Source organism: Pristis pectinata, chromosome 17 (genome assembly GCF_009764475.1).
Source record: "Pristis pectinata isolate sPriPec2 chromosome 17, sPriPec2.1.pri, whole genome shotgun sequence".
Lineage (NCBI taxonomy): Eukaryota > Metazoa > Chordata > Chondrichthyes > Rhinopristiformes > Pristidae > Pristis > Pristis pectinata.
In genome coordinates, this window is record NC_067421.1 from 13336944 (window position 1) to 13409032 (window position 72089).

Sequence of the window (72089 nt, forward strand, 5' to 3'; positions counted from 1 at the left end):
TTTATTGGATCTGTTCACAGTGGGGAGGTAATACCCAAACACCACTGGTCCTCACTTCTATGGAGCCTTTTTCCCAATGTTCTCTAATTTAGCAGCACCACTGCCACCCTGACTTTCAGCAGCTGACTCAGCAACAGCCCCAGTATTTGGAGCCTGCTGTGCCAAGTGCGAATCTACATCTTATTTTCACAAAATGATATCTGGATATCTTGGCCTTGCAGGTTTTTGTTCTCAGCTCCAAATACTACACTGTAATGGGTGTAGTTAGTTACGTTAGCATTGCAGCAATTATGCCGAGAAATTCTGTACCTAAATTCTCATCTTCTTTCAAAAGCTGCAAGGTAAATAATATAACACTCCTATAAATGTCCATTTTTCTATCAGTACTTTTTCTATTGTCTCAGGTGTTCCCTCTGTAATGTACTCCCTTACCTCATACTGTTTAGTGAACCCTAATCAACAGTAGCTCATGCTAACTTGAGAACTGTGATATGAATTCTGCAGTGAATGTGCAAAGCATAGCTGTGAGTGTACACTTCCACATTATAAAGATTGTAAAATTAGTTCAACCTCACCCTATCCTTCTTTCCATTCACACGGTTCTCTCCATTTTACAACCAGTGTGGTGCTGTATTGACCCTGGACCTCCACCTTGATTCCTTAACAATATCAACTTAAAATAAAAGCCCAAATGCCATTCTCTAATAATAATCAGTGACCTCACTTCACTAACCACACTGAGGATTTAGTCAGCAATTAGGCACATCATATCTACAAGGCTACATAAGAGGCCTTCCTCTTGACAGTTTTCTATTTCTCCTCAATAGAGTGCAGATTCACACTTGCAGTTTATCCTGTGGGAATTCATTTACAAGTCTAGAAACATCTGGACTATATAATTCTAACAGGAATCTGTTAGATTGTGATTCACAGCAAAAATCACCAGCTGAAAGCAATGAAGTTCTCTGTGATCCTGGTGACCTTGCGCATGAATCACAAAAAGTTATCAGGCAGGTGTTGTTGAGGATCTAGTCCTTTAGGGAATGAGAAAGATAAAAAGTTAGATTGCTTTGAGAGAAGCAAGTGTTTTCAAAGGGCTGCTTTTCTTCCATCCCCATGAACAAGTAGTGTCCATTTGTCATACTCCAGGTATTACATTTCAAACCTTCAAAACCATAATGAAATTTAATATGTATTTCTTCTCACCTGTAAACTCGGGAAGTGCGCACTACTCTTAGTTTTCCTCAATAACAGAGTTTGGTTCAGGCAGTTACAGAGTTCAAACAAAGAAAGTCTGCCTTTATATCTCTGCCTTATCAAAAGTGTAATGCATTGTAGCAATGGAGTACAGAGTTACTGAACACTGGAACAAGTACAAGCTGGACAACTGGAGTCAGAGTGACCTCAGAGGGGAGAGATATGTTTCATTAGTGCAGAATATTTGTGAGAAGTCACCTGAAGTACTGCATGCATCGGGAACATAACAGTTAGGGGATAGATTCTTATAAACTCAGTAATCCACAAAATAATAGGGTTTAGATACATCTGATGTTGATGTTCAGAGTAGTAGGCACAGTGCTAACTTCTGTTTTTCCAATAATTATATATGTTAGAAGTGGACACTCTCAGAATTCTCAAGCTGATGGGGTTTTCTGTTAATTAGGCTTCACAGAATTGAGATAATTCTCCTAATATCTTAAATCATAAATATTAATACAAAATCAAAATGCTGAAAATACTCAGCAGGTCAGTGGAGAGAGAAACAAGGTTAATTTTTCTGTTCAATGAATTTTCATCAGAGCTGGGTAAGCAAGGGAACTGGTTTTAGGAGATCTCCTGGGGGTTGACTGAGAGGCCTGAGGTTAGAAGGAGGGAATGGAGCTGAGCCGTAATCAGCCAACCATTACTGAACAGTGAGCTTTAATTCTTACTAACCAACTGAACACTGAAAATTACTGAACAGGCCACAGTGAAAGACATTTAAAAAGAGGCTCCAAGACAATTGAATAGAACCTTTCATTACAGACATTCAGGAAGAATATATTGGCCTTGGAATAAGTACGCTGTGAATTCACCAGCATTATTACAGAGCTTAAAGGATTAAATTATAGAATAGTTATAAACTTGGCTTGTAATCTTGATTTTAGGAGACTGAAGTATGACAATATTAAAGGTACTTAAAATGATTAAAGGGGTTGCTTGTAAATACAGTGAAGCCATTTTTCTGGACCAGAGTTAAAATTAGAACTGAGCCGCAAGGGATAAAATTGGAAATAACCTTTTCACGTTGTTGGTACTGTAAATCTAGAACTTGCTCCGTGAAAAAACTCTGGATGCTGGTTAGTTTCTAGATGCTTTTCATTGGTCCCCAGTGAATCCTTTCACTGCCTTTGCCTCCCCCATTGTCAACTAATGATAAGCGCCATGGTTTCCTGTCATGGTCTGATGTAATCACAAGCCAGTGCTCTAGAGTGCAATAGAGGCATGACACCCATTAAACAACTGAGCATTTGGAATGGCACTGAAAACCATGAATCCATGCATCAAGAGCACTTGGAAGCCTGGCATAAACATGCTAAAGGAATACACCACTTCAAAAACTGCCCACCTGTCCCTGCCTCTTTATCAGTGTTCACCTCCCTTCTACTGTCTGTCCCTTTCCCTGACGTTTCTCTCACTTCAGTCCATCCCTAAATCTCTCCTTCTCAGTGTCTTTCTCCTTTGCCGTTTCCCCACCACCCTCCCAGGCTTGCTTGCTCGCATACTCTCTCCTTCCCTCTGTTTTGGATTTGTTTCCTACTTACATTTTCTCACTTTCCTTCACTTTTGTTTTTTCTCTCTCTATCTCTCCATCCCTCTCTCTCCTATCCTGCTCTCTCTCCTATCCTGCTCTCTCTCCTATCCTGCTCTCTCTCTCTCTATCTCTCTCTCAATCCTCTGGCTTCCTGTTCTGCTTTCTGTGAGTCTATCCCTCTCTCCTGCATGCATGTTTGTCTCCATGTCTCTTTACCATATCAATTTTCTGTTTCCTTGCTGTCTCTTGTGCTCATTGTCTCACTCATTTTATCCATCTCATTCTTCCTCTCCCTCTATGTGCACGTATGTTTATGTGCACGAGGGAGACAAAAAGTCAACCCTACACAGGCTTGCAGACCTTGCAATGAAAAAAACAGACCTACAAAGACAAGGGTATCAAGCAGACTGGAAAAACATCAGCTCCAAATTCCCCTTCTAGAAAAAGACATAATCCTGATTACAGCTATCCACATCACTGGGTCTAAGTCACACAGTTCCCTACCTGACAGTACTGATGGAGTATTTTCACCAGAAGGAAGGCAGCATTTCCTCAGAATGGCTCACTATCACCTTCTCAACTGGAACTGGTGTTGGGAAAAAACACCGGTCTTGTCATCCTGTATATAAAAAATACACAAGACCCCGTGCACTATTGTAGAGGATTAATACCGTATTTTCTTGATTTACAAATGTTTGATGTATGAACTTTCATCTTAAAGCTATTGATCCTTTGGGCTTTGATTTACGAAGCTATTCTTTGTCGTAACAAATAGCAAGCCACTCTGCACGTGGGAATACACCGTACCAAAATACGTATCACGCAAAATGTATCATGCCCAGCCTTTTCAATTTACTAAATTTTGCTTAACAAAACATTTTCCAGGAATAGATTCCTATCATAAATTGAGGAATGGCTGATATATGGGAAATGAGAATTAAAAGCAATTTGAAAATCGGAACTGAATTCAGTTTGTGAAAATCTTTACTTGATCTGGCTTACATGTGCCTCCAGTACCACACTCACTGTGCTTGACACTGAAGTAGCTGCATTTACTTGCAAGTCGCTCAATTGTACACAGCAACTGGATAGGGGCAACAAATATCAACTGTCCCAGTGAATTTAGCAGGAATGACTACAACAAAAATATTCATGAAAAATAAGTTAATCAGCTGTTTATCTTGAAATCTTGTTTCAGATCAGTTTGACGTTTTCAGGACTTCACCCGGCTTCTTTTGGAACTTATTTAAAAATCTTCAGTAGGGTTTTCACAGGTGTCTATTCTGGGAGAGAATTCTTGGCCAAATCAGTATGTCTATGCATCATAATGAGAATATTGTTTATTAAGGTCTACGGGCAATTGATTAGAATCTGTAGAATTATTGATTGGAACTCAGATCTGTGGAGTTATTAATTTAGATTTATGATTTATTGATTAGGATCTGTAGGGTTATTTATCAAAGTCTGCTGGTTTTCAGTTACAATCTGTGGGATTACTATTTAGGTTTACTGATCAGAGAGTGACAATTATTGATTCAAGTCTGTTGGTTATGGATTAGGGATCTGTGGGTCTATGGGGTTATTGATTCTGTGTGCTGGTTATTAATTTAGACCTAATGGTTTATTGATTAGGTCTGTGGGGTAATTGATCCAAGTCTGCTGGTTATTGTATAGGGTCTGTGGGGTTATTAGTGCAGTTTTCTGGTTATAGGTTAGGGTTTGTGGGTATTGATCCAGTCTGCTGGTTATAGGTGAGGCTCTGTGGGATTATTGATCTAGTCTGTTGGTTATAGTTGAGGGTCTGTGGGAAGATTGATTCAGTATTCTAGTTATAGATTAAGGTCTGTGAGTTATTGATCCAGTCTGCTGGTTATGGATAAGGGTCTGCAGGATTATTAATCTAGTCTGCTGGTTATAGATGCGGGTCTGTGGGTATAGATCGAGTCTGCTGGTTATATATCAGGGTGTGTGGGGTTATTGGTCCAGTCTGCTGGTTACAGATGAGGGTGTGTGGGGTTATTGATCCAGTCTGCTGGTTATAGGTGAGGGTGTGTGGGGTTATTGACCCAGTCTGCTGGTTATAGGTGAGGGTGTGTGGGGTTATTGACCCAGTCTGCTGGTTATAGGTGAGGGTGTGTGGGGTTATTGACCCAGTCTGCTGGTCGTTGAGTCACTCTCCCTACACACAATCCCCGCGCTATCTGCAGGCTCCGGCCCAGCTCTGGGCGCCGTAGGCCCCGGGCTCAGCGCTGTTCCCTCCCCGATGGGCGGGGCCGGGACCCGGGGTCTGCCCTCGCTCGCTGCCGGGATGTGGGGCCTCGGTCGGTCGGTACCGCTGTCAGCGTGGCTCAGGTCTGCCCGGGGGACGATTCCTTGGGCCGCAGGGTGGGTGCGGGCTGCTGGAGGAGCGAAGCCGCCCGGTAGCGGTGAGGCGGCGGCGTTCGTGGCTCGACGGAGGCGGAGCAAGGTAGGGGGCCGGCCGGAGGATGGAGCCCCGTCCCGGGAGGGAGGAACCTGTCGCCTCGCCCCCTCCATTCTCCCGCTCCTCCCTCTACCCCCTCCCTTCCCCTCATCCCCTCCCTTCCCCCTCCCTTCCCCCTCCCTTCCCCTCATCCCCTCCCTTCCCCTCATCCCCTCCCTTCCCCCTCCCTCCCTCCCTCCCTTCCCCCTCCCTCCCTCCCTCCCTTCCCCCTCCCTCCCTCCCTCCCTTCCCCCTCCCTCCCTCCCTCCCTCCCTTCCCCCTCCCTCCCTCCCTCCCTTCCCCCTCCCTCCCTCCCTCCCTTCCCCCTTCCTCCCTCCCTTCCCCCTTCCTCCCTCCCTCCCTCCCTTCCCCCTTCCTCCCTCCCTCCCTTCCCCCTTCCTCCCTCCCTCCCTTCCCCCTTCCTCCCTCCCTCCCTTCCCCCTTCCTCCCTCCCTCCCTCCCTTCCCCCTCCCTCCCTCCCTCCCTTCCCCCTCCCTCCCTCCCTTCCCCCTCCCTCCCTCCCTTCCCCTCCCTCCCTTCCCCCTCCCTCCCTCCCTTCCCCCTTCCCCCTCCCTTCCTCCCTTCCCCCTTCCCCCTCCCTTCCCCCTCCCTTCCCCCTTCCCCCATCCCCCCCTTCCCCCATCCCCCCCTTCCCCCATCCCCCCCTTCCCCCATCCCCCCTCCCCTTCCCATCCCTTCCCCCCTCCCCCCCATCCCTTCCCCCCTCCCCCCCCATCCCTTCCCCCCTCCCCCCCCCATCCCTTCCCCCCTCCCCCCCATCCCTTCCCCCCTCCCCCCCCATCCCTTCCCCCCTCCCCCCCCATCCCTTCCCCCATCCCTTCCCCCATCCCTTCCCCCATCCCTTCCCCCATCCCTTCCCCTCATCCCTCCCCTTCTCCCCTCATCCCTTCCCCTCATCCCTTCCCCTCATCCCTTCCCCTCATCCCTTCCCCTCATCCCTCCCCTTCTCCCCTCATCCCTCCCCTTCTCCCCTCATCCCTCCCCTTCTCCCCTCATCCCTTCCCCTCCCCTCATCCCTTCCCCTCCCCTCATCCCTTCCCTTCCCCTCATCCCTTCCCCTCATCCCTCATCCCTCCCTTCCCCTCATCTCTACCCCCTCCCCTTACCCTCGACCCCCGCCCCCCAAGCCTTCGCCTCCTTGACAGGACCCCTCATGGTAGAAGTTGCTGCCTTTGGCTTTACCTCCTTTGTGGACAGTCACTGAGGTTGGAGATGGACTTGTTTCCACCCTGAAGTGACTGCTGAGGCCAGTGTGTGGACCCACAGACTCTGCCACCTCAGGAGGTGGTTGGTGGGTGGGTGGTGAGGCGGTGCACTCCTTCACCTGGCCACAAAGAGCTTCGGTGTGCTTCCAACGAATGACCTCCAGGTTCTCAATACCACCCCCAATGCTCCTTTGCCACTTGGAGCGGTGATAGGCCAGAGGTTCCCAGGAGTCTGTGAGGATTTTATAATTCTTCAAGGAGGCTTTGTGCACACCCTTGAACCATTGCTTTGTCTACCTGGTAATTTCTTCCCATTGATGGAGCTCAGAGTGGATTTAAGACTTGAGAGACTGTAGATGCTGGAATCTGGAGCAACAAGTTATCTGCTGGAGGAACTCAGTGGGTCGAGCAGCATCTGTGGGGAGAAATGAATTGCCAGCGTTTCGGGTCAAAACCCTGCGTCAGAGTTGAGTGACTGTTTTGAGATTCTGTTGGTACTTTCAATGTGTCCTGCACAATAGAGGTGATGAGTTATTAGTGTCTCAATGCTGGATTTGTTAGCCTGGCTTATCCTGCCAGTAGATTTGGAAAATGTTGCGGAGATAACATTGGTTCTAACCTTCTAGTGTCTTGACGTGCCTGCTGTTGATTGTCATTTGAAGAATATCGGAGGGCAGGGATCACTGCTGCTTGGTGGGCTATGAGTTTTGTTCCAGGGTTGAGATCTTGATCTTCAAATAATGTTTTCCTTAGATGGCCAAAGTCTGTGCTGGAACACTGAAGGCATCATCAAAGTCTGCCATTCCTCTCAAATGCTTTAGTGAATGAGTCATCGATGCCTTGGAACTTGGCCTCTGAAGACGTACTTACATGAGTGTCTTCAGCCTGCTGCAGTTAAATTACTGGGGCTGAGGTGAACTTAGTCCTGTCGGTGATTTCTAGTCCAGTGGGAAGCTTCTTGGAAGTGAGATGGAACATTGTAGCAAGGAAGATTGAAAGATGCATTGGGACAATGATACAGCCTTATTTGATGCCATTCTGGGCTGAGAATAGATCTGTTGTGATCTGATGGTTAGGATCACGGCTTGCATGTCATTATGAAGCAAACATGAGATGGAGACACATTTCTGCAGACAACCTGATTTGAGGAGGATGCGTCACTGTTCCTCTTGATTGGTGGAGTCAAAGGCTTTAGGAGTTCGAAAAAGGCTGCATGTAGTTGTTGATGCTGCTCCCAATGTGCCTCCAGAGAGATGGATTCTACACTACGATTTGGGGAACAGCTCTTCCAGCCACTGGGAGGACCATAACAAAGACTTTCCCAGTCACACCCCCTGTAGTTACCACAATCGGACTTGCCTCCTTTCTTGAAGATGGTCACGATTACGGTATCTCTCAGATTCCCCTGGCATATCCTCCTCTTCCCAGCTTTTCAGTGGCATATGGCTTTTTCAAATTCTTAGTGAGCCGCACATGGTGGCAAGGTTGGAACAGATAATTACTGTGGGATGGAGTCAAGGATGGAGCAATGTTTGGGTTTACCATATATATGATAGAACACTTCTGCTCTTCTGGATTACCCAGATATTGTAGAACACACCTGCCCTGTAGGTGCATCTACTGATAGCAGATCCTTCTAGATGACCTCTAATAGAATATTTAGACTTTCAACCACCTCTAGACTCAGTGCGCCAGGTTTGTCTTGTCACATTGAATCTTTGTGCACCTGCCATTTTACACTGTGTTCCTGGACCACTGTGTTACACTTCCTCTGATCCACAAAATATCGTTTCATCAGCAGAATTGAAAGTGCACTTTAGGCTAATTTCCTCGACTTCATAATGTTTCATTTCCTAATTGTTGCTGGCATCCAGACGAGCACTTGAATTCCCAATGCACAGAAGGCTATGGGTTGATTGCTGGTAAACAGAATTAGTATAGGTGGGTGTTTGATGGTTGGCATGGACCTGGTGGGCCGAAGGGCCTGCTGCACGACTCTGTGGTGAAGTTCTACCATTGCACAAGGGCACAAGCACCTTTGGCCTTCCATTAGCAGGTAGCAAGGGCTAGTCTGGTTAACCGTTTAACCATGAGCTCTTGCAGCTGATGTTCTGTTATTTAGTCCTGTATTCTTAATCTTTGTAGGTGCCCAAGAATCCAACTTGGAAGCCCGATGAGTACAGTCAGCCTCCAGAGGTAAGCAAGCAACCGCGGATTCTTCAATTTGAAAATAGCTGAGAGCCATTCGTCTTGGCTCAGCTATAGAATTGGTAGCTGTGAGCAGCGGAGAACTGGAACTTATGGAGGTAAAACCCATTGCTATGCTTCTGTGGTGGGGATAGGGTGGTATATGGAGACACATGAGATTCTGCAGATGCTGGAATCTGGAGCAACACACACAAGATGCTGGAGGTACTCAGCAGGTCAGGCAGCATCTATGGAGGGAAATAAACAGTTGATGCTTTGACCTGAAACGTTGACTATCTGTTTCCCTCCATAGATGCTGCCTGACCTGCTGAATTCCTCCAGCATCTTGTGTGCGTTGCATAGGGTTGCTTTAATCAGATCCCTGCTGACAAGGTGGGAGCTGAATCATAAAATGTATATCCATTGTTGACTGCACTGCAGCGATCTCTGCTTGAAATTCATGTGTGGGCAACCTTGTATTCAGTCTCTATAGTCAGCCTGTGGATGCAACCTGTCAAGACCAGCACATTGAAAGCTGCTTGAACAGGATGGGTGTAAGACACCTGATGGTTGAACCAGGTAGGTAACCAGTGTTGTAGGTGGGAGAGTGGGACTGATAGGAAGATCCTCCTCTCTCACCCACGACACTGGTTACCTAACTGGTTCAACTATCAGGTGTCTCGAATATAGCAGCAGTAAATAAGCACACTTTGGGCAAAAGGGTCAGCATGGATATGGTATTGGTTTATTATTGTCACTTGTACCGAGGTACAGTGAAAAACTTGTCTTGCATACCGATTGTACAGATCAATCAATTACACAGTGCAGTTACATTGGGTTGGTACAGAGTGCATTGAGGTAGTGCAGGTAAAAACAATAACAGTACAAAGTGTCACAGCTACAGAGAAAGTGCAGTGCAATAATCTGTGCTGTATGACTCTGTTCAGGGACACCCTGCCCTCAATGTTTCAGCTTAATACACACCAGTGATCGAACCAGGCTCAGTTCTCTGGTTGCTGATGTTGGGGCTCGGACTGTATACTAATGAGCTCCATATCTTTACATGGAAAACCTGCAGGTGTCTATGGAGATGATCGACCACCTGGAGCGCCTGGCACTTGTTGATTTTCGGAACCAGGAGGGCGTGCGAAGGCTGGCGAGTGCCATACAGTTTGCCAACCAGCTGCATGGTGTCGACACTGAGGGAGCGGAGCCGATGGATTCAGTACTGGAGGATCGGTAACAACTGCCTCTTATATGACTGAAAAGTGGTTATTTATGTGTGCATCTATAGACTGAAATGTTTTGTGCTTCAGGATAAAGACAGAACTTGCTGGTGATACTCAGCAGGTCATGCAGAATATGTGGAAAGAGAAACAGTTAATCTTTCATGATCTGTAGGATGGTGGGATTTATATATGTTCTAGATTAGGAGATCACTCATTTAAGAGGGAGATGAGCTATCTTTTTCTCAAAAGACCATGCACCTTTTTAATTCTGTACCCCAAAGAGCTGAGGAAGCTGAACCATAAGATGTGTTCAAGGCTGAGACATTTTTAGATTACTGGGGAGTCATAGGTTATGGAAAATAAGCAGGTAAGTGGAGCTGCAACCAAGATCAGATCAGCAATAAGATCAGATCAGTAATAAGATCAGATCAGTCACGAGGCTATTGAATAGTGGAGGAGGTTCAAGGGGTTATGTGGCTTTTTCCTATTTCTTCTGAGAAATCATCTCATCAACACCTTCTCGGGGCCAGTTTGGGATGACCAACGAATGCAGACCTTGACAGAGATACCCCTATCCTGAGCTAAATTGCCTGCACTTAAGCAGCCTGATCTTGGCATAAAGTGGAGAACTGTGGAAGTACTCTTGAATTTGTATGATCTTGAAAGAGACGCTGGGAAATTATAAACTATGCTGGAGAGAGTGATTCACCAGGATGTTGCCCGGATTGGAGGATTTTGGTTATGGGGAGAGATGGGATAGGCTGAGCTTGTTTTCTCTGATGCACAGGAGGCTGAGGCGTGAGCTGACAGAGGTATATAAATTTAAAAGAGGCATAAACAGAGTAGATAGTCAGAATTGTTTTGTGAGAGGAAGGAGTTTTAAAGGGGATGTGAGGGGGAAGATTTTTACAGGGAGTGGTTGATATCTGGAACACACTTTCAGAGGAGGTGGTAGAATCAGATACAGTCACTATGTTTTACAGACATTTTGACAGGGACTTGAATAGACAAGGTGTAGAAGGATACCGACCTGGTTAGGCAAATGGGATTATTGTAGGTGGACAAAATGGTCGGTATGGATGTGGTGGGCTGATGGCCCATTTCTCTGCTGTACAACTCTATGACTCTATTGTAATCAAACAAAATGTTTGTTTATTTTTGCTAAATTTCACTTGATGAGCCTCATGATTTCTTAGAACTTCAATCATCAACTAGAGAAACTAAGAGAACACAGAGTGTCATGTACTATTCACAGTGAGTTTAGAAGCAAAAAAGCATTTATTGTCGATCCTGCACAGCATCAGAGAACCTTTTGAATTTGATTGCACTAAAGGTTTCATTAAGGTGCAAAGGAAGAAGCATCCAGGCAAATTTCTTGTGATTTACTGTCTCTAATCCAACGGGTCATTGTAGAAAATCCGCCAACCTTTGCACAGTTAAAGAGAAACAGATGTTGCTGCCAGTGCTTAGCAGATCAGACAGTATCTGCAGTATGAGTTAGTGCATCAGGTCAATGACTTTTCAACAATACTGGAAAAAGTTTGAGATGTGATAGAGGTAGGGAAAGAGAACTGGGGGGAAAATGCAAAAGGGAAGATCTGTGACCAAATGGAAGTGGCTAAAGGAAGAATGGGCCTGCAAATGAGAAAATAAAAAAAACAAGCTGAAAATAACAAAACCAGGACCATTACCAATAGCCACTGTCTGGTTATAGTATGAATATCTAAACGTATTAGTCAGGTTTTTAACATTTAATTGGATATGTGTGTTAGTGTGCACAACCCTTGCAAAATTAGTAAAATGGAAAGGGACGGAGCTTGTGTAGATGGTGTTTTAAACATTTCTTTGATATCACACTAGATTGTCTTTTGCATATCTGTGAAGGTAATTCAGGGAATTTCATTTGTTTCCCCAGTAGCCACCCATGCATTTTAACTAATGGTGTATTTGATGTCCTGATCTTGTTTTGCAGAACCTTTAGGGGTAAATTAAACAAAATAGCTCTGTTTAACTATTCTTGACATCATCAATGCTTGCAGCTTCAGTGTACACAGTCTATCCTCGACATCCTCCTCTTCTGGTTGCCAGTATGGTGCACACTCTGTGGTCACCAGTGTGAAGAATATTGTTAACAGAGCCAATACCAAAGTTACAGGGTCAACAGCATCTAGTATTTGTTAGTGACTTTACTGCTCTTAGTTTGAGGAAGATGGATACTGAGCCAAACAAGAGCTACTAATAAAGAACCATTCAATTATATTACAAAAACATTGCTTTATTTTCCATCACACAGGCCTTTGTATTTGCGTGCGGATGAGGTCACAGATGGTTACTGTGTGGAGGCAGTCTTGAGCAATGCAAGGCATGTTGTAGAGGAATACTTTGTGGCACCTCCAGGTAAGTACTGCCATCGTGACCACTGGAAATGTTTGGTGGTTTTGCAGTCATCTTTCCTGAATGTTCAGCTAGATTTTCAGCATGTTCCCAAGTTAGAAAACTGAATTGGATTGACTGCCAAATTTTCATTGATAGAAAATGTTCCCCATTGAATCTGTCCTGATGCGAGATCTTCACTTGGCATCATTGGCCAAAGGGCTTCTGTTTGCCACCTTGGATTCAAAAGATTTTGTAGAGCATGTACCGGACAAAACGTGACTCTGATTTCAGCAAGTATTCAGATATGAACACTTAGAAGGAGTTGTTATTAACAAGTTGAGATGGGAGTCATGGCTAATTTTGCTTTTGCCTAACCTAAGATAATGCAGCTAATATGTAATAAGTGCATCTGATCTGAGACAAACTGACTTTACCTTTGAGGCAAGGAGAAGGAAATTGAGGTGAAATTTTTACACTTTGTATAAAAGGTGTTTCACGGGTTTCTAATTCCATCTTGTTTCCTCAGTGGTCACCCATGCATTTTATCTAACAATATACTTGATATCCTCCTGTTTTTCAAAGTCTTTAAAGGCAAGTTTAGAAAAATATAGCACGGCTTAACTATTCTTGACATCATCGATGCTTGCAGCTTCAGTATGGACCATATACCTTCGAAGTTCTCCTCTTCTGGTTGCAGTTGTGGTGGACTCTTTGTGGTCACCAATGTGAGGAATATTAATGTTAGCAGTAACACCTCCCGGAGCCAATACCAAAGTTACTAGGTCAACAACAGGACTGGAGGCCCGTGACTGGTGTTGTGCCTCGGGTCATTGCTGGGCCCATTGTTGTTTGTCGTCTATATCAATGATTTGGATGAGAATGTACAAGGCATGGCTAGTAAGTTTGCAGATGACACAAAAATAGGTGGTGTCATAGACAAAGAAGTTTATCAAGAACTACGGGGGGATTTTGATCAGCTGGGTAAGTGGGCCGAGGAATAGTAAATGGCGTTTAATTCAGATAAGTGCGAGGTCAAATAAGGGTAAGGCCTTCACAGTGAACGGTAGGGCCCTGGGGAATGTTGTAGAACAGAGGGACCCAGGAGTACAAGTACATAGTTCCCTGAATGTGGCATCACAGGTAGGCAGGGTGGTGAAGAAGGTGTTTGGCCCTCTGGCCTTCATCAGTCAGGGCACTGAATATAGAAGTTGGGATGTTACGTTGCAGTTGTACAAGATGCTGGTGAGGCTGCACTTGGAACATTGTGTTCAGCTTTGGTTACCCTGCTATAGGAAAGATGTCATTAAGCTGGAAAGAGTGCAGCAAAGATTTATGTTGCCAGGACTTGAGGGACTGGATTATAGGGACAGGTTGAGCAGGCTAGGACTTCATTTTTTTGGATGGTAGGAGACTGAGGGCTGATCTTATGGAGGTGTATAAAATCATGAGGGATATAGATAGGGTGAATGCACAGTCTTTTTCCCAGAGTTGGGGAATCAAGAACTAGAAGGCATAGGTTTAAATTGAGAGGGGAAAGTTTTAATTGGAACCTGAGGGGGAACTTTTTCACACAGGGTGGTCTGCATGTGGAACAAGCCACCAGAGGAAGTCGTTGAGTCAGGTACAATAACGACACTTCGGACAGTACATGGATAGGGAAGGTTCAGAGGGATATGGGCCAAATGCAGGCAAATGGAACAAGCTTAGCTTGGTTGGCACAGATGAATTAGGCCAAAGGGCCTGTTTCCATGCTGTGTGACTGTGACTATGACTCTAACATCCAGTATTTGTTAGTGACTTTACTGCTGTTAGTTTGAGGAAAATTGATTCTGAGCCAAAAATATGCTTTAGGAGTGTCATGGGTTTAAGCAGCTGAAGATGTTGCTGTCAATGCCAGTTAAAAGGATGAGAACTGCTCAAGAAACTGGGTTGGGAGTAGTAGTTTGAGTAAAGGGGAAATTTAAGAGTAAATTACAGGTATAGAAGGGGCAAGGTCATTGGGTGATTTAAATACATCAAGGATTTAAGCTTGAGGCATTAACAGACTGAGAACCATGGAAGAGGTGAATGCGGCATAGTGCAAAGTAGACTGCATGAAACACAGTTTGGGATGTAGACTGTGAATGGTTAGCAAGCACAGCAGTGCAGTGCAGTGCAGAGGTGAACTGAAAAGAGTCATACAGCACAAAAACAGCCCGTTGAGACCACAGTGAACTTCAAATGCGCATTTCCACGAATCCCCTTTTACTCTCCTCGCAGTCCCATCAAAACCCCCTCTACCACTCACCTAGACACTAGAGGCAATTTACAGTGGCCAAATAAACTGCTGACCTGCACTACTTTGGAATGTGGGAGCACCCTGGAGAAATCCGCACAATCACAGGGAGAATATGCAGACACCGTATGGACGGCAGCAGAGGTCAGAATTGAACCCAAGTCACTGGAACTGTGTGGCAGCAGCTCTAACCTGCAGTGCCAATGGACAAGAAGCTCGTTTGGCAGGCCAATTTCTTTTTATTTATTCCTGGTTTGGGGTTCTGAGTGTCACTGGTGAGGGCAGTATTTATTGCCCATTCTTAATCGCCCTTGAGAAGGTGACAGTGAGCCTCCACCATGGATCACTGCAGTCCTTTTGGTGAAAGTTCCCCATTCTACGGTTAGTCAGGGGGTTTTGGGATTTAGTCCCAGTGATAATGAAGACAGTGACTTGAAGGGAAGTTCAGGTGGTGATATTACAGTGCAACTTGGTGGTAGAGGTTGAAGGTTTCGGAGTAGCTGAGGTGAGTAACTGCAGTGCACTTTGCAGATGGTACATAATGCAGCTGGTGGTGGAAGGAATTAATATTTAGAGGCTGGAGTGCCAGTCAGATGGCTGACCTGGATGGGTATCAAGTTTCTTGTTTTGTTGGGGTTATACTCATCTGGAGTATTCCATCACAGTCCTGACTTGTGCTTTCTATACAGCAAAAAAGACTTTGGGATATCAGGCTAATGGTGGAGGACTTGGCAATGGTGATAACCACTGAATATCAAGCGTAGGCTCAGTGTTGTTAGAGGTGGTCATTATCTGGCACTCTTGTGGCACATCTGTTATTTGCCATTAATCAGCCCATGCCTTAACGTTGTCTAAGTCTAGCTGAATGCAGGTATGGTCTGCTTCACTTGCTGAGATGTTGTGAAAAGAATTGAACTTCGTATGATGGTCAGGAAGTATCCCTACTTCTGACATTGTGATGGAAGGAAGATCTTGATGAACCAGCTGAAGATGCTTGGGCCTAGAATGGTGCCTTGAGAAACTCCCTTAGTAATGTTCTGAGAGTGAAATTGATTGACTGCCAACAAGCACAACCATCATCTTGTTTGAGTTACAGCTTCAACAATTATGCCCATTAACCAGAGTTCCTTGATTCCATACCCAGTTAAATGCTGCTTTGACATTACTCTCACCTTGTCTGGATTGCAGTGGTTCAAGAAAATGGCTCACCACAACTTTCTCGAAGTCATTTAAGGATGAATAATAAATGCTGGGCTTAATACTGTCACCCACGTTCCACAAATAAATATAATTGGATGATTCATGGCTAAAGGAGCAGCATTTTATCAATGATTAGCATTAATGACAAGGACATGATAGTGGAGGAAGAGCAGGGTGTCAATAATAAACATTCAACCACATCATAGATGCATGTTTCAGTAAACAAGGGAGGGGGATGATAAGTATTCATGTCATTTAGGCTCGAGAAGACATTCACTTGGAATCAAATACCACTGATTGATTTGCAGAGCCATTAGAATTTCAATGAGTTCATTCTTTTTGCATAAATGAGTGGCTGTTAACAACGAAGGTCCAGTTGTGTTGCATTCCCCAATGTTGTCATGGTAACAATGAAGGCCAAAATTTGATGTTAATCCTCTGTCTCCATGACTCAAAATGGGCAAAGGTCAGAGCTTTTATCGGCATTCCCAGTATTGCTTTTAAAAGGAAACAAATTACAGCAATTCCTTCCAGTAAAAGCAGGGTCACTTTTTCCAGAAGAATGCAGTGAGTGAAAGATAAATTATGTGCATAAAATTGCTTGGTCAACTTTAGAGGTGTGGGCACTAAACTTGATTGACAAACTAACTATCCTGTCAACTGTACTCTGGATTAATTTGCTGTTATCAAAGGCAGCCATTCTTTTAAGATTACATTACATTTTTCCAAGTGTTTTTTCTATTTTTTATCTCTGCATTAATAGAAATAAGACCCAATTTGCTCTAAGTGTGTTTAATCAGGAGTCCCACATTTTATAATTACCTCAAGGAAATCAAAGCATGATTTTTCGCAGATGTTGGAAATTGTGACCTTTCTCAATGTGATCTTGTTCCTACTTTTAGACTTAAAAGGAAATGGCTGCTCTGCATTGCCTCAAAGTTGTCATTATTCATGATGAATTTTAGTAATGTAAATACAATAGGTCTTCAGCCCAACTTCTTCAGGACTGGACAGCATTTGGAGAACAGATGTATTTGGATTATAGATATCAATCTTGACAATCTATGGTTTTTGTATACCCAATGTAATTTTAAAATGTTATTTCAAAGTAAAAATTCTTTATGTAGCTAAGTAGTATATAAAAGAAAACCAAAATCATTGTGTACCTGCCCAGATATGTGGGATCAACAGTCTGTAGAAATGTTTCCATTTTGAAAATTCTGAATTTGATGTCTTTGGACTGGAGGACTTTTAATGTGCCAAGCAGCCTGTTTGACCTTAATTTTCCAGCCAAGCCTTGATGAAGGGCAGGAACCCTGGCTGATTTTTCTTCTCCCCTTTCACAAAGCAATTGTGGATCTCTTGTTCTTACTTCCGCATGAAATGAGATTTAAATCCTGTATGTTCTGGGCTGTAGAGGTTAGCTACTCTTGGGGGCTGTAAAAATCAGAAACATCGGTGTGCCATTCTGACAGATCCAGGTTGACTCCAAATGTTTCAATAAAGTAAGGTTAACAGTGTGACAACCTGTTGATTTAGTTTTATAAACTTACTTAAGGTATTTTGGGCCATAAGTTAACCTCGAACTGTCAACACTGTTAGGCAGGTTTATTTCTATAAATATTAATTCTATATAATAGTCTATTTCTCTGGATTGTATTGGAGTAATAAAGTCAGAGCTCTTGTTCATTGACAATAGGAAAGCCGTGGGCCCCGAGGACCACAACTGAGCTACTGTCTTCAGTGATTTTACAAGTATGTTATTCTGCTGGGAAGGGTTTCGAGGTATCAAAAATGACTTTTTTTTGGAGCAATATCAGTGCATTTTGCACAATATAATTAAACATCTTTTAATTTCAGGCAATATTCCACTTCCACGGAAAGAGGAGAGAGATGATCTTTAATATTTCAAATGGTAAACATGGACCTGCTGCTTTATGACAGATTTTGAGGTCAAAGCAAAATTTCATCAGGGAGATTACATCTCATCCACTGAAGACCCAAGTGCAACAAAATGTTCATTTGAACTCATGTTGAAGGGCAGTGCCATTATTTTTGAAATGATTTACAATGCATAATGTTTCTCTTGTGGAAATGTCATTTTGTTATTAAATGTCACGAAGGGCCTACTAAGACACATGCAGAAAAGAATTGGCTCACTGGTAACATTCCTGCCCGAGGCAGAAAGCTGTGGGTGGGAATCTAACTCTAGAAATTTGAGCAGGATCTAGGTTGACACTAACACAGTTAAACATGCTATTTTATTTCTGAGACATAAAGAAGGCCAGGCAGTGTTCCTAGGTGAAATGAAAGATCTTGTGGCACACTTTTGTTGAGTCATCATCCCAGAACTACAAAAAACACTTTATTGAAAGGTGCTTATGAAGTTGTTTAAGACTGCTTGCAAGTCATAATTTAAAATTTCACCCAAAAGACTGCTTTGCTGGCCCACTCCTGTCTTTGAAATGCCAGTTCAGAAAAATGCATCCACATCGACTGGCTGGGGGTGCTACCATTCTTCTAAACAGATAAGCATCTGTACCATCACCAACATTCTCCATAACCTGAATTTGGGAACCTTCCTTTTTAAAATCAATTTTCAACATAATTGAAGTTAGTACCTATTAGCTTATTTTCAGTCCATTTGGTCTTATTAATGGTATATATGAATAACTGTATTTGAGGGTTAAAGGCTCAGAAATAAACACACCAGTTCCCTGGCTACTTTTTTATTTAATAAAAAGGGAAGTGTGTAAGTTAGCTGAAGCCAGTAAAGATTGACACAGTCAATAATAAAAAGAAAAAAAAACAAGTTTATTCAAAGCATCGCACGAAATATAGAACTGAAGGAAAAAAAAACTAACCGCCAGTGATGGAATGTGGATTAAAAAGAAAATTGACTACCAAGTCCTCATCTATATTGGGGTTTCGGTGAATATCGAGGGGAGCTTCTGCTTTGATAGGGAGAATAACGACCTCTGGAAAGGGACCTTGATCTTGATCTCCCATAACTAGAACTTCTGGGTTTGTCAGCACGAACTCGAATATAAGCAGTTTCTCCCTGGAAAAGAAATGATGGCTTTGAGTGCCAGGAGCAGAATCTGTTGGAAAAGATTTGACTGCAACATTCACAATTAGTGCTTCAACAATAAACAGTGCAGCAGGCAGGAGGAATCTATCACAGGTACTCCTGATGGTTTATCACCAAACTTTTATCTCCAGGACCTTTTCTGGAATTCCAACTTGTATTTAACATAGAACAGTACAGCACAGAACAGGCCCTTCAGCCCACAATGTTGTGCTGACATAGCTATTCCCTCCACCTACAGAATGCCCATATCCCTCTATTTTACTCTCATTCATGTGTCCATCCAAACCCCTCTTAAATTTATAGGATAATGTTCTGTCTACTGACCAAAAGGGTTAGCTAAACAGCTTGGGTGTCTTAATCTAGTTCTTACTAAGTGCACACAAACCATCTACACTTCAGCAATACAGCAGGATCTCAAAAAGAGCACAGAGTGGCTGATGTTAGAAGTTGGATGGGTTTTCCTTGTTGCACCATTAAGATTTTTGAGAGTTTAGAACTGAGGCATGTTATAAGGGGTAGAGTAGTTCTTAATTTACTTCTGGCTACATGATATCTAACCTGGGAGGACTTGATGCATATATGTAATATCTGAAAGAAATACATTCCCATCAATTAGAAAAAACTCTTGCAGGTCCCATATTGTTTAGCTCATAATGCCAATGTGTAACTGGCAAACAGACCAGAATGTATCAGGTTTGATTCTCAATCTACTAGAGTGGCAGCAGAGTTACAATTAGACTGTGTGTTCCCTAGCCTCTGCCTTTTATCCATTGTTTTTTGCTACATTTGAATGAATGATAAGAACAAGATTCTGCTGTCATGTAAACATTTGCGATTCTAGCCATGGTCCATACACCAAAAAAATCTAATAGGAATTGCAGAGAGAAAGGGGGGCAAATTTGGAAAGTGGAAGTTGCGCAGTAATTGTCTGGAAGAAAATGCCATCTTTCTTATAAATTACCAATGAAAGATCTTGACATTTTATGTTGAAAATACACCAAGCTTCTAGCAAACTTGAATTATTGAAAAAACTGGAAAACATTCTTACAACTTATCAGTATTAACTCTTCTACAATGGTACAAACATGCAAACATATGATTTTAGTATTAAATATTGTATCTTATTGCAGTTTATGCCATTGAAATATATTTACTTTATTTCCTCTCGAACTCCTCTTTTCCCCCTATCATAGCATTGGATTTACTTTGAGACAATCTCAAAGGCTCTAACTACTTTTAAGAGTACTAGTGGGATTATGAAGGTAAGAGCATGGTTAAAGAAGCCAGTAATCACGAAGGGGCCATAGTGAATGGTTGACTAAAATTATCAGGCTGTATTCTGTACTCATTCATGGTTCACACAATTCTGTTCCCAAAAGGAATCAATGCTCAATAAATGAGGAATGAGCCATGACTAAATTAACTCAGTAGGATCGAAGTTGGTATAATCAAGCAAAATTACTACATACCAAATCTTTGTGCTTTGTTTTATAATCCAAACATTAATATAGTTGGATATATTTAAAAGGGAATCTTTTCAGTTAAATAATCAGTAATGACATTTCTTTAGCTAAAAGAATTATAGAAGGGATGGGAGTACAGTCCTGTTTCATGGTAGTAGACAAAATATTGGCATGCTCCAGACTTTCATGACGATGAGTTTTCCAGTATTCACTATTTCCATTCACACTGATTACCATTCAGGATTTGAACCCAAAATATATTTTGACCCTTCTCAGTATCTTTAATCTTGCTTCTATTTCTGACATTCTTATGTTCTCCCTCCCTATACACCTACCACTTTTAAGTATCTCTCCAATGCCATCAAACACTCTTGTGGTCTCAATCTCATGATTCAAGTCAAGGCTCTCTCTGACCAGTTCCTTACTCCAGTTTCTTCAACCCTCATCCAATCTATTAACTTAACCATCATAAAAATCCTAGCTCCTTACAATCTTCCTCTCATGGCCCCCTCTATGACTACCAGTTTCTTCAACCATGCTCTCACCTTCATAATCTAGTACCATCAGCACCTTCCACCTGTTTTTCTTGAGTAACCAAAGATGAAGGCTTTCCAAGTCTGAAACCATTAAGGTTGAGCATAACCAATGCACGTGCCCAGTCCAAGTCATTGATATGAAAAGATAAAGCAGAACATGAGAGTGGTCTAGCAAGAAGCATAAAACATCTTAGTAGCTTAGTGAAAGTTAATATAGGTACTTACCAACTAAGGCAAGAGAAATTATCTTGGGGAAATAAGGAAACAGCAGAGAAATTAAATATTTTAGGTCTGCCTTCATGGAAGAATTGAAAACCTGCTGGAAATGGTGGAAACTACAAGTCTAAAGTGAATGAAGTTGTCAAAGACATTAGCATTGGTCAAAAATTAGTATTGATTAATGGAACTGATGGGCGATGACCTGCATCTGAGTTCCAAAACTCCATAAATTAGAAAGTAACAAACGTAACCCCACTACTTAAGAAAATGAAGGAGAGAGAAAATAGGGAACTATAGACCAATTGGCCTGAAAATGCTAGAATTTATTCAGAAAGTGTTAAAGTAATAACAGGACTGGACAGAGTCAATATGGATTTATAAAAGGGTAATTATGTTTGACAAATCTGATGGATTCTAAGGTTGCAACTAGTGGAATAGATAAGGGGAAACCATATTGTGGCATTTATAAACATTTAGTAGACCTTTGATAAGGTACTGCATAAGAGATTATTAAAAATTCAAATGCGTGATATTGTGGTGGATTGAGGATTGGCTAACTGAAAGAAGATAGCATGAATAAATGGGTTATTTTCTGGTTTGTAAGGTGTGATTAATGGGGCAAAACTGAGATCCTTGCTGGAGATTTAGCTGTTCACAATCTATATCAACTTATTTAGATTAGTGGATCTCAAGTGCAATACACCCAGATTTGCTGATGATTCAAGATTGGGTGGTTCTGAGGGAGTTATAGAGAATATAGGCAGACCAGCTGTATGAGCATGGACTTGACAGATGGAATATAAATGTGGAAAAATAAAGTCATCCACTTTGTAGAAAAAAATAAAAAGTCAGCATTTTTTTTAAAATACTGAGTGCTTGAAAGTTGCTAATGTTCATAGGCCCAAGTGTCCTTATATACAAATCATTGAAAGTTAACGTTTTAGGTACCACAAGAAATTAGGAAGGTAAATGGTACGTCAGCCTTTAATCAAGAGAATGTCTAGAGTCATCTTGTTCCAATTACATAGGACTCTGGTGAGACCGTATTTGGAATATTATGTACAGGTTCTGTTTCCCCCATTTGAGGAAATATATACTTATGACAGACAGTGCACCAATCGTTCACCAGATTCCTGGATGGGCCCTTTGCCCGCTAAGAGATTACGCAGAATGGGTTAACTTTCTAGGGTTTAGAAGAATGAGAAGTTATCTCATTGAAATGTACAAAATTCTTACAAGGCTTGACAGGGTACAGGGATGAATGATGTAATAATAATAAATGAGACAAGATGGCATGCATAGAACCAGGGGTCACAGTCTCAAACTAAGGGGTTGGCAATCAGAATAGAGATAGGAAGAAATTTCTTCACCCAGAGCAGCAAATCTTTGGAATGCTCTAACCAAGAGGATTGTGGAATATTGAAGACAAAGCTCAATAGATAGAATCGAGAGATATAGGAGATTGGTGTCATATTCTTGCACTGTTAAAACTTAGCCATGACCTTAGTGAATGGTGCAATAAGCACGAGAACTGAATGGTCTACTCCTACTTCTGCCTTACAATTGCCAGATCTGCCTTAACAAGCTTGCTTTTCTCTACCAACATCCTGGAAGATTGGGATAACTCCAAGCTTTTTCTCCAACCAATTGTGTCGTTCTCCTTGTTTCCCCCCCACCCCCACCTCACCTCACCTCAAACACTAAGTAGAAAGCTTCATGGATCTCAGTGTCTCCAAAATCAAAATGTTTTGTCCCAAATAGATCTTGAGTGAACTGCCATATCTCCGTTGGTTCTTCCTTATCCCCATGAAAATATTTCATTAATGGACATACCTAATACCCAATCCAATCAACTCTCTTTTACAACATCCATATTAGTACCTTTAGCGCATCTCATTTACTATCCAGCTTTATGGGATTATCTTTGCTGGTTTCCATTACTAGCTAGCTAAACTCAGTCAAGGCATCTCATCTGCATCACTATCCTTGAGGTCTCCCAAAATTTCCACAGCACTTACTCATCTACAGCATCAGCCTCAGACATGGGGCCATTTTCCCTTTATAATCCAATGTCATGCAACTCTACCATTCTGCACCTTTCTAGATCTCATTACTACTTGGCATTGTTAGTTTGCTTCTCTGATATCCAGTCTTGGCTGCACAACTATCTCCAGTTTAATATCACTAAGATGGAAGCCATCACTTTAGGCATTCACCTCAGATTCTGCTCTCTCATTAAATGGATATTATAGGGATTAGCTGGATAGCATATAACTAGGTACTATATATCTGGCCTCAAATGCTCACAACATCCTTATGCAAAGTTGATAAACAAAATATTTCAAATGAGAATCAATGTTCAATTTGTTTGTAGTTACCCAGGCTACACTGATAAACAATTTCCTGCCACTGCCCCTTAATGTCTATTCTTGAGCTAGAATAGTGTTACAGGTATGGGTGCCTCATCCAAAATGAATACTAATCAAATTAGACTGAGACAGTTAGTCACCAGTTTTAGTCGTAGCCATCATCCATACTTGGGTTCTAAAAAGAATGCTGAGACCAGCCCCAGCTGACTCATCTCTCCACTGCAAAAATCAAAAGCAATGAACAGCCAAAATCAAATAGAGGCAACCACCGCATTACAAGGGGGTTTGCGTTCCTAGAAAATGGTACGTATTGTGATTTTCCGTTAAAGCAAAGCTGCATCATCTGCGCATACTTGAATAAATACGAGTTGAAAAAAAATTGTGTTAATTTATTTACTCCCTCCCCCCCCCACCCCCAAAAATTCCATGAGAGCAAATTTTATTCCGTATCTCAAGTTTTTGGGTAGTGAGTTGTGAATTCTGTAAGGGTGAATTTCCATAACCCAAAGTTAGCCTGTAAATCAATGAAGATCAGGGATCAAATCTGAATCATTAGGATTTGTAGAACCCAAGATACACATTAGCCCCTATACTTAGCAACAGAGCTGGTAGGAAACAGCATTACTTATGCAACACCTAAATGTTGCAAACTTTTCAAAAGCACATCTGGACTTAATACAAACAAACTAACCTCATGAGAACGAAATTTTGTATCGTCAAGCTTCCTTACTGCATAATCCATATCCTCCTTGCGGAGGAATTCCACCACTCCTGCACCTTCTCCTAAAACATCTGCATAGCAAACATCACCAGCTTCTCGCATGTGATCCTTCAAATCCTGCCAGCTGCCAGAGGGAGGTAGCCCTACACAGACACAGGAAAAAGATGCAAGTGTTAGTCCTGATAACTGAATTTGGATGTACTGAATGTGTAAGCACCAATGATGTTTAATTCAGAACACTGTAAAAATGAAGAAATAACAGAAGGATACACAAATAAATCACTTCCTAAAAATCATGAATTTTCCAAAGTTCACAGAAAAAAAAGAATAAGGAGGGTATTTAGTTCTTCTTAGAAATTTGTGTGGCATCCGACTATCTCCTAAACCAGCATGCGTCCACTAACTTGCTGTAATTATTCTCCCAAGTCACATTAGGATCGAATGCTCAAGCAACAAATTTAACCATATTTTAAGTGCTAGTTAAGAAAGGGGCTCAGTGAATTATCTTGATCTTCACCCACAGAAGGTATATTTGAAACATGTAGGGCAAGTCCTGTGACCTGTTGCATGTAGTATTAATTGCTGTCCAAGTGCCTGAATTTTGCATTAAGATTTCCAGGGTAGTGAAGATGCCAGATATGATTTCAGCTGCTCTCACGGTTTCCCCTCCCCAGAACTTTATGATTCATTTCCAGGATCTGTTTTGTTTTTAACCTTTCGGCTCATTCCACAAGTGAAAGAGACCAAGTACACAATGGATTGAGCTTAGGAAGTATTGGCTGCCGGCTGCTAAAATATCAAATCAATATGGAAAAAAAAACTGATCAATGTCCAGCATAATTAAGCAGCATCAATGAAGAATCAATCCAGAAGGAATACGCTTTATCCCAGCATTTTCTTCAGTGTGATGGAAACAAATGGGCCTGACATTCTTGTTCTCTTCATCAAGTTTGAAGCATCGGTCCAGTGATATCAATTAGAAGAATTAAAATATATTCTGGAAATAAGGGCAAAAATAGCAACCCAAAAGAGGGGTCAGTCAGCACAAAGTCGAAAAAGGTTGTCTTTTTCCCTTTAAGATGTTGACTGATCCAACATAAACTGACATTTTTGTTTTTACTCCAAGGAATCAGTGCCACCTTGAGATGAATCATATGAAAATGTTAATAGGCTTGTTTCACAAGTGCTGTTACAATTGACTTCAGAACCTTTGGACTAGAGGGGAGAAAATCATCAGGATTCCCGCTCAAGTGATTCTCATAGTAAAATGCTGGCTGTGGACACTGGATGAGGATGGGATCAGACTTTGTCACTATGGCCTTCGGAGGGTTAAACAGGTTGCTGGCTGGGCTCATCTCAAAATGAGTGGCTGTTTTGGTGAGGTACTTAAGGATTCCCATTGTACCACAGTCTTGCAAGTAACCAATGCCTGTAGGGTGTTGAAGAGAACTGGTAAAGAATAATGGAAGACAGATTTAAAAAGAAAGCTTTCTATTTTGTTTTAAGATCGTGCATGATTTTTAAACTAAAACTACTGTGGCAGTGCACCGTGACGATTCCAGGGGAAGGCAGAAATAATGCACTTGCTACACTGTGCATTTGTAGTTCTGTAGCAGAACAAGGATATGTTAATCTCCATATGAAGCTGCTTGTGCCAATGATCTTCATCCTTAAACATATGAAGTTGCTCGATACCAGCAGTGTCCAAATCTTTATGTCCAGACTTATTTCGTGGTGCATACAGGGTTCCTCGCAGTCCAATATAAAGCCTAAATGGGTGTTCCAGTTAATTTGCTGGGATTAATAGATGTTGATATTTTCATTGATGGTTTATCAACAAACGGCCCATTCCAAGCCTCCCAGATCACAAAATTTAAACCATACGAAACATACAAGAGTGAAAAGAAAGTAGGTTGCCTGGGTTTTGTGGGTTGGATTGCCAAGGTTGTTGGTCATCATACGGATACCCCAGCTTTACAAGGACACTCTACACTAAACGGTTTTCCAACTCTATTCAGCTCTTTAGAACAAAAACATTGGCTGTCAAACATGTAACGGTAAACAAAAACGCACCGGAGACAATGACCCTGAAATCTGATCTGCGGGCTGGTGGTCCTGGTCTTCCTCTAGATCCACCGCCGACTCCGCCAATTCCTCTGCCTCTCTGGAACTCCACACGTAAGCGATAGACTCCATAATCATACCCATTTCTTCCATAGACTGCGTCTTGTGCATCTCTGCCAATGCAAGGGGGGAGGAAGAAGTTAAGCCACAGTTTTCCATCTATTTGGAAATTTCTTCCTTATGTGTAATGCAACGAAAGATCCAGTCACTGGTGACATCAATAGGAGTTCTATAATTGATCTATTTATTTGATGCTTCATAGGATGCCCAGCTGATTTGTTTATGGATGGTCCTGTTGGCTGCGAAGTTTCATAGGCTGCAAAAAGTACACAGGCAAATGAACACCAAACCCTGGTTGTAGCTCAATCAAGAGAGAATACGTACATTTATCAATTAAAATTTATGTCTGTGATGGGAGGAGGTCCTTCTGTGTTTCAGGAATCAGGACAACCATCTAGTAAGCAGAAGCACGGTACTCAGACGAGGTTTCCTATAGTAGTACAACTACATCATTTGTCCTCCCAGTTACCACAATATGGAGGCATCATGTGCACAAAAAACAGCAAAGCACCAATAGCAACTTTCATACTATATCCAATTTAACAGCTGAAATGTTCAATTCTGAATCTAACTTTCAAACTCTGGCTGTGTCCAAAGAAATTACTTTGAACTGTGTTAAGAACAGGGCAATGTACTACTAGTAAAGTCACAGGGATAGGCAGGTTGCTGAATGGATAATCAAGAGTACACTAAGGAGCAAGGAAGTAATAAAGCAAACAAATCTGGGTACAGTACTGCAGCTGTGAATCACAACATCCCCACATATAATTAGGGTAACTTCTGATAATTCTTTTGTTTTTCTTAACCATGGCATTCTTACAAATGGATCCCAATGAAGTTGGAAGGATAAGCCACTCAGCACAGCATAATCATGGTTCACAATCTGCATTGTCCTCAACACGACCTGAATAAATGAATTTAACCAGATAGATAATTGTATGTAATTTAGTTGCACCTCACCTTTTGAATTAATGTATTTTTAAAGGTGTAAACAAATTCTTAAAATATCAAATTAAAAACAAGTTCTTAAGTGCATAGCAGGTTATTACTCAGCATCTGAAGAAAAAATACAGGTTAATTTTTAGTTCTGAATTCTACCTTTTTCTCCTTTTGGATACTGGCGATCATGCTGCTTGGTTCTATGTTTTTCTGATTTTATTTAGGTTTGAATTGTCAGTTCATGCTAACAGTTCACTCATCAGCTTTTCAGCAAAAGCACAAGACAAAGTTTCTAAAGAGTACACAGCCTAGCTTGTTACATTCCCAGCTCCACAACTCATCAGCTCTGTCATAAGAAAAGTTAATTTTAACACAGCAGTCTAATCATTGATGAAAAGTATTTTCATGGTCCACAGTCTACTAAATGAATAGCAGCATAATTCATATTTAATACTATTTCAGCCAATCAGAGAATTTCTCTCAATGCAGTCTTCTGCTCTCCTGAATATTGACCCACTTTCTGTACTATCAATTCAAACCAATATGAGCCTCAAGTACCTCACAGAAGCAGCCATGATGTGTGTGCTGATTCAATAAGGGAGGATGCCACCAACTAAATATCCATGAGGGGGCATCACTGCCCAGCCAAATTCACAACTGGAGATCTTTGTATGTTTCCAGCAAGAGTTGCAGGGCACTTAGAGCTGGAAATTTTGGACAATTTTATAATAATTAAGGCTTAAATGTTTTGCTTTTTAACCATTTAAAATAAGCAGCCCTAGAAGTCTATTTTAAAAAATTCATTTTTAATTTCTTTTCCAGAACTTTTCTGAAATAAATATCAATAAAGTTGAATTAACATTTTCATTCAATTTTCTTCCAATAACGTTGCATGTGTTTTTTGTAATGCTGACATAAACTAATGATCATTTGTGATCCGCTGGTTTGTAATGATAATGAGTAAGGGCGAAAGGTAAAAGGATAAAAAGAGGCAAAAACAAAAAGGTGTTCATAATTACACGAAAGAAAATGAAGATTTTCTCCAATAAATAACTAAACCTCATTGGTCTGTAATTATTCACATAATTTTCAATTTAATTGTGCTTTATTGAGACAAAGATGATGCAACTTGAACACCTTTTAAAATAAAAACTCCAATTTTGCCAATATACCCCTGCAAAGAATTCAACCACTATATATAATTTTGAAATAAGTAAACAGCAAATCTTGCTCCTGGAGTCTGCCTCATACCCCAGACAAAAGAATGAAACTTCACTCCAAAATTCTACTGGAGCAATCGAATACGAGAATACATAAGTAGGGCATGTAGTTCTCCCCATCTCATCTCACCTCCCCCACCCCCGCTTCACCACATGACTGATCTGATCTTGGCCTCAGTTCCACTTTCTTGTTTGTTCCCCATTACCCCAGATTCCCCGAAAGAGTTGACTGCTAATACATCACACCGCAAGTCGAAATATGATGCAAGAATGTACACTGGGTTTTACTAATAGATGGGTTTATGCAAATTTGGAACACTTGCAATTCTGGTTTGACTTGTACCAGAAAGATTATATCATCCACTTGCTCACAGAGCACATTTCAATGGAGTCAAATCGCTAGCTATTTGTACAATTCCAGGTGCCAAGACCAAGTTAGTCCTATCAACGAGCCAGCTGCATGGTCATTTAAGTTCTTCATTTTGTTAGAAAAGGTTTGTCTTCAATTCTTATTTTAAGTATGCATAAGCGTGACTCTACAAAGGCACTCAGAACATAAATAAGAGTGAGTCATTCAGCCTCTTGCACCTGCTCAGCCATTCAACGTCATGGCCAACCTTGTATCCTGTAATATCCAAAAATTGTTGAATATGCTCAGAGTCTAAGCCTCCACAGCCTTCTTGGATACAGAATTCCAAAGATTCTCCACCCTCTGGAAGAAATTTCTCATCTCTGTCCAGAATAGCTGCTCCTTTATGTTGATACCATGATTGATTTTACTAGAAATCTCATTCCTGCATCCTCCCTGTCGAGCTCTATTGAGAACTTGACGTTTCAATGAAATTACCTCTTATTCTTCTAAACTAAAGGCAAGCTCATCTGCTTGTTAGCCTATGGGGAAATCCATCCCCTCAATTCCCAGGAATCAATCTGGTGAACTTTTGTTGCATATCCTCCATTTCAAGAATATCCTCTCTTAGGAAGGAAGGTCAAACTGGCAAACAACATCTCGGGTATAGTTTCATCAAGACCCTAAATAAATGCAGCAAGACATCTTTACTCTTGTTCTCAAATCTTCTTGTAATAAAGACCAACCTACCATCTGCCTCTTAACTGCCTGCTGTACTGACATGTTAACATATTCAAAAATACCCAAGTCCCTCTTAACACTAACACCTTTCAAGCTCTCAGCATTTGGAATACATGCCCCCCCCATTTTCTTCTTCCCACAGTAGATGATGACCTCACATTTCTTCATATTACATCCCATCTGCTTTATCTTCAATAATTCACTTAACCTGTCTATATTCCCCTCTGTATCTTCTTCAAAACCTGCACTGCCACCCAGCTTCATATAATCAGGAAAAGTAGATGTATTACACTTGATCTCTTCATCCAAATCATTGATATACATTGTGAAAAGTTGGAACAGCACAGATCATTGTGCCACTCCACTAGTCCCAACCTGAAGTGACCCATCTTTTTCCTCGTGTTTTCTCTCTCATAACCAATCCTCATTCCAGGCCAGATAATTACCCCCAATCCCATGTGCTCTAAATTTGTTTGATGACCTCATGTGATACCTTTATTATTGGTGGTAGGGCAATGAACAGCTAACAGGTGACTCCAAGAATATTCCCATATTCAGCACTGATGGGGCCCCACACGTGAGTTCTAAAGACAAAGCTGAAGCATTCAATAACATGTTCATTCGGAAGTGCCAAACAGGCAGCTGCCCCATCATCACAAAGCCAATCTTCCACCAACATGATTAAATCCACTTGATAACAAGAAATGGCCAAGATGCCTGGTTGCAGCAAAGACAACAGGACCAGACAACATCCCAGTTGCAATACCAAAGATTTGCATTCCAAAACCAGCTGCACTTACAGCCAAATTGTTGCGGTACAGCTACGACACTGGGTTCCACACCACAATGTGGAAAATTACCCAAGTACGTCTTGCTCACAAAATGCAGGCAAAATCCAATCTGGCTCATTAGCAATCCAACTGACTCTCAATCAGCAGAATCTGAATGTTGTGCCTGTAATTCTACTGCAAATAAGCTTTTCATTGCACCCATGGATACATGTACTTGTGCAAATGACAATAAACTTAGTTTTGAGTGATAGAAACTGCCATCAATATTGCTATCAAAAGGCACAATCACCAATAACCTACCCCCGATGCTCAATTTAGGTTTTGATAGGACCACACAGACGTCATCATAGCTTTCTCCAAACATTGGCTCAAGAGTTGAATTCTACAGGTGAGATGGAGAGCAACTACTCTTGACATCAAGGCAGCACCTGATCAAATGTGGCATCAAGGTGTCCAAATAAAACAGGTCAATAGGCATCAAAGGGAAAGCATGCCATACCTCACAAGAAGGAAGACGGTTATTGTTGGAGAAGGTCAGTCATCCTAGCCACTATCCTAAGAGCATTGTCCTTGGCCCAGCTGCAGGGCCTAGGAAACAATAACATTCCTTTTATCATAAGATCAGAAGTGGGGATTTTGTCAATGACTATTCAATGTTCAATTCCTTTCAGAACTCAATAGCAAATTAAGTCCTGTACTGGTGCCTGTACCCATGAATAAAAACCCATTTCTCAGCAACAAATCTTCGAGCCACAAATTCACTTCTCTGATCATATTAACCCCATCCAATTTGCATGTAGCTCAACCAGTAATTCAAGGATTATCCAGTGCCAAATGATAAGCATACAAATCTCAAGAATCCATTGTAAGATCTCAAAAGTATTCATATGCTCTTGGGAGAAACAAACAGGAGGTGTAAAATGTGGATCAAATATTATTTTGAATGAGGTGAATAAGCAAACCACTTCAAGGATATACCATTTATTAATTTATCCCACTTTGCATTCCCAACAACACAGCCTTGACTATAAGTATTATCTTGGAAAATTGCAGATTTTAAGCCCGTTTCTTTCACCAAAATGTTTTTTTGGGGTTTGCCCGTACCCATTTAGTTTTACAAAAAGGTGGAAATGTGGGGAAAAAAAATTTAACAATGAGTCCTGACAATGGAATTGGGATTTACAAAGATACTAGAATGCTCAGGATCCAGGTAGCTGAGCATCTAAAACAGGAGATGTCCATGCAGTAATCTGAAAATAAGGCTGATAATTTTAAGAGTATGGAATTGCCAGATCAAGAGTCAAATAAAGCAAGTGCGGGAATGATGAGTGAACAGTCCTTAGTGCAAGACTAGAACCAGCTGAGATTTAAATGAGCTCAAATTGACAAAGGTGGCATTTGGGAGGCCAGACATAGTCAACTTGAGATGCAACAAAGTCTCGAATGGTGTGGTGATATAGTGATGCAATCAGCAATGACATAGGAGATGAAAGTAGGTGCTTTCCAGTTTAATTTACCCAAAACAATGCATCCTCAGGATACGAGGCTTCAGATGATACATGCAAACCAATTTCAACCCTGAGAGAAAGGATCATCTTTTTAAAATCCAGATTTAAAGTTAGGTCTTCAAATAGCTCCCTGCAAAATGAGAATTTATGACACCTTGATATTTAAATACTGAGCATGTATTTAAATAACAGATTCACTCACTTCCAGTACAGTCTTGGAATCAAATTGAACCAAGTTAAACCTGATCTTGCTCCATGCAAGGAAGATAGTCAGCAGTTGATTATTATGCAACAGACAAGCATGGACTAGCACCCTTGCTAGGAAATATCAGATAAAGGATTCCTCCTCATAAAACTTTAACACACCCCCACCAAAATAAGCAGTAATTGGAGTTGGAGTGTTTCAGCAGCAAATGACAGTAACTCTGCAACCTAATGATATTGAGCAACAAACTTTGAATTTATGATATGTTTAAATATCAGGTAATCCCTTTCAGCAATTACTGTTCTAAACTCACTAGTGGAACTTTTGCAAGCAAATACTGCTAAATTGGTGTGTGGATGTTCAAGACCAACTGTGCATTAGATTTACCTATCACTGACTGAGATTAGAGGCATTCTGCCCCTACTTGTCCAAATTTTTCCTCCACAGTTCAGAAATACTTTATAACAAATTTGATCGCATTTACAAACTTGATTTTTTTTTGAAGAGGTGATGTACAAACTTAATTGAGTACTTTGAAGAGTTCACAAGGTGATTGATGAGGGTAAGGCAGTGGATGTTGTCTACGTGAACTTTGGTATGGCATTTACTTTTACTAAGGAAAGCTAGAGAAGAAATTGCAGGACCCCTCGCTGAGATATTTGCATCATTGTTATCCATGGGTGAGGTTCTGGTAGACTGGAGGAGAGCAAATGTTGTAACTTTATTTATGAGGGGCTACAAAGAAAAACCTGGGAACTATAGACCAGCAAGGCTAACCTCTGTGGTAGGCAGGTTACTGGAGAGGATTCTAAGGGATAAAATATATAAAGAGGGGTAAGTCAGCACTGCTTTGTTTGTGGGAGATCCTGTCTTAGAAACTTGATCGAGTTCTTTGATGATGTGACCAAGAAGGTCGATGAGGGCAAGTTGGTAGATGTGGTCCATATGAACTTCAGTAAGGCCTTTGATAAGGTTCCACATGGTAGGCTTCTTTGGAGGGTTAGATCACATAGAATCCATGGAGAGCTGGCTAATTGGGATACACAATTGGCTGGATGCGGAGGGTAATGGTAGAAGATTGTTTCTTGGACTGGAGGCCCGTGACTCAGGGGATGGTGCTGGGCCCATTATTGCTTGTCATCTATATCAATGATTTGGATGATAAAATACAAAGCATGGTTAGCAAGTTTGCAGATGACACTGAAGTAGGTGGTGTCACAGACAGTGAAGAAGGTTATCAGGTCTTACAAAGGGATCTTGATCAGCTGGATAAGTAGGCCAAGGAATGGCAAATGGAGATTAATTCGGTTAAGTGCAAGGTGTTGCAATTTGGTAAGACAAATCAGGGTAGGACTTCCAGTGAACAGTAGGGCCCTGGGGAGTGTTGTAGAAGAGGGACATAGGAGTACAAGTACATGGTTCCCTGAAAGTGGTGTCGCAGGTAGACAGGGTGGAGAAAGCAGCTGTTGGAACTCTGGCCTTTAGCAGTCAGGGCATAGAATATAAAAGTTGGGATGTTATGTTGCAGTTGTACAAGATGCTGGTGAGGCTGTATTTAGAGTACTGTGTTCAGTTTTGATCATCCTGCTATAGGAAAGATGTTATTAAACTGGAAAGAGTACAGCAAAGATTTACAAGGATGTTGCCAGAACTTAAGGGACTGAGTTATAGGGAGAGATTGGACAGACTAGAATTTTTTTCCCTTGGAGCATTGGTGATCTTACAGAGGTGTATAAAATCATGAGGTGCACAGATAGGGTAAATACACTTAAGACTTTTTTCCAGGGTTGGGGAATCAAGAACTAGAGGGCATAGGTTTAGGCTGGGAGGGGAAAGGTCAAATATAAACTTGAAGGGCAATTTTTTTTTAAAAACACACACAGGGGGTGGTATGCATGTGGAATGAGCAGCCAGAGGGTGGTTGAGGCAGGTACAATAACAACTTTTAAAAGCCAGTTGGGCAGGTACACGGATAGGAAAGGTTTAGAAGGTTATGGACCAAACACGGGCAAATGGGACCAGCTTGGATGGGCACCTTGGTCAGCATAGACCAGCTGGGCCGAACAAGCTGTTTCCATGCTATATGACCCTATTTGACAAGGTCCTTCATGGTAGGATGATCCAGAAGACTAAGACTCATGGGATCCACAATACCTTGATGGTTTGGATTCAGAATTGGCTTGCCCATAGGAGACAGAGGGTAGTGGTGGAAAGGTGTTCTAGCTAGAGGTTTGTGACAAGTGGTATTCCGCAGAGATTGGTACTGAAGTCTCTGTCATTTGTGATATGGGTTCACATGTTTGCAGAAGACACAAAGATTGGAGGAGTTGTGGACAGTGACAAAGCTATCAAAGGACAGAGCAAGATATAGATCAGTTAGATATGGGCAGAAATATGGCAGATGGAGTTTAATCTGAGCAAGTGTTACTCTAGGAGGTCAAGCGCAAGGGGAAAGTGTACAGTTGATGGCAGAACTCTTAACAGCATTGATGGACCCCAAGATCCCTCTGTGCAAGTCCATACCTCCCTGAAAGTGGCCATGCATGCAGATAGGGTGGTAGAGGCAGCATATGGCATGCTTGCCTTCATTGGTCAGGGCAGTGAGTAGAGGGGTAAGGAAGTCACATTGCAGCTAAATAAAACTTTGGTTAGGCCGCATTTAGGAGTATTCTGGTCGCCTCAGTAGAGGAAGGATGTGGAGGCAGAGGTTTACAAGAATGTTGCCTTGATTAGATGAGCTAAGAGAGGTTGGACAAACTTGAGTTGTTTTCTCTGGAGTGTTGGAGGCTGAGGGGAGACCTGAAAGTTTATAAAATTATGAGAGGCATAGAGTAGACAGTCAGAATCTGTTTTCCAGGGTAGAAATGTCAAATTCTAGAGGACATGCATTTAAGGTGAGAGGGGAAAGTTTAAAGGAGATATGTGGGGCAAGTATTTTTTTGTTTTTGCTTTTTCCAAAAATACACAGAGTGGGTAGGTCCCTGGAACGGGCTGCCAGGGGTAGTGGTGGAAGCAGATATGATAGTGGCGTTTAAGAGGCACATGAATACGCAGGGAATGGAGGAACATGGATCATGTGCAGCCAGAAGAGATTTAGTTTAATCTGGCATCGTGTTTGGCACAGGGCCGAAGGGCCTGTTGCTGTGCTGTACTGTACTGTTCTATAACCCGAGATCAGAGATCTGAAATAACTTGCAAAAGGAACAAGGGAAATGAGAGTTTACAAATTTTACATGAAAGGATCGTAGAATTAAATTTCATAGGAATTTTCAGAAAGGCATTTGAACACATATTTCAAGAAGACAACAATGCAAAGTTATGGGGAGAAAACTAAGCAGAGACACAAATTTGGACAACTTGAAAAATGAATAGTGCTTCTTTATACTGAAAATTTTTAAGACTGTTCTAACCCTGGTTTAGATTAGATGAAGCCTGAAGACACAACTGGTTGAGAAGGCAGAGAAATGCACCAGCTCTGAACAACTTATACCAACAATCTTACCCGACCTAGAGGTTGAAGCTCCACTGCAGAACTTTATATGTCCAAAGATAATCTAGCATTGTTCTTAGGAAGTTTTGCATTCTCAAATTTATAACAAACACAGGCTTCATTTGCCTATTTAAACATTTAGATGAATCAAGGACATTTGAAGAGCAAGGCACAATGCCATAACTAATACTTCTTAAAACATCAATTTCCTAGGAAAAGATTACCTGGCAAGTCCCATTATTACTATCTCTGTGATTGCATATGATTACCAATTACATGTGAAGCACCTTATAAGTTTGAGAGATGCCAGAAATGACATATAATTGCAGGTTGGTAGTTACCATTTGGCCACAAGGCCAGTTCACATTTCTCTTCAATAGCTTGTATGAAGAGTCATTAATAGTTCTATCGTAAAATCAACTAAAATAGTTCTACTGTAAAATTAACTAAAATTTCTAATTGGAACTGAAGTAATAAATTACTAACTTCAAAGTTGCAGATACTAATTGTCACAGAAAAATGCTGACCCTAGAACATATCAGCTGAAGTTTTTTTTTGTTTAATCTAAAAATATACACCCACTCTTTCAGTCTTTGTTGTATGAATTCACAGCTCCTCGTTCAAGTTCTGATTCTTATCGGCAGATTCTTGGACACAGCCAAATAATTTTTCTAATGTACCTCTCCTGCCCAGCCCCATATTTTTTTCTTCTTTTTAAAAGCCAGTATCTTCAGATTTTAGCACCCAGGAAAACAGATCTGTAGTATGCATCAAGCTAAGACATGAAGTTCTCCAATGGGTCAACAGGTATATCCACTGCCAGCAAAGCACTGATCCAGATGTATTATGAAGGTTAAGAATTCAATTTCGATTGGTGCTACAATCACCAAAATCATCTGTTCAAGACCCAGATGGCCCATTTCCAACTTGGTACTTGCCCATGCCATCAGGACACAGTGGCTTTCTGAGAGTAATAAGGACTGCGTGCAGGTCATGGGGGAAGAGGAAAGAAGGAAGGGGTCACAAACTAGGTTGGAAGGTTGCTGTAGAGTTTTAAGACTTCAGGAATGATTCTCAAACTGTTGAGGAAAGGAGTAAGGGAGAAGTGGTTAAATGCTAATTCTCCCATCCAGGTAAATAGTTTTCTTCGCTGCAGACTCCTGGAAGCGATCACTGTCCATTCCATTCCAATGACTGGAAAACCCAGGTTCTTCCTAGTTTCGAAACTCAACTCGAGAGAACTGAATAGATTTTGCTTCACTTAGATATTTTAAGGTTGTTATTTCACAATGCTAATGAAAATAAATCAGCACAGGTCTTTATTTTGAAACATGAATATTATAAATTTTAAGATGTATGTTAGTATTTTTCAACACATATTTAGAGCTTGAATAAAGAACTTTGGCATGAATAAATGAAACGGAAATAATTCTGATCCAGTCTTAAAAATAGTTACACTATCTAACTTCAAATCTACATAACGCAATCCGAATTTTGATTGGTGGATGAACCAAACTTGAGATCTAATTAGTAGGAATGTGATCCAACTGAGATTTTGGGAAGGGAGGGATAGAAAGGTTAAGGTGGTGTGATAATCTGGAATCAAAGGCAAGGGATGGGAGATGCAAATTGGATTAAAATTGTGCCAAATTTGAGATGGAAGCTGGAGGAAGGAAATAAGCTGGAATCAAAGCGGAAATTTGGCAAAATGGTACATGGAGAAATACAGACGTTTGATAGGGGGACTGAGATTTTAGGGGGTTCTGATCTGTTTGGAATGGTGATGGCACGGAGGAAAGGAGGATGTAAATGACCCAAGATTTTGGTTCTAGGCTGGGGGCTGCAATGAATTGGGTTGAGGCGCCTTGGGGGGGGAGGGGGAGGGGAAGGGAGGCAATAGCCCAGTTTCGGGGAGGGAGGGGGTAGTGCTGGACGTGAGGGGAAGGCAAAACATGAGCAGGATTCTCAGAGGGTGAAATTGGGGTTACCAGCCAGGTTCGGGGCAGGAGGTTGGGGGGACACCAGCGGGGAAGGGGCTATGATTGAATGCTGGAGCAGGGACTTTTCATTCCGAGGGCTCCCCCCCCGATCTGATTCCTGGGGCCGGCGTGGCTCCGCCGTTTACCTCGGGTCCTCGAACTCCACAAAGGCGAAAGGCGCGGAGCCGCGCTTGTTCTTCAGGTCGATGTCCCGAATTTTCCCGTACTTGTAGAAGATGTCCTCGATGTCCCGGATCCGCACGTCGGTCGGGAGATTCCCAACGTAGATACGACTCTCGCCGCCGCACGGGCCTCCCCATCGGTAGCCGCCCGACATCTTCCCCTCAGGATGCGGTCCCTGCAACAACACAAGGTAAACTCAGCGACGGTGAAACACCCTCCCTGCCCGCCCAGCCACGCCGGCCCGGGCCCACACCGGCCTCGCCACGCCGGCCCGGGCCCCGCCACAGCGGACTCGTCAAACCGGCACGCCGGCCCGGCCCAGAGCAGCCGCGCCACACCGGGCCGTCACGCCGACTGAAGTCTAACCCTAAGGTCGATGAACGGCACCTACTCGGGTTTTCCACGCTTTTGGTTCCGACCAGGCCGCAGCTCAAACCGATCCCGACCTCGGCGACACCGCTTCCCGCCGCTTCTGCTCGGCGGCCGGTCGCGCGGGGGCGGTGTGGCCTCGGGAGCGCGTTAACCCGCGCACTGCCGGAGCTCCGTCCGCCTCCCCCTGTCAGTCACACACAGTCACTCCCTGCGGCAGCCCAGCCCAGCACACCCCAACCCCGCACACCCCAACCCAGCCCAGCCCAGCACAACCCAACCCAGCCCAGCACACCCCAACCCCGCACACCCAGCCCAGCACAACCCAACCCAGCCCAGCACACCCCAACCCCGCACACCCAGCCCAGCACAACCCAACCCAGCCCAGCACACCCCAACCCCGCACACCCAGCCCAGCACAACCCAACCCAGCCCAGCACACCCCAACCCCGCACACCCAGCCCAGCACAACCCAACCCAGCCCAGCACACCCCAACCCCGCACACCCAGCCCAGCACAACCCAACCCAGCCCAGCACACCCCAACCCCGCACACCCAGCCCAGCACAACCCAACCCAGCCCAGCACACCCCAACCCCGCACACCCAGCCCAGCACAACCCAACCCAGCCCAGCACACCCCAACCCCGCACACCCAGCCCAGCACAACCCAACCCAGCCCAGCACACCCCAACCCCGCACACCCAGCCCAGCACAACCCAGCCCAGCACAACCCAGCCCAGCACACCCCAACCCCGCACACCCAGCCCAACCCAACCCAGCCCAGCACACCCCAACCCCGCACACCCAGCCCAGCACAACCCAGCCCAGCACACCCCAACCCCGCACACCCAGCCCAGCACAGCACACCCAACGCAGCCCAGCACACCCCAACCCTGCACACCCAGCCCAGCACACCCCAACCCTGCACACCCAGCCCAGCACAACCCAGCCCAGCACACCCCAACCCCGCACACCCAGCATAGCACACCCAACCCAGCCCAGCACACCCCAACCCCGCACACCCAGCATAGCACACCCAACCCCGCACACCCAACCCAGCCCAGCACACCCAGCCCAGCACACCCCAGCCCAGCACTTGCCCTCACACATAATTCCTGAACCTTCTTCTCAGGCAGTCCCTCAGGGTGGAGGGTGAATTATTTTCCTCCCCACTTCTGAGGTGGCTGATGAGGACACTGAGATCCACAGCTGGAACTAGGGGTGATTTGATGGTTGGGGTGGATAGATAGTATGGGAGGTGGTGTGTTCTTTCCTCGATTTAACTGGAGAATCCATGAATTCCCAAACATTGCCATCCCAAATGCTCCCTCTCCACTTTGATAGTCGCAGCTCAAGGATTCCCATGAGTCGGTGGGGACGTTACACATTTTCCAAGAAACTTTGAAACCTTTTCTTGAAGCATTTCCTCTATCCATCTGTATCAGAATTAGGTTTATAATCACTGACATATGTTGTGAAATGTGTTGTTTTGCAGCAGCAGTACAGTGCAAGACGTAAAGACATAAAAATCTCGATAAGATACAAAAATAAATAAATAGTGCAAAAGAGGAATAACGAGGTAGTGTTCATGGGTTCGTGGACTGTTCAGAAATCTGATGATGGAGGGGAAGAAGCTGCTCCTGAAACGTTGAGTGTGGGTCTTCAGGGTCCTGTATCTCCTCCCTAATGGTAGTAATGTGAAGAGGGCATGTGCTGGGTGGTGAGGGTCCTTAATGATGGATGCCGCCTTCTTGAGGCACCACCTCTTGAAGATGTCCTCGATGGCAGGGAGGATTGTGCCCATGATGGAGCTGGCTGAGTCTACAACCCTCTGCAGCTTCTTTCAATCCTGCACATTGGAGCCGCCATACCAGGCGGTGATGCAACCAGTTGCAATGCTCTCCACCATACAGCTACAGAAATTTGCAAGAGTCTTTGGTGACGTACCAAATCTCCTCAAACTCCTAATGAAGCAGAGCCGCTGGCATGCCTTTATCGTGATTGCATCAATGTGTTGAGCCCAGGATAGATCCTCTGAGATGTTGACGCCCAGCAACTTGAATCTGCTCACCTTTCCATCGCTGACCCCTCAATGAAGACTGGTGTATGTTCTCCCGACTTCCCCTTCCTGAAGTCCACAATCAATTCCTTGGTCTTGCTGACGTTGAGTGCGAGGTTGTTGTTGTGACACTACTCAACCAGCCGATCTATCTCACTCCTGAACGCCTCCTCATCACCATCTGAGATTTTGCCAACAACGGTGGTGTCATTGGCGAATTTATAGATGGCATTTGAGCTGTGCCTAGCCACACAGTCATGAGTGTAGAGAGAGTAGAGCAGTGGGCTAAGCACACATCCTTGAGGTGCTCCTGTGTTGATTGTCAGCAAGGAGAATATGTTACTACCGATCCTCACTAGTAATCTCTTGTGATGTGGCTTGGAGTAGAGTGCCTCTTTTAAGATCTGGTGCTGGACACGTGAACAATGTGGCCCACACAAAGGAGGCTAAGCATAATTAGAGCTTAGATGTTGGGAATGTTGACCTGGGAGAGGATGCTGACATTGGTTCACTTATGTTGCCAGTAGTTTAGAGGATTTTGCAGAGACAATGTTGATACCTCTCCAGCACTTTGAGGTGTCAGTTGTAGCTAGTCCATGTCTCAGATGTGTACAACAGGAGGGAAGAGATCACTGCTATTAGCAGATCATGAACTTTTTGCTGGATCTGAGCCCTTGCACTTTAAACACTCTTTTCCACATATGGCCAAAGACTGTGCTGGCACACTGAAGGTGATGGTGAATTTCTTCATTGAGAGATGGCCTCTAAAATTTGGTTGATGTTTTTTAGTACATCACTGTGGACCTTTGTTGTTGTCCATCCTACATCTGCTACACAATAACATGCAAGCCATGATCTTAACTAATAGGTCCACAACAGACTCAATCTCCGTGCAACTGGTGTCAAGCATCATTGCCCAATACTTTTACCAATCTTCCTCACTGTAATGCATTTGAATCTGATTAATTTGTGTAGAGGAAGCTGGGGTGTAGACATGAGTGGGTGTGGGTGAGTCTAGGTTGTAGGCAAAATTATGCACAATTCCACCCATTGGCTCACTCAGTAATACCATTACACCACCACAGGCTTAATCACTCACTCTTCCTGATACACAAAATCTCCCTCTCTCTCTCTCTCCCTCTCTCTCTCTCTCACACACACACACACACACACACACACACACTAATATCAGTCACACTCAAAGACAAAATGCTGCACTCCAGCACAATCACTGGGTACATACTGGCAGGATAAATACATCAGGGGATGCAAGAGGGATTAGCCATGGGACTCCTCAACAATGACTTCAGACTTCATGAGCAAGGAAACTTCTTTCTGATACTGGTAACCTACCTTCCTATCTCGAGTGATGAATTAGTGCTCCTCTTATGTTCAATAATACTTGGAAGAAGCCTTAAAAGCAGGAAGGGCACAAGTGTATTCTATGTGGAGGACTTCAATGTCCATCATGAAGTGTGGCTCAGTGGCACCACCAATGACAACCTTATTCACTGAGTCACACAGCTTGTCTGACCCAGTCTACACCAATCATCAAGCAACCATTTACATTAATCCTACACTAATCTCATTCTTCATTCTCCTCACATTCCTAACAGCTCCCCAAAATTCTCTCATTCATCTACCTATCTGAGGCAATTTAGAGTGGCCAGTTAACCTACCAATCTGAATATCTTTTGGATGTGGGAGGAAAATGCAGAACCCAGAGGAAACTTGCCTGGCAACAGGGATTATATTGCAAATTCCTCACAGACCACACTGGAGGTCAGGTTTGAACCCAGGTCACTGCAACTGCAAAATTGAAACAAACGAGCTGCACCACTGCATTGCCCCTGGCCAAGCCCTAAAGACATATTTATTAGGTTAGGTCTGAAGCAGATAAAGAGTGAACCAATAGAAAAGTACAAACATTTGATCTCCTCAATGATCTACCAGTGGCAGATGCATTGTCCAGGGTAGTAAAGGTGAAGAAACCATTGCACAGTCCTTGTTGAAACAAAGTTTAGTTTTTGCACTGATGACACCCTCCATCATGTTACATAGTGCTAAAATTGTGCTAAAGGGGTTAGGTTCAAAACAGATCCAGCAGCTCGAAATTGCATCCAGAAGAAGGATTCGACATCATTCCCATCCTCAACAATGACAGGACCTAGCTAAAGGCAAGGCTGAAGCACTCACAACCATAATCAACCAGAAGTGCAGAATACATGATCCACCTCAGCTTCCCCCTGAGATCCATACTATCATGAAGGCCAGTTTTCAACCACCCCACATAATAACAAGAAATGGCTGAGTGCACTAGGTAGAAGAAAGGCTACTGAACCATTTGAATTAGGAGCAAGAGTAGGCCATTCTACCCCTCAAGCCTGCTCAGCCATTCAAGAAGATCATGGCCGATCTGTCTGCAATCTGAAATCCATAATCCCAATTTTCATCCACTTACTTATCAAGAATCTGTCTACCTCTGCCTTAAAAATATTCTGATTCTGCTTCCTCTATCCTTTGAGGAAGAGAACACCAAACAATCACAACACTTGAGGAAAAAAAATTACCTCTATCTTAAATGGGCAGTTCATTTTATTATAAAATAATGTCCCTTAGATCTGAACTCTCCCACAAGAGGAAACATCTTCTTCACATCCACCCTGTGAAATTCTCTAAGGAGCTAATATATTTTAATCAAGTCTTTTCTCACTCTTCTAGATTCCAGGGGTTACAAACCAGAAGATATTTGACTGTAGTACTGAAAACTTGTGCTCCATAAGTAATTCTGTGCCTTTAGCCAAACTGTTCCAGTAGAGTTCCTATACTGGTATTTATCTGGCAATGTGGAGAGTTGCCAAGCTATGTCCAGTTCACTAAAAGCGGGATAAATCCACCCACTCTACTCTCAAGCATCAGCAAACTGGGCAGTGCTACCATTTACTCACAAATAACCTATTCACCAGTGCCTGGTTTCCATTTTGCCAGGACCATTCAACTTCAAGCTTCATCACTATCTTTGTCCAAACATGGACCAAAGAGCTTAATTGCAGGGATGAGGTGAGAGTAACTGCCTTTGACACCTAGGAGCCCTGGTAAAACTGAAGTCAATGATCTTCGGTGGGAAAACACTCCAATGGCTGGAGTCATACCTTGCAAATCAATGATGGTTGTGGTTGTTGGAGATCAATCCTCAGGGCAGTGTCATTGGCCCAACAATCTTCAGGTACTTCAGCAACGACTTCCTTCCATCACAAGGTCAGGTGAGGATGTTTGAACTCCACAGTAAATAAAACACTCTGTACCTACATGTAGTGAGACGTAGACAACTTTCAGGTATGGACTCATAGGTGGCAAGTAGCATTTTCACCACCAAAGTGCTAGAAAATGACCACCTCTAACTAGGGAGCATCTAACTGCACATTCTTGACATTCAATGGCATTACACCACCAGGTCCCCCACAGTCAACATCCTAGGGATCAGGAGCTACTAGAGCAAGTCAAAGGCTAAGTATCCTGTGATAGGTCACTTACCTCCTGACACCCTGAAGCATTCCCAAGTCTTCAAAGCACAAATCAGGAATGTGATGAGATACTATCCTCTGCAATTCCAACAACATTTAAGGATCTCAACACCATCCAGGACAAAGCACTCTAATTGACTGGTACTCCATTCACTATCCTAAACATTCGTTCCCTCCACAACAGTGGCTGCATTGTGTACCATTTACAAAATGCACTCATCTAGGCTCCTCCTGTGCCTCCCAAACTCTCAATCTCTACCACCAAGGAGAAGGATTTAAGGAGTTTGGGAATACCATGACCTGCAGGTTGTCATCCAAGTCACACACCTTTCTGACTCGGAAGTACATTCTTTCTTCATCATCACTAGGTCCAACTCCTGCGACTCCCTCTTCAATAGTATTATGGGGACCCTTCACCAGAAGGATTGCAGAGATTCAAAAAGGTGGCTTTTCACCATCTTCTCAGGTGGAATCTGGGATGGACAATAGATTTACCATCAACCCCCAGGTCCTGAAGAATTAATGTATGAAAAATAGCTTGCGTTCATACATGGTCAGCCACTTGTCCTCACACATTCATTAGCACTCACAGGTATTTTTATAGCAGCACTGATCGGAACAATCAGGAGCACAAAGCAGGAATGACAAACTGACTGGAATTGTTGGGCTTTGCGATACTGGCACTACCAACAGGTTATATTCTACATACTGCACATCTCCATACTCTGTTCACCTTTAAGACGTTCCTTTAAACCTGAATTGGCATTATTACCCTAGCACTGATGACTACTATCACATCCATTTGGTACAGACAGTAATGGCACTACAGGAGTACAAATTGGCAAAGTCACTGTTTTTGCTGCCACTTAACTTCAGGAAAGGGGGTGATGTACATGCACCTGTCTGCATCAATGGTGCTGAGGTTGGGAGGGTTGGGAGCTTCAAGTTCCTCGGAGTGAACATCACCGATAGCCTGTCCTGGTCCAACCACATAGAAGCCACAGCCAAGAAAGCTCACCAGCGCCTCTTAGCCTCAGGAGGCTAAAGAAATTTGGCGTGTCCCCTTCGACACTCACCAACTTTTATCGATGTACCATAGAAAGCATCCTGCCTGGATGCATCACAGCTTGGTACGGCAACTGCTCTGCCTGCAACTGCAAGAAACTGCAGAGAGTTGTAGACACAGCACAGCACATCACGGAAACCAACCTCCCCTCCATGGACTCTGTCTACACTTCTCGCTGCCTTGGTGAAGCAGCCAGCATAATCAAAGACCCTACCCACCTGGATCATTCTCTCTTCTCCCCTCTCCCATCAAGCAGAAGATACAGGAACCTGAGGGCACATACCACCAGGCTCAAGGACAGCTCCTATCCCACTGTGATAAGACTATTGAACGGTTCCCTTATACGATGAGATGGACTCCTGACCTCACAATCTACCTTGATATGACCTTGCACCTTATTTTCGATCTGCAATGCACTTCCCTGTAGCTGTGACACTACTCTGTATTCTGTTATTGTTTTTACCCTGTATTGCCTCAATGCACTATGCAATGAATTGATATGTACGAACGGTATGCAAGGCAAGTTTTTCACTGTACGTCGGTACAAGTGACAATAATAAACCAATATCAATACCAAAACCAATAACAGTATTGATATTGCCACACTAGCAGTGCCATATCAGGAACGACTGAAATTGTTATATTAGGAATGATGTTACCAGACCAAAACTAGGTCTGACTGCTTATATGAGTGCCAATTGACAATGTAACAACCATACTCAATGGTATTTCATAATCAGGGACTACTCACATTGCCATTTACTTATACAATGGTGAGTGAAAAATAAAGCTTGACTTACTTGCTTTTCACCAAATCTAGGAACTGAATTGACTTACTCAGTATGTTTGCCCCATCAGAAGAACTCTTGGACATTTCCTCCTACCTACCCCTGAACCATGACCCCACCAAGGACCACCAGGACATTATCTCCCACACCATCACTGACCTCATCACCTCGGGAGATCTACCTTCCTCCCCCCCACCCCACAGCTACCAACATGATAGTCCCGCAACCTAGGACTGCCCGCTTCTATCTTCTCCCCAAAATCCACAAGAAGGACTGTCCTGGCAGACTTATTGTCTCCGCATGCTCTTGCCCCACTGAGCTCGTATCCTTGTACCTGGACAGTATCTTGTTCCCCCTGGTCCAATCCCTTCCCACCTATGTCTGTGACACATCACACGCCCTCCAACTCTTCCATGGCTTTAAGTTCTCTGGCACGCACAACCTCATCTTCACCATGGACGTCCAGTCCCTCACTTCCTCCATTTCCCTTCATGACGTCCTCACCGCCCTCTGCTTCTTTCTTGACCGGAGACAGAACCAGTCCCTTTCGACTAACACTCTCCTCCACCTGGCTGAACTTGTCGTCACTCTGAACAACTTCACTTTTGATTCCTCTCACTTTCTACAGACCAAGGGCCAAGCCGTGGGCACTTGCATGGGCCCCAGCTATGCCTGCCACTTTGTTGGCTATGTTGAACAGTCTCTGTTCCAAGCCTACTCCGGCCCCATTCCTCAACTCTTTCTCTGCTACATCGATGGCTACATTGGTGCCACCTCTTGCACCCATACGGAACTCAACAGTTTCATAAATTTCGCCACTAATTTTCACCCTGCTCTCCAATTCACCTGGACTACCTCTTCTTCCTCGATCTTTCCGTCTCCATCTCAGGACATTCCTTATCCACCACCATCTTCTACAACCCACTGACGCCCACAGCTACCTCGATTACAGCTCCTCCCACCCTGTCTCTTGCAAGGACGCTATCCTTTTTTCTCAATCTCTCCACCTCCGCCACATCTGCTCCCGTGATGAGGCTTTCCACTCCAGGACGTCTGAGATGTCCAACTTCTTTACTAACCGTGGCTTCCCCCCTTCTGCGATCGAGAGAGCTCGCACTCGCATCGCTGCCATTTCCCGCACCTCTGCTCTCACCCCCACCCCTCCCAGACCCAACAGGGATAGGGTCCCCCTTGTCCTCACATTTCATCCCACCAGCCTAAGTATCCAACACATCATTCTCTGCCACTTCTGCCATCTACAATGGGACCCTAGCACCAAGTATATCTTCCCCTCCCCACCCCTTTCTGCCTTTCGCAGGGACCGCTCTCTCCGCAACTCCCTAGTTCACGCCTTCCTCCCCACCCATCCTGCTCCCACCCCGGGGACTTTCCACTACCCCCTCCATAGGTGCAACACCTGCCCCTACATCACCTCTTCCCAAAGACCCAAACAGTCCTTTCAGGTGAGACAGAGATTCACCTGCACCTCCCTTAATATCGTCTACAGCATTCAGTGCCCCAAGTGTGGCCTCCTCGACACTGCGAGACCAAACACAGACGAGGTGACTGTTTTGTATCACACCTGCACTCCGTCCGTAACTGTGATCTGCATCTCCCCATTGTGAGTCACTTCAACTCCCCCTCCCACTCCATCACAGATATGTCAGTCCTCGGCCTCCTCCACTGCTAGTAGAAGTCCAAGCACAAACTGGAGGAAGAGAACCTCAGCTCTGTCTTGGAACCTTGCAGCCTAATGGCAGGAACATTGAATTCTCGCACTTTAAGTAATCCCTTCAACCCTCCCCTGCACCCCCCCCCCCACCACCACACACAGCCCCAAACATGCCTCTTCTCTTCTTTTCTTCCCTTTCCTAGCCTATCTCTCTTTTTTCTATCCATTTTTCCTCCTTACCTTTGACCCATCCCCCAGTGGATCTGCTCTCCCTCCTCCCCCACACCTGCCTATCACTGTCTCTTACCTGCCTCTACCTATCACCTTGTGCCCACCCCACCTCCTCTCTTTTGTCTACCTATCACTGCTCTGCTTTTCCCTCCTATATATTGGGCTTTCCCTTTTCCTATCTTAGTCCTGAAGAAGGGTCCTGACCCGAAACGTTGACCACCTGCTTTTCTCCACAGATGCTGCCTGGCCTGCTGAGTTCCTCCAGCATCATAGTATTTTTCGTCTAGATTCCAGCATCTGTAATCCTTTGTTTCTCTAGAAGAATTTTGATCCTGACATTACTATCTTGGTCGCACAATCACATTCAGACTTACTGATACATACTGTGGCGTTAACACTGCCAAAAATTGCTCCTCCTTATTCTTCATTTCAAATGCGTTACGTTACCTTCTCTTCATTGAACATTCAATTTCACAGCTAACATTTCCTAGCACAATAAGCTACTGCCTGCCATAACAGCATAGCCGTGGAATGTGCCAGCCAGCCCATTTCCTTAACATGTTTAAAATCTAATACTATATTGTGAGGTGAATATGTGGGATAAAATGGTCACAAATGCAGGGAATGTGAGCTCCAACTTATGATGGTCTGACACAGAACTAGCAAGTATGTAGGGACATTACTGCTAATTACTGGAACTGGAAAATAGAAATCGGTGTGGAGTGAACCTATTTACGGGCATCTGTTACAAATCTGGGACATTAACACACAACGCGAGCTCCCTTGTGCACAACTTTCCAATATGCTGTTTAGCTAACAAGGAAATCTGAAAAGAAGCCTATCAGGCACTATTTTCTGGTAGTTTGAAATGAGAACCATTACTGATGTGCTCGTTGGTTTACAGGAGTTGGTCACAGTAATAGAAAGAACTATTGCTAGAAACCAGCTTTATTGGGTTGAGATTTGTCCATCCTATGGTTTGGAGGATGATGGCACTACATCATACATTTTATGGTGAATTGTCTTCATCAGAACATGAACAGTATTAGTACCTCCTGTTCAGTTAACAAGTGCTCAGATCTGCACATAATTTAAAGCAAGTAGTTCTATTTTTTATATGAGCACTTTTCATGATATCAGGATGACACTAACAAGTAAGAATGCTGTAACTAAGGCAAAGCTGCAGCTTATTAATCAACAGTAGTTCCCTTACCAATTTTCCATTGCCAGGAAAGTACTAATTATCATTCCTTTTGACCAGAGAGTGTTCAAGATAATAAGATTTTAACTGGATCAATCTGGCAGGGAAGATTTATTAATCCATCTTGATCCAGTGATCCAGACCAGTTCACTTATAGAAGATGAGGAGTTGGACACATAACGGGAGTAGACCCGAAGTTTCTAACTGTTTTCAGAGACAGGAAGTTTCTAACTGTGTCCAGATAACTCTGCAGCGGTATCCTAATTGGGGGAGTGATCTGAGTTTGGTGAGGAGCAGAAAATTTGCCAATCCTTGGTACATGCTGTCCCTGGGTAATGTATGGGTTCTGTTTTTATGGATGTCCATAAGTTGATTTTGTTCATAAGTTGGAAAATACACAAAATCACCTAATATGGTAACCACATCTCCACAGTATTGTAATGAACGACATAAAAAGCACACAAGACTGTTAAGAAAGAACAATTACTAAAAGTGAAGAGAGAGAGGAAACTAGTTCTGCCATTCGTAGGAATGAACATATGTATGTACGTTGGACTTTTGAATTTAATAAGATGGGAGCTCGTTCGTATGTACGGGCGTCCATAAGTGGGGCATTTATAACCTGGGCACAGCCTACATTAGAAAACTCCACAGTTTTATTTGCTAAAATTTCCCTGTAGATGCTTAAGGTGAGAGTGCATAGTCCATGAGTTTTCTCCTGGAAAGCCCATGCCTTAGCCTTCTAGACTTGAGTAAGAAAGTTGAGTGTAGTCTTTTTGAGATGGACATCACATCAGGCAAACAGATAATACAGGTATAGATACTTCAGTCTAGGACACTCTACAACATGATGATGGTTTTCTCCACATGTTGGACACCAAATTGATTACATTGTGTGAAAAGCACAGCTTTTTCTCATTCACTTGGGTACAATAATCACTAGAGCACTGTACTGACTGGAACCTTCATGCTTAGGAGGGGCCTCCCTACAGACAGGTACTTTGTAAAACTTATGAGATTACCTTCTGCCACAGACGAACTTATCTCCTGGAAGCCAAGTACAGGGCAGCCTTCATGAGAACATGTAGACTGATAGGTTTTATCTAGAGTTCCAAGTTCAGTCATGTATTCTTGAATTGCCAGTGTTAAAATGTCATGGGGTTAAAATGACATTACAGAAAGTCAGATGCTAGAACAGCTTAAACTATATAATACGGACAAGAAACCTGACAGGTAACATTTCAGTTTAGGTTCAGTGAGCTTAATTAAACAGTAGTAATTTAGGTTAGAGAATTTGGATGCACAAAATCTCAATATTAAAAATGGATTACAATTTGGTAAGTGGGTTCACAGAATCATTGAATTTTAGGCACAGAAGAAAGTTGTTCAGCCCATTGTGTCCATGCCTATAAAAGACTTATTTAGAATTCTCTTCACATCCCTGTCTGTAGTCCAATAAGCTATGGCAAAATAACTTCTTAAATGGGATGAGGATTTCTACTTCTTTCATCCATTTAGGGAGTGGGTTCCAGAACCAAAACACTCATAGAACATAAAACAGTGCAGCAGAGGAACAGGCCCTTCAGCCCACAATGTTGTGCTAAACTAATCAAAATAGTAATTAAACACCTGACTAAACTAGTCCCTTCTGCCCACACAATGTCCATATCCCTCCATTCTCTGCACATTCACGTGCCTATCTAAGAGCCTTTTAAATGCCTCTTTCTTGTTTGCCTCCACTACCACCCCTGGCAGTGCATTCCAGGCACCCACCACTCTCTGTGTAAAAAAAAAACTTGCTCCGCACATCTCCTTTGAACTTGCCCTCTCTCACCTTAAATGCATGTTCTCTACTATTAGACATATTGACTCTAGGAGAAAGATACCGGCTGCTTACCTTATCTATGCCTCTCATAATCTTATAAACTTATATCAGGTCTCCCCTCAGCCTACGCCACTCCAGAGAAAACAAACCAAGTTTGTCCAACCTCTCCTTATAGCACATGCCCCCTAGTCCTGGTAAACCTCCTCTGCATCCTCTCCAAAGCCTCCTCATCCTTCCTATAATGGGAATTGAATGCAATACTCCAGATGCAGCCTCACCAGAGGTTTATAAAGCTACAACATAACTTCCTGACTCTTGAACTCAGTGCCTCGACTAATAAAGGTAAGCATGCCATACGCCTTCCTTACCACCCTATCAACCTGTGCAGCCACTTTCAGGGAGCTATGGACTTGGACTCCAAGATCCCTCTGTATATCAACACTCATTAGGTAATTTTCATTTCCCCTCAGCTCTGCTTTAATTCATTTCCAATTATCTTAAATTTTTGCCTTCTACCTAATGATCTTTCTGCCAAGGAAAGAATGAGAATATTAAAATACTTTGAGCCATGAGGAATTCTTTAGTAAATAGTCTTATTTGTTGCTTCCTACCACTGAGCCAATTTTGGCTCCAACTTACCCATTCCCCTCTGATTTCTTGGATTTTTTACTTTTCTGATAAGATTGCTACATGAAACCTTGCTAAACACTTCACTAAATTCCATTTAGGTTGCACCAGATACACTGACCTCCTTGTTATCTCCTCAAAAAAAAATGAATCAACGATCATATATGGCCTTCCCTCAACTAATCCATGCTGACAATTAACTTATGTCTATTTAAATATTGATTTGTACTGTCCCTAAGAATTTATTCCAATAGTAAAGTTGAATAACTGATGTTAGGTTTACTAGCCTGTGATAACTAGATCTTACCCTTTGTCTTTTTGTAAACAATGATACCAGCCGTCAGTTGTTTGGAATTACATCTGTAACCAAAGAGGTTTGGGAAATGATGATCAGAATCTTTGTTATTTCCTCTTCTGCTTCCTCTCCTAACAGCCTGGATACATTTTACCTTGGCCTGGCAATTTATCTGTTTTTATGGAAGCTGAATCTCATAATCTCTCACTTTATGGTTATCATAAACAATATTTCACACTCTTACCCCTTAAATAGAATGCCCGCATCATTCTCTTCCTTTGTTAAGATAGATGTGAAATTTTCATTTAGAAACATATCCAAGTCTCTATCAATACTCTCAGGTTACCTTTTTGGTTTCTTAAAAGCCTTCCATTTTTTTTTGTCATCCTCTTATCCTTTATGTATTCATAAGACATCTTAAATCTGTCTGTGATTTCAGTTGCTAATTTTTTTTCATATATTTGCAGTCTTTCTCATTTCCTTTTCAATTTTACCCTCTTGCTACTTCTCTTGACTTTCTGGAATATTGAGCTCTTGATATCTAACATAGTTTTCCTTTTTAGCCTTATCCTACCTTGTAGGTTCCTTGACATGTTGGACTAGGGTTGGGGAGGAGGTTTGGAGATGGTAGGTGCTGATTAGGGAGCTCCATCTCTTTTCTTAGTGGGAATATATTTGCACTGAACCTTTATTGACTCCTCCTTGATTCTTAGATGTATCCCATTGCATCTCTCTTTGCTCTGACATTGATTTACATTCAAGCCGCATTTTTCCCACTCCACATTGCTTAATCACAGCTTAAGCTCATAGAGTTGGCCTTATCCCAAATGTGGAGAAGGATTTATGTGTCCTTTTCCGTAACTATGCTAAATCTAACCAAATTATGATTAAAAGATTCTAACATTAATATCCTTTCATAAATCCCTCTTCATTTCCTAAAATTTGGTCCAAAACTGCTCCCTTTCTTCTGTGGGACATGATGTATATTGTGCCAGATTATCTAACTCACCTGTCATTTTTTTCTGCAGCAGTTACAGGCACAAACTCACCACTTGTTCTCCATGTCAGAATCTCGACGGAGTTTGTCAGTCCTCTTCATTAATGAATCCTGCATGGCAGTAGTCTCAATGGCACATGAGTGCATATTAAACATTAGTTTCAGTACTATTAGTCATTTTCTACAGACAAGTAAGTGTATTTTACTTCTAAACAGCTTCAAACAAGAACTTGAAACCTATAAATACCCATAATATTATAGACTGCTTAACTCTGAGAACTACAATTCTACATTAAATTAAATGAAAAGAAATACTCTCTTTTCCCTTTAATATTCCTCTTTGCACGGCAAAAAGTATAAGAGTTGATTTTTTTCCCATTTGTCTCTTGATCATGATCACTTTAAAGTGACCCATGACTGTAGATCTTCATTGAAGAAGTATACACATAATGGTCAAATGGAAGACAGTTCTTTGAAATGCCTATTCAAAATTGTGCCTAATCCACAAACTGACATCAAGAAAAGCAAATGAAGTCATTTCCTCAATGATTGTCAACAGGCAGCATTGGAAATATATACAAATTGGAAATGTATACCAATGTATAAAAATTGAAGGATAAATCAAATAGGTGGGACTGAACATCAAAAATTGCATGGTTGTTGAGCCAAGCAGCATTTTCCTTAATACAAAGCATAAAACTTTGTTATATCTGCTCACTTCAATATAAAACTATAGAAAGCCCAAATACAGTGCAAATCAAATGAGTGAATTACACAGAACCAAGAGCACACATTTTGATAAAACAATTACATATACCGTATATTAGAAAACTAATTGTATTGAGGTTTCAGATCTTTCCCAAGGACAGGAAACAGTTTGAGTATCCAGTAATTGTATATTAGATACAAAACTGGTCTCCCGATGTTCCTCAACCTAGAGCCAACATTCACTTTTAGAAAATCTTTCCTCAGTCCTCTTCCCATCCCCTTTTCCTATATTTCCTCCTCCCAATTTAAGACTATTACATTGCAAGTTTCTGGTACTGAATTTTTGGGAAGTGTCCTTTGTATAGTTTTGACTGAATGCCTAAGTCTTTCAAAGATCTTCCTTGTAAATAGTTTTAATTACGTTTGAAATACCTCAGTAGATTTGAAACAAATTTTTAAAATCTTGAAGATGTAATCAGAAGAACCAAATTAAACTAGTTACTAAAGGTAATATTCTGTTATGCCCTGTAAACGTGAACAATCAGAGCATAGCCATCTAGCAGTACTGGTTGGGATTGTTCACATGGGACCTTTTCCCACAGTAGGCTAGATCATTGCTGTGATGATGCACTTATTCTGGCGCTGCTTGGATTGCTGATATCACGGACAGTTTGCTGATGCAAAGGCCAGGAGATTCCTGCAGTGAAGGACAGGCTATAGCAGCACCAGGCAAAATTGGAAGATTGAAGGCTTGTGCCTCTGTTGACCTTATGCAAAAGGCCAGTAAGTGTCTGCAATTACTGCCACTATGATCTGGAAATTTGTTTTTAAAACGTTCTCTTGAACGTATTTTAAGAATTCTGCTGTAAAACCTTCTACAGTTTCTGTCACAGTTAATGTTAAGATAAAGTATCCTGATTGTGGTCAGAGACAATTGGATAGACTCTGTCAGGGAAAAATTGAGGGATACATCGAATAGGTGGGACTGAACAATCAAAAATTGCATGGTTGTTAAGCCAAGAAGCATTTTCCTAAATATTATTTAAATCTTGGGTTTTTTTAATTGTATGTGGGTTTAATTGGGTTTATTAATTGTAAATGATTTGCAAAAAAGCAAGGAGCACACACAATCAATGCTTCCCAGTATCCTGTGTTGATAATACCTGTGGGGTAATTTTTCAACTTCAGTATCCTACTGTGGAGCCCCAGTGGACGCATCCAGCCAGCTGTTTGGGGGTTGCAAAAATATTTTTCAAGTTTCTTATTTCATTCTTTTTCTAAGATCTAGATACTATGGAATGCAATACCTTTCCATTATTTCCTTTCTCCCAGAAAGTTCATATTTTTACAGCATCACCTGGTTTCTCTTTTCAAAACCATAAAAGTCCAGTAACATGATCCTTGACTGTTAGTGTTCATTTGTAAATTTAGAATAAAAGTCAAAATCTTCCAATCTGAATTTGAATATTGATAAGATTTAGGATTTAAATTTTTGGACTCTGATTTGCAATGGTTTATGTGGTAATCCTGCAGACAGTTGGCCAATCATGGCATGCATTTTCTGACATATTTAAGTAGTCTTTTTTTCTGAAAAATTTCTTTGTCAAATAATGGTCCAGATAAAAATTAAAGTTAAAAGACTGAAGGGGTCACAGTTGATTACAAGATGGTAATTAAGTGTAGCTGTTGCAGGAAGTCACCTGAAGCACCTACTGAAAATGTAGCCTTTAGCCAGGGTGTAGGCTGTCTGTTCCACCCTTTTTGATAGGCGTTGATGCTTCAGACTGTAAAGAGAAAGAAAAATATTTTACCAGAAATACTGTAGCAATTTATAATTGTCAAAACAATGCTTCCCAAGGTATAGGCAGGAGATAACTTATTCAACTTCTTTTAATGTCATTGATCCATCTACCCTTTACACATCAGCAGCGTTCCATCCTTTGAGTTCTGCTGTCATTACATTTAATTCATCGATCTATGTCAACATGTAATATTCTGGAACCTTCCCTTTGAAGTTGCGTTGTGAAGCGTGTTGGTTCAAAATACCACATTTTTTTTCTCTTTCTTCCTTCCAACCATAGGCACTTGGTAGACAAGAACAAAGTGAGTGCACAATGATAATTAATGAACAATTTTCTAATATTGTTATTGAGTGCATATATAAAACATGAATTAAAAACAGAAAATGCTGGGTCCTTCATTGTTGCTGAGTATAAATGCAGAAACTCTCCACCCATTTGAAAATGAGAGTGCCTTCACCAGCAGGTCAGTATTTGTGGAAAGAGAAACAGAGTTAAAGTTTCAGTTTGGAGACCCTTCGTCAAAACTGGGAAAAAGAGTTCTGACAAAGGGTTGACTTGAAACATTAATTTTGTTTCTCCCTCCACAGATGCTGCTTGACCTGTTGAGTGTTTCTACTGTCCTCTATTTATATTTCAGATTTCCATATGCAGTTTTTTGGCTTCATTTACTGTGAAAATAAGTACTTATTGCCCACTTTTATGATTTGTGTTGGAAGAAATACAGAAATGGACACTAACAGAGGAATATTGACATGATTCAATGTGTGGATTTTATACCATATGTTTCTTGCTGTTCATTCACAATGGTGAGTGCAGGTCATCGAGCAGTAGAAAGTGTTCAGTGAATATGGCTGCTTTCCTCTTATGTACGGGTACATACAAAGACGTACGGGTAAGTTAATTTGGGTTTAAAATGGGCGGCACGGACTCGTTGGGCCGGAAGGGCCTGTTACCACGCTGTAAATAAAATCAAAAAAAAAATTTAACAGGAAGTTCCTTCCCAGACCTGCTGTCAGACCTACAGGCCAGATCCAGCTTACAGAATAAACATTCAAGAAGACAAGATATTTTCCTAAGTAAGGCATTTGTGACTTGCAGTTCAACTTACAGGTGTTGATGTGCCAGTCAACAGCTGAAACAGTCCTTGAAGGTGCAGAAGGTCATGGTTTTGTCTAGTGACCAGGGTAAGACTTGTACAAGTGTCCACCATCCAATTGTAAACTGTCACTCAGTGGAGGCATTGTAGCAATAATCGACTGAAATGATGTTTAGGGCTGTTCATGGGGTTGGCAGTGCAGCAGGCTTTGTCATGCTGAATGAGGTACAGCATTTTTTTGTGTCTTTAGTTTTGGCTCTTACAGGCAAGTAGATGGATTTGGTTTTCCTGGTATGGGCTGTACCCACAGAGCCAAGTGCACAGCTGGAATCAGTGTTATGGGAGTTTCACAAGTCTTGTCCCGCATCAGCCTTAATGACTTTGCAAGTCACTTAGTAGGCTTTGCAAGTCAAGAATTTCATTCCCTCACTGTTTTGTTGGCTTCCAACAGAGTGCAGCTTCAGTTATTCAATACCCTCAATGAAGTGAGATTGGGCAGCGTGCAGCAGATAACATGACATAGCAACCTATGGACTGCAAGGGTGAACAATCCAAGCAACAAAACTTCACTCTGATGATCCTGGTGGATCTCTGCACTAAGGTTCTTGTGGCCTCTTGAGTGCAATTGTGATGTTGCTCTGCAGCATAACCAGCAGTCCAGATCAGAGTAGGAAGCCAGGGAAGAAGGGGTATGCCACAAGTTCCTGAAGAGTTTCCCCTGCAGTCACACAATGATTTGTATGTAGCCACAGCACTCTGAGGCTGAAAGTCCCAGATGTGCATCTCCATTATATAGGCCTAGAAATGTCTTCACCCATCCCCAAAAGAAGCAGTGCGATGCAATTAAATTATTTTCACCTGGGATACTGCAATATTGCACTCATTTCTGGGTTTCTGGGTGCCAGTCAGGAAATTTGACTCCTGATTCACGAGGGAGCTGTTTATTTGCACTTCCACCCATATTTCAGAATAAGCCTCCTCTAAATGAGGTACAACTGCAAAAATTCATATCCTGCATGATTTCATCACTAGTCTGAAAATTGACAGTTCTTATTTACTCACAGAGCAATCAAAGGTTTTACTAAACCTGCTTCCCCTGAAAATATGCTATTGAACAAGCCAACACTCTACAACCCCCAGTACCTCAAATACAGTCTCACATGTGATTGGTCATCTTTGCCCGTGGAGGTCAAGGACACAGTCACTCTCAGTTTCCTGGTCTTCGGATCATTCCAGGCTGCTGCTGCTGCTCCTAATCTTTGCCATGGTTCATAGTTTGCTTCTCACTTCTCTATCTGGGAGGTCACCTAAATTCTATACTCGAGGGTTGAGGAGCTGAATGATCTATTCCTAAGCACACAGGACAAAAATTGACAATGTCATCTAAGAGGGTATTAGGTCAGCAAAACATTACATTTTTAAAGAAAATTTTAGCAGGAATGACAGTATGAGGCCTGGACAACAGTAACTTGTATTTATATACCTCTGTTAATCTAGTAAAGCACCCTAAAGCTCTACACAGGAATGTTGTCAAAACTTGACAACAAAAAGCTAGGGTAGATGATTAAGGTTTGGTTAAAACTGTTTTGAAAGAGGTAGAGAGATTTAGGGAGAATATATAATAACTGGGGTACTTAGCAGCTGAAGGCACAGGGACTAGTGGTGGAGTGACTGTAATCCTAGGTGCTCAGGCCTTTACATGGTTACACCAAAGTCAAAGTTGAATTTATTGTCACATGCACAAGTACATGTTTGCACAGGTGCAATGAAAATCTGCCCTATCAGTGGGTAAACTACCACAATCTTTCTATGAAGCAATTATTTCTTTAATTCTTAAAAAGGATAAAGATCCCACTGATTGTGCATCTTATAGACCTATTTCTTTATTAAATGTAGATTCAAAAATAATTTAGACTGGAAAAGGTTCTCCCACAAATTATCTCTGAAGACCAGACAGGATTTATTCAGAATTGTTATTTACATTTTAATATCAGGAGATTAATGAATATTATATATACCCCTTCATCCCAAATTCCAGAATGTGTTGTTTCACTAGATGCTGAAAAGGCGTTTGACAGTCGAATGGAAATATCTATTCACTACACTTCAAAAATTTAATCTTATCCCTAAATTTATATCTGCGATTAAAATGATTTATTATACACCTATGGCTTCAATACTTACTAATAGTCAAAGATCTTCTTTGTTTAGGCTTTTTCGAGGTACTGGACAAGGTTGCCCATTAAGCCCTTTATTATTTGATATTGCTTTAGAACCTTTGGCTATTGCACTTCTGGACTCTTCAAATGTGGCATTACTCGCGGACAGATGATTCATAAGATATCTCTCTATGCCAATGACCTATTACTTTATATTTCTAATCCGGACGAATCTATCCCCGCTGTACTATCACTACTAGATCAGTTTAGTGTTTTTTCTGGCTATAGATTAAATCTTAATAAGAGCGAACTTTTTCCATTGAATATGCAAACCCCAATCTATAGCCAATTACCTTTTAGATTGGTAATTGACTATTTTATGTATTTAGGTGTTAAAATTACCAAGAAATATAAGGACTTATTTAAAGCTAATCTATTGCCTTTAATTGACCATGTTAAACAATTATTTACTAAGTGGTCTCCACTGTCTTTATCATTGGTAGGCCGAATTAATGCGACTAAGATGAATATTTTACCAAAATTTTTATATTTATTTCAAGTGATTCCAACTTTTGTCCCGAAATCTTTTTTTGACACTATTGATTCTAAAATTCTTTCATATATTTGGCAGAATAAAAACCCAAGGTTAAGTAAGAAATATTTACAAAAATTAAAAAAGGATGGTGCTTTGGGCTTGCCTAACTTTAGATTATACCATTGGGCAAATAATATTAGATATTTACTTTTTTGGATACAAGATTCTGATGTAATTCAATGCTCCAAATGGGTATGCCTTGAGCACCAATCAGTTCTTGACTTTTCATTAGTTTCTCTCTTAGGCGCTTCACTCCCTTTTGCACTTACCAAGTTAAGTAAACATACGACTAACCCAATTGTTAAACATACAATACGAATATGGTTTCAATTTCGTAAATTTTTTGGATTGAATAAATTTAATTTGGCAAGTCCCATTCAATCTAATTTTTTCTTTCATCCATCCAGAGCTGACTCAGCTTTTTCCATATGGAAAAGGAAGGGAATGGTATGTTTTCGGGATCTATTCATTGATAACTGTTTTTCATCTTTTGAACAATTGTCTAATAAATATAATTTGCCTAGATCACACTTTTTTCGATATTTGCAGATTAGAAATTTTTAAAAAACTACTATACCCTCTTTTCCGATACCTTACAAAATTGAAACTACAGAAAAAATTTTAGGTCTTAATCCTTATCAGAAGGGCTTGATAGCAATAATTTATGATTTAATTATGAAAATACGTCTAGAATCATTAGACAAAATTAAGAATGAATGGGAAAGTGAACTCCAGACATCTTTACCTATAGAGACTTGGAAGAAAATTCTTCATTTAGTCAATACATCTTCAATGTGTGCCAGACACTCGTTGATACAATTTAAGGTAGTCCACAGGACCCATATGTCCAAAGATAAGTTAGCTCGTTTTTATAACCATATAAATCCTAGATGTGATAGATGTAAATTGAATGTGGCTTCTTTGACACATATGTTTTTGTCCTATCCTGGAAAAATATTGGAAAGACATTTTTAACATTATTTCAAATGTATTGAAGATTGATTTACAACCTCACCCTATCACTGCAATTTTTGGATTACCAAGGATAGAGTCTGGCCATTTATCTCCTTCCGCTAACCGTATGATTGCTTTTGTTACATTAATGGTCAAATGATCCATTTTGCTTAAATGGAAGGATCCAATACCCCCTACTACTTTTCAATGGTTTTCTCAAACTATATCATGTTTAAATTTGGAAAAAATTAGGAGTGGTACTGTTGATCCTTCGCTTAAATTTGAAGATATTTGGAGTCCATTTATTCAATATTTTCTCATGATGTAGATCCCCTTTCAATAACTTTCCAACTTGGAGGAATGGAGTTGACGACATAATATTGCTCTGTTTCTACTGAGAAATTTTAGCCCAGTTTTTTTTCTTTTTTTTGTTGTTTGTTTTTTTTCAAAAAAAGTTTTTTTTGTTTAGTTTATATTGTTTATAATTTTTTTTATTGATTTGGGTTTTTTAAAATTTATATAATAAATCTTTTTCTTTCTTTTATATTATATTCATTTACTAAGAGATTGTTGGATCTACAGATTTTTTTTATATTTTATTGTTCTTTATGATTATCTATGCTATGATTGTTATCCTGATCTTTGTATTACATGTATAAATATTGATGCTATATATCAATTTGTATTAATTTGAAAGCTAATAAAAAGATTGAAAAAGAAAAGAAAATCTTACTTGCAGCAGTATCACTGGCACATAGCATCATATAAGCAACATTCACAAGGAAAACGTAAATTAAACATAAATTATACACAATTTTTACAAGAAAGAACACAATTAGAACAAAAAAAACACCAAGTCCATTTTAGTGTAAAGTGATCAAAGTGGTCATAGTGTTGCTAAAATGTAGTGATTAGGATTGTGCTGGTTGGTTGAAGAACCAAATGGTTGAAGGGATTATATTACTGTTGCCGTATCCTGTTTGGATCCTGTTAGATAGCTCATATTCTTCAAGGTTGGTGGAACGCAGGGAGTATTGCCACTTGAATGAGTTCCTTTTTTGGACAGAATTTTCGTTCCATGCTCTATTCTGTCTCCTATTTCCTGACCCATATACATGGATCTCGAAATCTCTTTCATTATTTAAATAATAATCAGACCTCTCCTTTTTTTGTAATCAAAGTGGATAACCTCAGACTCAGAAATTCATAGAGTTATACAGCATGGAAACAGGCCTTTCAACCCAACTTGTCCACACCGACCAAGATACCTTCCTGTGAAGAGATCCATCTGACACAGTTTTTCCTACTCATTGAATCTACTGATAACTCCCTAATTTTAATATTATACCACTTAACAATCTTTGCATCATTAGTAAACTTGGGTAAATAACTCTCTATTACATTAAACAATTTGTTGCAGAATAATTATTAAAATCCATGGGTGATATCCCTACTTTTTTTTAATACATAAGGAATCTTCTAACCAGATCAATAATTTGCTCTCAATTCCGTAAGCTTTTATTTTAACCTACAGTCTGTTACATGGATTCTCATTAAATGCCTTCTAGAAATCATTCCTGTCCACTGCTTTGTTAATTCCTCCAAAAAACCTTACCTTTAAAAGCCTGGATTGAAACCATTATGTACTGGATATATATCAGTCTTTACTGCTACTAGTTTTCTCACTAACATTAACTTGAGACGTTTATTTATGTTGTAATTGTTTAATCTTACTTCTTTCTCCAAGTCATTTTATTTAATCAATATTCAATTCTCATGCTGTTGGAATCCAATAAGAGAAAAGGTCTACTGGTTCTGTGACCATAAAATATCATGGCAGAGAGTTAACATTCACTGGAAATTGGTTATTTTAACAGACATCAGTATTCATTCTATTGATGGTACAGCTATATTCATTGCTGTAAGTATATAAATGATATATTAAGTGTGGATTTGTGAGGGATAGAAAAAGATACAGAGACAGAATTTTTGAGAGCTCTGGATTGAAAGAGTAAATACTGCAGGTATCGTAGGAATACAGTGTATTGAGGTGTGACTATATTCACTGCTGGAAGTAAATAAATTTGAATTCCTCTGGAAAAGGTGACAGTGAATCCTGGTTCCCCAAACAGTCTGTTAAAATCATTTGACAGGGTGCCTCATTGAAAGAACTTTCAGACGTGCATCAAGACTTTGGATGGCTAGTAGCAAGAAGGGCCTCCCCGTGAAATCCCTCATACACAGTTGGAGTCTTAGTGCTGTTGCACACTGCCGTTGAAGTAGCTGCAGTGCAGATGAGACCATCATCCACCTCCTGCAGTGTGCATTTGCAAAGAAGGTGAATAAAGGAATGTAATGGTTGTTGTTGAGGTTCTTTCTGAGCATCTGTGTAACCTAGTGCTCTTTTCTACAGGCCGTTCCCAGGAATGCATACTGAGACAAATGTTGACTGCTCCTGGAAGATTATTAACTCGGCAAATGATATACTTTGATCTGCCAGAAACTTCCTAGCCATCCAGTGCAAGGTGTAAGAGTATGTGCTGAGGGATGCACTTAAGGTTGCTTCAGACACCTGAAGGACTCCAGGTAGAAGGTCCACAGTTTAGCGTCCTCCAACCACTAGACACTGAAGCTCTGTATGATAACCTCTCAAACCTATCACTAATGGAATATTTGCAAATGAAAACTTGTTGACAATGTAAATATTGTAAGTGAATGTAATGATAGGCTTGGAACACAGGCATGATGACAGATGAATGTCCTGTATTGTTTAAATGTAAGCTTCATGAATAAAATATATTTTTTGGTAATTAAGTATGTAAGAGAGAGAGTTTGAGTGAAAAGGTGAATTACCCAGTTGGTGACCTCCTGTAAGAGTGTTACAATGACTATGTGAGGGCCTCTGAAGTACTTACCCAAGTCTCTATCTCCTCGATGCCTTTACACTTGGGGCGCCTCTGTCTCCTATGCTGCCTTTCTTTTAAAATGGTAGGAGAGTGAAAGATGTTGATGTTGGTGTTCAGAGGGACCTGGGTATCCTTGTACAGGAATCACTGAAATTTAATGTGCAGGTACAGCAAACTATTAGGACGGCAACAGTAAGTTTATTGTTATTGCATGAATATCTACTTCTAATGGAGGCTGTGGAAAATCAGTGATAAGTACGCTCAAGACATACATTGAAAGATTTTTGGATACGAAGAGAACCAATAGACAGCACAGATTAAAAGCTTTATGGGAATCAAAGGCCCTGCAGGTTTAAAGGTAGTGTGAGAGTCAGAGGGCCAGAAAGTTTCAGGGGGTAAAGGCTTTGAGTAGTGTGGCTTCGAGTAGGACAGTGTGGATGGTGGAAAGGGGCAGGGCTGAAGGGCAATCAAGGGACAGCGCTGAAGAGGTAATTAATAATTCGTAATTGGTTTATTATTGTCAGGTACTGCAATACAGTGAAAAGCTTTTGTTTGCATGTCATCCAGCCAGATCATTCCATGCATAAGTACATCGAGGTAGAATAAAAGGAAAACAATAACATAATGCAAAATATGGTGTTACAGTTACAGAGAAAATGCAGGGCAGGTAGACAAATAAAGTATAAGGGCCATGACGAGGTAGATTAAGGGATCAAGAGTTCATCTTTGTCATATAAGAGGTCCACTCAAGAGTCTTATAACTGCAGGATAGAATTGTCCTTGAACATGGTGGTACATGTTCTCAAGCTTTTGTATCTTCTGCCAGATGGAAAGGGGGAGATGAGAGAATGGCCGGGGTGGGAGGGGTCCTTGACTTATGTTGACTGTTTTCCTGAGGCAGTGGGAAGTGTATGGAGGGGAGACTGGTTTTCATGATAGACTGGGTTGTGTTCACAATTTCTTGCAGTCTTGGACAGAATATTTGCCATACTGAGCTGTGATGCATCTGAATAGGATGCGTTCTATGGTGCATTTGTAAAAACTGGTGAAGGTTATCGGGAACATGCCGAATTTCCTTAACCTTCTGAGCAAGTAGAGACACTGATGTGCTTTCTTGGCCATAACGTCTACATGGTTGGACCAGGACAAATTCTTGGTGATGTTTACATCTAGGAACTTGAAGCTCTGAACCATCTCCACCTCAGCACCATTGATACAGACAGGGGTGTGTACTCTGCCTCACTTCCTGAAGTCAACGACCAGCTCTTTTGGTTTGCTGACATTGAGGGATGGGTTGTTGTCTTGACACCATGCCACCTGGCTCACTACCTCCTTCCTGTACTCTGTCTTGTCATTGTTTGAGATCCGGCCCACTACAGTGGTGTCACCTGCAAATTTATAGATGAGTTAGAGCAGATTCTGGCTACGCAGTCGTGAGTGTATAGGGAGTAAAGTAAGGGGTTGAGGACGCAGCCTTGAGGGCAAACAGAAGTAGTCAGTGACAGCCTCCTTCTAGGAAAGAGCAAGTGGATGGCAGCTGTGGAGTTGGGTATGCCAAGATAGGAAGGATGGGAGAGAGAGCAGGAGAATTAAGATGGAAAAGGGCTGGGAGGAATGGAGATGAAGCTGGTTTGGGGGAGGAAGGAGACCTAGGGAGTCAGTTAGGGGAGATGTTTATGGTTGGGGGGGTGGTGAAGGGCAAAGGAAGAGGGCATGGCATGAGAATGTGGGTCAATTGTAACACTTTATTCTGTATTCTGCATTCTGTTATTGTTTTCTTTTGTGTTACCTCAGTGCACTGATGTGATGAAATGATCTACCTCGGTACATGTGACAACAATAAACCAATTTACCATCCACTGGTGTGTGTGTGTGTGTGTGTGTGTGTGTGTGTGTGTGTGTGTGTGTGTGTGTGTGTGTGTGTGTGTGAGTGCGCACACGCACTCATGCAATGCACATATATATGCATGCTAAGTCTGTAGCAGAGCTTAGACTTGAATTGTCTTGGACCCCCATGCTGTTGGACCAGGATGATTTGAGACTTTCTTAAGCCTGTGTAGTTGCCGGTGTCCAATGTCACCCGATGTTAAAGTAATACATACATTGGCATCTTCCACTCCTCAGAACTGTAGTGGTAGCAAGTCATCCTTGACCCTGATGGAATACCAAAGAAAGAGTTAGGTGGGTGGGTGACAGTGCAGTGATGCAGCGTATTATCAGATCTGGATAATGGATTGATGGTTTTGGTTTTGTGCAAGTTTTGTGAAAGAATATTAAGTCTGTGGAAAGTCTCCAAGAGTAGGCTTCAGTTCAAATGATTCCCACACATATATCATGAATAACCATCTGGTTATGAATACTAAACAGTATTTTAGGAAGCAATCCCTGCAGATAGAGTTGGGGAATATATGATATCGGGTTTGGGTCCTCATTTACATGAGACAGGTGAACTTCAAATGACTGGTGTTCCCAGCCAGCTTGCTGGAGAGCATGTCGATTTGGTCTATGGCATCAGTAGCAGTAGCACTTGGGTAGGTCATGGCAGATGGGGTAAGGAAGTGGTGAATAGCAATTGAGAGAGTGTTGCCAAAATCTTTAGTGTTAGGTATGGGAGGAGCATTCCCGCTTCTCCTGGCTCTAAAGAAAAATTCTCGACATAACTTTCTGGTGGCAGCCTCTAGCAGTCCCCTCACCGACCATCGGGAGGATATTGTACACATTTGAAATAAAACAGAAAAAAACTGTAAATACTCAACAGGTCAGGCAGCATCAGTGGAGAGAGAAAAAGAGTTAACGTTTCAAGTTGATGGCCTTTCATCAGAATCAAATCAAACCAAATCAAGTTGCTAAGAAATTAGACCCTCTGATCTAACACATCTAATGAAAGCTCATTGACTTGACCTGCTGAGTATTTACAGCATGTTCTGTTTAGGATTTCCGGCATCTGCAGTTATTTTGCTTTTCCATCATGTAGATGTTTTCCAAAATGCAGCTAGCCAAGCAAGCCCTTTTGTTAACAGGGACAAAGTAGGTCACATTCAGGTTTGGCTGTAATGCAATCTGAAGCTGAACAAACTGCTGGTATCACTGAATGACTACCTGGCTTGAGCTGGAATCATATCCAGTATGAGTCAGCACTTTCAGGTGACAAGGGGGTAACTTTTAAAAAAAAAGGGAAAATGGCTGTCTATGGAACACTCAGCAGGATTGGGATACAAACTTCCCTGCTGCCAGCACTCGAAGTAGCAGGGTAATAATGTGATAATGATATTACATTGCTAGGACTGATTATAAAATTACACTCATGATAGCTGTTTGATTGCTCTCGTTCTATACATGGTTTCACATACACCAACTGTTCTTCCAATTTTCCTTTTATTTGTGAGTCAAGTCCTGTCAAAAATGGCCTTCTCAAAAAATGGACCTTTCTGGGAAAAGGAAGAACAGTTTGGCCTTGGAAGGTTACAAAGTACATACAGTACTACATTGATAAATGGAATTGGGCGCATCCCGAGGGAACACCACATACAAAGGATTTTTTACATAACTAATAAAGTGCCTTAGAGCTGATCTAATTGAGATATGCAATATCTTAAAGAGAATAAAAGAATAAAATTCCCCCAGTCACATTTAATAGGTCAAGGAAGATTTATATTTTTCTTTGATGATAAGATTTTTCATTCATAAGGTAGTGAATATTTGGAATTTTCTACAAGTATGTTACTTATTTTGCAGGGATGACATTTATGGGAGTTATTGAAGGCTTTGGTGTCTTAATCTTTGAGCTTGCCCAGTGAATGAAATTGTCTGGCCTATAGGGCTCTTCCACAAGACAGACTGGGGAGAGGTGGGGAAAGGGGAGGTGAGGACATGCTGTTTAGGGATGAGGAGATTTATATGTGCATTTAGTTGACTATTTCTTATTTTATCATTATGATTGCCCTTCTTAAGTCCTTAACTGGTTGTTTGTTCACCTTTCCTCTTTTATGAGACGAAACCTTGATCTATTTTCCTACCTCTGGTTTGTAACACCTCATTAACTGAGCATCATGGTGGTGCCAAAGTTAGTGCCAGCAAAACCTCAATTTTAAAATTCAGGTTTCTTCATGGGCTGGGCCCTGTCTCTGTAACTTCTTCCTGCCCTATAACTCTCCAAGACCTCGGTACTACCCTAATTCAAGTCTGTATTGCATTTACAATTTTCTTCCCTCCACCAATGGAGATATATTAAGAGCTGCCTTAAATCTCTCTAGCTCTAACTTCTCTTTAAATATGCTCTTTGAAATCTATGTCTTCAAATTGTCCTATTTGATAATGTGAAGCCTATTGGGATGCTTCACTATATCAATGATTCTATATAAATGCAAGTTGTTGTCATTGATCCATCCTGTCAGCATCTGTAGAAAATGTTTTGAGATTAAAATCTCAAATTTTGTTTCATATAGCCAATCCAACACCAAATATGCTACAATTATTCTTTAGGTATAATTATTTGACATGTTAGTTACAAGTGTATGGCCAGCAATGGAACATTGATATCATAGCCGAATGTGTTCTTACAACCAATAAAGTATGTTTTAAATGTAGATGCTTCTGTATTGCATGAAAATCAGCAGCCAATTTGTGCATAGCAAACTCACACAAACAGTTCGGTGATAATAACCAAATGACCTTTCACGGTGATTTTGGTTCAGGAATGAATATCGACCATTTTTAGACCGTTGCTCTATACTTCCTCGTAATACTGCCATGAGATCTATTAAGAGGTTTCACATTATCCTATAGTTGATTGCTGGACTGATTCTGATGTTAGCAACTCTCTAAAGTCCACTGAGTCAAAAGAGCATGGGATAAAGGGAAAAAGGGGAAGCTCATGTCAGATACCAAAATCTTTGAAGAATATAGGAAATGGGGCAAGAAAGCAGAGAGACAGCATGAAAAAAATATTGGCAGGTAAAATAAAAAAATAAAGGAAAGAGTCGGGCTATTAGGGACCAAAAAAGGTAACCACTGTGTGGCAGCAGAGGATGCAGTAAAGGTTCTTAATGAATATTTTGTAGATGTCTTTACGAGAGAGGAGTATGGTGCTGGTGTTATAATTAAGGAGGAGGTGTGTGAAACATTGGATAAGCATGGTAAAAAAGGAAGTATTATTGAGCATGGGATTTTTGAAAGGGATAAATGACCAGCCCCAGATGAAACAAATACCAGATTATTTAAAAAAAAGCAGGGGAGGAAATTGCAGAGGTTACGATCGTAATTTTTCAATCATCCTGACTACAAGAGTTGTACCAGAAGATTGGAGCACTGCTGCTGTTTAAAAGGGAAGGGATAAACCAAGTAATCACAGACTGTATTTGTTTAATTCCAGTCGTGGAGAAATTACTGAAGTCAGTTATGAGGGCCCATATAAACATTTATTTAAAAATGTACAAACTAATCAACAGCATGGATTTGTTCAGGGAAGGTCATGCCTGATCAACTGTTTAAGGAGATAATAAGGAAGGTTGATGAGAACAATTTATTTGATGTCGTCTACATGAATTTCACCAAGGCTTTTGACAAGGTCCTCCATGATGCTCTTTCTGCCATTTATGCTGAGCTTCTGAGTTCTCTGAAGGCCCTTCTCCATTTTTAATAATGATGTCAGGGATCCCACGTTAGTGAGGATGTTACAATTTTTCCCAAGAAGACTTTGCAAACAACCTTGAATCATTTCTGCTGTTCAACTGTCCAACTTGTGAAGGAGCTTTGATTTGAGTGTCTGTTTTGGCTGTCCGGTCTGTCCATCAGAGAGGGTAATGTTTGTTTGCTTATCCTGCCAGTGTATTTGGAAGATTTTGAGCAGATAGCATTGATGGAACCTCTCCAATCCTTTGAGGCACCTGCTATGGGTAGCCTTTGTCTCAGGAGTATAGAGGAAGGCAGGGATCGCTGCAGCCTGGTAGACCATGGGATATCATCTGTGTACTGCAGCTAAATATTTGAAGTTGAAATGACCTTGGGTGTGCAGTACAGCATAGCTTGAACAGTTTCCAATGATGCTGTAGATCCACTCCAGAAGAAACCCTTTTGGAGGTGAGGTGCGGCATTGCAGCAAGAGAAATTGAGAAGCATGTTTGGGGGGTAGGGGATTGGGTGGAATAGCTTGACACCAATCTGTACTGAAATTGAGACTGCTGTTAAGATCACAGCTTGCATACCAACATGCAGCAGATGGTGAGGAATTTCTGTGCACAGACAGATCTGAGAGGGACACTTCACAGTCCCTCCCAATTGTTGTACTCAAAGGCTTTTATGCAGTCAGAAAAGGCCATGTAGAACGGTTGGTACTATGGGGTCAAAAATCTGGGTTCATATATTTAACGTAATTTGTTTGAGCAGAAACAAGATGAGCAAGACTTATTTTGCCCCAGGTTAGCAATGGTCTGGAACATTGCCTGAAAGGGTGGTAGAGGTACTTTAAATCTATGCACCCTGCTCTATCGAGGCCTCTCAAATTGTATACACCTGAATTAAGTCTCCCCTCAGCTATCCACAGCTATCTTGATTCCTTCCACCTGGGAGAATGAAACTTCTTTCTTATCTTCCAACTTCTCTGACTCTGTCATTATTTCTGAAAACACTTTACATATTGCAATTAATTTTTCAAATTTGTATCAGAACTGAATAGTTTTGATGTATGGTGATCATCTTGTAATATTAACTCAATTTTTCTCTCTCCACAGATGCTATCTGCTAAATATTTCCAACATTCTCTTATTTTGGATTTTCAGCAGCTGCTGTGTTCTATATATCACAGTTCTATTTTTTTTCCTGTGTCCTCATTCAGCTCCCTTTATGCACACCTCCTCCAGGCAGATCGGCTATGATGAATAAGCCTTCACCACCTTCTCTCAGATAGCGCCAACACTACCTGTGTCATTGAGGTTCTCTTGGTCTCCATCCTATCATGGATATTAAGTTTGTTACTTCCACACCTCCCCCTTCTCTCAACTTAAAACACACTTGTTTTCTCACATTTTCCAGTTCTGATGAAATACCTTAGACCTGAAATATTATCTCTGCTTCTTGCTCTCTGCAGTTGCTACCTGACCTGCAGAATATTCACAGCATTTTCTGTTTTTAAATAAAATTTAGAACGTGTTTGGATATGTACCTGCAGAGCTATGGACCTGGTGCAGGAAGGTGGGTTAGGCCAGGTAGTTCTTTACTGACTGGCATAGTGACAATGGGCCAAATAGTCCTTCTGAGTTATAACGTTTCTAAGGATTTTATGGACACAGCAGAATAATAGGATGAAATTAGTCACAGGTGAAGTTCTGGAAGACTGGAGACTGGCTAATGTTGTACGTTATTTGAGAAGGCCAGCAAAGACAAGCCAGGGAACACAAGTCGGTAAGCCTGACATCAGTGGTGGATAGGTTACTGGAGGGAATTCTGAGGGACAGGATTTACCAGCATTTGGATAGAAAAGGACTGATTAGGGATAGTCAGCATGGCTTTCTGTGTGGGAAATCATGTCTCACAAATCTGTTAGTTTTTTGAAGAGATAACCAAGACGATCAATGAGGGCAGCTCTAGAGCAGGATCTATCCTGTCTATTTGGATTTTAGAAGACCATCATGGAAGTTTAGTCTGGAAGGTTAGATTGCATGGGATCCAGGGAGAGCTAGGGTACATAATTGGCTTGATGGTAGGAAGCAGTGGGTGATGGTGAAATGTCGTTTTTCGGATTGGAGGCCTGTGACTAGTGGTTGATGCCACAGGGATCGGTGCTGGGCCCATTGTTCTTTGTCACTTATATAAAGGATTTGGATGAGAATGTACAAGTCATGGCTCGTAAGTTCGCAGATGACACTAAAATTGGTGGTAGTGCAGACAGTGAAGAAGGTTATCAAAAATTACAAGGGGATCTTGATCAGTTAGAAAGTGGGCCAACGAATGGCAAATGGCTTTCAATTCAGACAAGGTGTGAGGTGTTGCATTTTGGGAAGCAAAACCAGTGAACAGTAGGGCCCTGAATATTGCTGTGGAACAGAGGGACCAAGGAGTACAAGGACATAGTTCCCTGAATGTGGCAGCACAATAAGACAGGGTGGTGAAGAAGGCGTTTGGCTGGCCTTCATCAGTCAGGGCATTGACTATAGGAGTTGGGATGTTATGTTGCAATTGTACAAGATGTTGGTGAGGCTGCATCTGGAGTATTGTGTGCGGTTTTGGTTACCCTGTTATAGCAAAGACGTCATTAAGTTGGAAAGAATGCAAAGAAGATTTACGAGAATGTTGCCAGGACTCAAGGGCCTGAGTTATAGGGAGAGGTTGGGCAGGCTAGGACCTTATTCCTTGAAGCAGAGGATACTGAGGGGAGACCTTATAGAGGTGTATAAAATCATGAGGGGCATAGATAGGGTGATGCACACAGTCTTTTACCCAGGGAAAGGAAATCAAAAACTAGAGGGCATAGGTTTAAGAGTGGGAAGAGATAAAAGGGAGATGAGGGACAATTTCTTCATGCAGAGGATGGTGCGTATATGGAACAAGCTGCCAGAGGAAGTGGCTGAGGCAGGTACAATAACAACATTTAAAATAGACTTGGACAGGTACACGGATTGGAAAGATTTAAAGTTTATGGCCCAAACACGGACAACTGGGACTAATTTAGATGAGCATCTTGGTCGGCATGGATGAGTTGGGCTGAATGGCCTGTTTCCATGCTGCATTACTCTATGACTCTATTATAGGACAGGTCAAGGTGTAAGCAAAAAGAGCATGGCAATGGTTTCTAAAGAAACAAGAGAGCTCCCGGAGAAGGATCAATCCTGGGCCCAGCATGTGGATGCAACCATGAAGAAGGCATGCCAGCGTCTCTACTTTCTTAGAAGTTTAAGGAGATTTGGCATGTCATTGAAGACTCTGACAAACTTCTACAGACATACAGTGGAAAACATTCTGACACGTTGCATCACAGCCTGGTATGGATCCTTCAATGCACGAAGGCTACAGAGAGGGATGGACTTCATCCAGTTCCATCACAAATGCAGCTCTTCCAACCATCAAGTTCATCTACAAGAGGTGATGCGTCAGGAAGGTGACATCCATCATTAGGGACCCCCACCATCTGGGCCGTGCCCTCTTCTCGTTGCTGCCATCAGGCAGGAGGTACAGCAGCCTGCAGACCTACACCTCAAGGTCCAACAACAGCTTCTTCCCCACTGCCATCAGGTTCTTGAACCCACCTGAAAAACCCTAACACTGCCTCGAACTACATTTTTCACTCTCTCAACTTGCACTAATGTCGTTATGTTTATTTTGTCCTGTATGTTATGTATAGTTTATGAAGTTTATGTTGACATATGTTTGTAATGGAGTGAACCCGACTGTGCCGGGAGGGCTCGGCTCCTGCACAATGTGGAAAGTGAAGGAAGTTCTATCTAGTGGCGGCCCAACGTAATAAGTTTTTAAACTTCATACAGAT

At 41.8% G+C, this 72089-nt stretch overlaps 2 protein-coding genes across 3 annotated transcripts; one reads left to right on the forward strand and one right to left on the reverse strand.

The window, feature by feature from the left end:
- The first annotated feature begins 4910 nt into the window (after positions 1–4910).
- gatc (glutamyl-tRNA amidotransferase subunit C) lies at positions 4911–18644 on the forward strand. Its single transcript, XM_052032085.1, has 5 exons — positions 4911–5261; positions 8627–8677; positions 9747–9907; positions 12191–12294; positions 17609–18644. The coding sequence occupies exons 1-5, from the start codon at positions 5058–5060 to the stop codon at positions 17650–17652; spliced, it is 564 nt and encodes a 187-aa protein (XP_051888045.1). The 5' UTR covers positions 4911–5057; the 3' UTR covers positions 17653–18644.
- LOC127579348 (serine/arginine-rich splicing factor 1B-like) lies at positions 18522–38297 on the reverse strand. 2 transcript variants are annotated; one of them, XM_052032084.1, is made up of 6 exons: positions 38128–38297; positions 37700–37911; positions 26221–26384; positions 24118–24290; positions 20848–20919; positions 18673–18809 (listed from the first exon to the last, which is right to left on the reverse strand). In XM_052032084.1, the coding sequence occupies exons 2-5, from the start codon at positions 37888–37890 to the stop codon at positions 20866–20868; spliced, it is 582 nt and encodes a 193-aa protein (XP_051888044.1). In that variant the 5' UTR covers positions 37891–37911; positions 38128–38297; the 3' UTR covers positions 18673–18809; positions 20848–20865. The 2 variants fall into 2 exon arrangements, with proteins under 2 accessions (XP_051888043.1, XP_051888044.1); XM_052032083.1 differs by lacking the exon at positions 20848–20919 and having other exon boundaries at positions 18522–18809; positions 38128–38294.
- Between the last annotated feature and the right edge of the window lie 33792 nt (positions 38298–72089).

Excerpts from the sequence above, each read along its gene's own strand:
- gatc (XM_052032085.1), top strand. The coding sequence starts at position 5,058 with ATGGGCGGGGCCGGGACCCGGGGTCTGCCCTCGCTCGCTGCCGGGATG. Across the intron at positions 5,262-8,626 it reads CTCGACGGAGGCGGAGCAAG|GTGCCCAAGAATCCAACTTG; the intron begins GTAGGGGGCCGG and ends TAATCTTTGTAG. Across the intron at positions 9,908-12,190 it reads GATTCAGTACTGGAGGATCG|GCCTTTGTATTTGCGTGCGG; the intron begins GTAACAACTGCC and ends TCCATCACACAG.
- LOC127579348 (XM_052032083.1), bottom strand. The coding sequence starts at position 37,890 with ATGTCGGGCGGCTACCGATGGGGAGGCCCGTGCGGCGGCGAGAGTCGT. Across the intron at positions 26,385-37,699 it reads GTGGAGTTCGAGGACCCGAG|AGATGCACAAGACGCAGTCT; the intron begins GTAAACGGCGGA and ends TTGCATTGGCAG. Across the intron at positions 24,291-26,220 it reads TTTCAGGGTCATTGTCTCCG|GGCTACCTCCCTCTGGCAGC; the intron begins GTGCGTTTTTGT and ends GTGTCTGTGTAG.